This window comes from Giraffa tippelskirchi, chromosome 4 (genome assembly GCF_054371585.1).
Source record: "Giraffa tippelskirchi isolate mGirTip1 chromosome 4, T2T-mGirTip1v1.2.pri, whole genome shotgun sequence".
Taxonomy (NCBI): domain Eukaryota; kingdom Metazoa; phylum Chordata; class Mammalia; order Artiodactyla; family Giraffidae; genus Giraffa; species Giraffa tippelskirchi.
In genome coordinates, this window is record NC_137278.1 from 133,679,760 (window position 1) to 133,740,707 (window position 60,948).

Sequence of the window (60,948 nt, forward strand, 5' to 3'; positions counted from 1 at the left end):
GGGTGAGAGCTGGACAAGAAATTGTGGGAAGGAGCAGGGTGGGTCCCAGGAGAGAGAGGGATGGGGACTGGTGGGTGCCTGGGAGCTGAGGCTGGAGGTTTTAATGCCTCTTGACAACAGATGAATCATAGGCAAATTATGTGGAAATGATGGCATAAATAAAGATATGTTATTTCAAGGCCCCAGTGTGCATTGTCGGAAGAGAGCTGAGGGGGGAGGAGCAGGAGGCTGCCCAGGCCGGATGGTGCTTGTAGGTGGGGGCCCAGGTAGAGTTCCTGTGGTGGGGGGCGGTGGAGGTGATGGCCCACTCATGTCTCTTGTCACCTTCAGGGTGATATGAAACAGCAGGTGGCCGACCACAGCCTGCCAACCCCTCCCCCAGGGCAGAGCAGCCTTCACACACCCTAAGCTCCTTGGTGATCCCCCAACCCTCCCCTAACCTCCCTGGGGCCACTGCTACCCCCACACACTCTTCCCTTCCCCCGTGTCTATCCTCTCTGGGCCGTCCCTGGTGGCTCAGACGGTAAAAAATCTGCCTGCCATGCAGGAGACCCCGGGTTGATCCCTGGGTCAAGAAGATCCCCCTGGAGAAGGAAATGGCAACCCACCCCAGTATTCTTGCCTGGAGAATCCCATGGTCAGAAGAGTCTGGCGGGCTACAGTCCAGGGAATTGCAAAGAGTTGGACATGACTGAGCAACTAAAACTTCCAGGGGCTCAGACGGTAAAGAATCTGCCTACAATGTGGGAGACCCAGGTTCGATCCCTGGGTCAGGAAGCTCACCTGGAAAAAGCAATGGCGACCCACTCCAGTATTCTTGCCTGGAGAATCCCATGGACAGAGGAGCCTGGAGGGCTACAGTCCATGGGGTCACAAAGAGTAAGACGCGATTGAGCAACTAACACTTTTGCAGGCCCAGCACAAGGTCTTGCCCCCAGCATGGACTCGAGAGCCAACCAAGCTCCAGGAGCCTTCAGTGGACAGAGCCCGCAGTGATGGTCTGGCAGATGGATGGTCCAGTTAATATACCTGCCAGAGGAATGAATTGAGGACCTCCCTCCGGTCATCAGGGCCCTCCCTGTAACCCAGTGGAAGCTGGTGGTCAACCCTCAACCCCAATCTCCACAGCGTTTCACGACATTGACAGTTCTTAAACAGCTAGAGGGACTTCCTTGGAGGTCCAGTGGTTAAGATTTCTTGCTCTTAATGCAGGGGATGCACGTTTGAGCCTGGTTGGGGAACTAAGATCCCACATACCATGTGGCACAACCAAAAAGGAAAAGACTAGAAAAATGTGTGCCTTCATACCACGTGACACGATCATTACCTGTCACTCATATTTCCTCTTGATCTTTTCCTCTGTGCTTACATTGGGTTTCTTTAAACACAGTCACCATCACTGGGCGTGGGGAAATCTGTATTCTGTTGCCATGCTATGTCACATTCAAAACATCTTTTTAGCAGCTTCATAATTTTCTATTAAGTGGAAATATAATTTGCTTCACAATTTTCCAACTGTAGGTGTTCAGATTGTTTCTCATTTTCCATATGGTAAAGAATGTGGTGATGAACATTAATTATTATGCACATATTCCACTCGCCCCACCTTGAATTTTGGTTTTAGGGTATTTTGGGTGGGGTTATTGAGCCAAACGGTAAAAACATCTTCTATCTCTTACTGTATATTGCCAAATTGATTTCAAAAAGCAGTTACACCAACAACAATAGCATGTACGTTTCACCACCTTCTCACTAATGCTTGAAAATGGTGCCTGCCTTCAACTTGTTTTAATTGGCATCACTTAGACAACAAGCAGGTTGAATGTTGCCCCGCCATTTGCTTACTGGCTATGTTTCACCTTTCCTTGAAAAATCCTTTCCGTGCTTTGAGTTTTAGTCCACCCCTGTTTCACTGTTTATTACCAACTTGCGTGAGCTCTCTCTGTAAGGATTTTAAAGCATCGTCCACAGCAACTGAGTGGACACCTCTCATTTGTGACCTTCTCCCCATTTTGGACTCTGACATGGCACTTCCTCTTGTTCTTTTAAATCTCTGACCATTCCCTCTCCACTCTCACCAATGATCCCAGGTCTTTATTTGTCCTTCCCTTCTCTTCTGAGTTCCGGAGACCAACTGTTCACTCAACTTCCCCCGGATCGCCCCACCAGCACCTCAGTCCACATGTCCATAGCTTGACTCTGCATTTCACTCCAAATTTGCTTCTCACCCTATATCCCCTAACTCTGCTGCCTGAAGACCTTTGGGTGATGTTTGGAAGGAGAAAGAGGAGCACAGAGGCTAACAGACCTGAAGGGGAAATGAGATTCTACCAATGAGATTCTGTCTTCAGCTTAGAGGACCAGGACTGGGAAGAGGAGGAGGCAGACTATTGTCTAGGAAGATGTCCCACTGTGACTCAGTCTCCCTGCTTCCCTATATACTAGGACAGGTCCTAGGTCTAGAGATGGGTGCTTGAAAGCCAAAGCAGGATGCCGTCCTTCTAGAACAAATTAACCCTGGACATTGACCTCACTGGCCTTTCCTTTCACTTCTTGAGCCTCTTCCCCAGCAAGGGACTAGAAGGGCTGAAGAAGGGGCTAAGCTACCATCTCCTCTAAACTTGGTGCAGTTCGATACAAGTACCCACTAGGCACCAGTGCTACTGAGCACCTAAAACATGGCTACAATGTACTGCAAGTAAAATACACACTGGATTTCAAGGACTTAGTATGAAAAAAGGATGTAAAATGTCTGTTTAACAATTGTGTGCTTTGATTGTATGCCGGAATGATGTTTTTACATATATTAGGTTAAATAAATATACTATTAAAATGAACTTCATCAATGTATTTTTGCTTTTTTTTTTTTAAGACAAAGTTACAAATATGGTTCCTATTCTGTTTCTATTGGGCGGTGCTGGTCTAGCCCCTCCCACCAGGCAAAACATGAGGCTCTAGGCTGAGTGGCTCCTTTGAGGGGTCATGACAGATGCAGATAGAGACTCACTGGAGATGCAGGCCAGCTGAAGTCCAACCAGATGTCACCAACCAGGCAGTGGCGAGTCTCCCCCAGGCAAGGCAGAGCGAAGGAACATTTCCTGGATGACGACTTTCCTCCTGGACTTCACGAAGCCTCTGAGCTGGCGCTCGATTCTACAGAGCTTGTTCCTGTGGACAAGTTACTCTAAGAGAATAGTCCCCCAGAGTTTTGGATCTCCCCCCGCCTCAAGAGTTCTTGAGGAAGTTCTCCGTCATTCCACTGGGGCCAGACCCTTCTCCAGGAGCCAGAAGCATCCTCCCTCCCACCCACTTGGGCTTTGGCTCAGCCCACGTGAGGGCTGGGAGGGGATCAGAAAGGAAGGTGGGCCTCTAGATACACCAGCTGGGCTGCAGACATGGTTTATGTTCCATTTCTAATGCCTATCCTTCCCCTTGTCCCAGGGACAGAAGAACAGAAAGGGAACAGGAGGTGGCCAGGGAGGAGTGGTTGGGTGGGGGATGGGGGGGCAGGCACAACTCACTGAGCTGCCCTGCTCTGGCTCATCCTTCCATTCCCCGGGACCCAGCCTTGCCATAGGAGCGCACCTCCTGCCCCCCAGCCAAGAGGACTCCACTTGTCCCAGGTCCTGGCTGGGATCCGCAGGCCCCAGGCAAGTGGGGGGAGGGGAGCCACTCCTACTTTCCCAGCAGCTGCTGCTGCCTCTTCCTGTTTTGCTAAAACTCTGGCTCTGGACCCAAGGAGGTGGGGGAAGTCAGTCACCAGCGGCTCCCGCCCACCCCCACCCCCCTACAAAGGTCAACCTCATCCCCCTGGCCCTCTCAGCTGGTTATTTATAGCCCCCAGGCCCCGAATGAGGAGCTGGATCTCTCGCCTCCCTCAAATGTCAGCAGCTGTGGCCATTGCCCCAGGGATGTAGCCAGATGCTCAGCCCACTGCAGATGTGCAGTGCCAGGACAAGGGGGAGGGCAGGCGAGGGCCTCTCTTCAGGTGGTGCAGGCATTCCCTGCCGCCTGGTTCGGGGTCCGTCCCTTCCTCAGCTCTGAGTCAAGACACCTGAATAGGGGTCGGGGATGTAGGGGGGAAGGTCCCCTATATGTTCTCCACTTCCACATTCTGGATCCCAGAATGGACAGCTAAGGAAAGACCCATTTGGACGTCTTTGCATAAATTAGGTCAGTGCTCATTTTGAGACTGGCCGTGTAGGGGAAAAGTTCAACTGAGAGGGACGGAAGGGACAGGACGCTGTCTCCTATTACTAACGTCAGTTCGGGCTTCATCCCTAACAGTCAGTGGACAGCAGGCTCCGCACAGAGCACTTCACGTCCTGGTCCCGTCAGTCCTCACAACAACCCGAATATGGCAGGCACTTCATGCCCCAGTTTGCAGATGAGAAAACCAAGAAATTCCACCCGAGCAGCCTGACTCCAGAGTCTCGGTTTTAACAACAGGACAACACAGGCTCCCTCAGCCAGTCCTCTACGGGTTTTGTTTAAATGGTTCATTGAAAGCTGCACACAGAGAAGCCTGGAGCCCAGCCTCAGGGTCTGCCCAGGGGGAGAGCGGCTGTCTCGATGCCTCCTGTGCCCTCCTGCCCCTGCCACTCAGGCCACGCTAGAATGAGGGAGGTAAGAGCTGGACGGGGACTTCTAGAATCACCATTCCAGGCACAGAGGGGGCAGGACAGAGCAGAGCCACTGCCCTCACCCACAGGGACCCGATGGTCCCTCAGTGCCCTTCCAGTGTGGAGCTCCCGTGACTCGTGAACCCAGCATCCTTTGCAGCACTGGTGTTGTAGTCCCCCATCTGACAGTTTTCTCCATTCCAGGTCCTTTTCTTTGGCCAATCCTGCTCCTGCGCTCCAGGAGATGAATTCACCAAGGATAAGGACTGTGGCTCCCTTTGCTTCTGTGCCCGAGAACCTGAACCAGAGGAGATGCTCAAAAAATAAGTAATTATACTCATTGAAAAAGAGTAGTAGTGGTGGTCACATGTGGGTGGATACTTCAAGGTCATAGCAAGGACACTCCCACTCACCCCGTTATGTAGTTACCCTCATCCCCTTTCACCCTCACCTTATGTTGAAGCCCTTCTACTGCACACAGGAGCCTAGTTCAAACCTACCCTAAAGACACTCCTGGGGAAGAGAGGTGCATGTTCTTAGGCCAGGACCTCCTCAAGGTCTTTCCTGGAGATTCCAGGGTCAGACTAAGTGCCTCTCGAGAGGAACCATTAAGATAGGTAACGAGGTGGGATCCTGCCCTCCAGTCAATACAGTCACTGGGGCTAGAGAGGGCCCTGCTGGGCCATCTAGCAAGGCTGAACTCCCAAGCCCACCAGTGGGTGGACTGCAGCATCCCTGCAGGGGCCACTGGAGCGAGTAATTGTGAGCTGGCTGCAGAGAGGTATTTTGCAACTCAGACGAATTTCTTCTCTCTCATGATTAGGGTATGGCCCAGTGGCTGCCTCCCTGACCATAATCTCTGCTGGCACAGGCATCTCCAGGGCTGGGCGGTGCAGGCTGGGGAAGGAGCGCTGACCTAGAAACTGGGGCGCTTGACTTCTCCGCCTGCTCCCCACCACAGATTAACCATGACACCTCCAGCAAGGAGACTGGGTCCTCAGTTTCCTCATCTAGAAAGGAGTGGTTTGATTAGATCAGAGCATCCCAAACCCAACCACACCTTAGAATTACCTGGGAAGCGGCAGATTACTAGGTACCCCACACCCCCAGCACCGCAAAAGACAGGGACTGTGAGAGGGCCCAGGAATCTGCTATTCACAGGTTCTCCTGCATGATTTTGATATAATGTCAGGTTTGGGAGATCCTACAGATTGGATAGTTTGACATACTGCTTGCAGCTCTTAGGAGCAAAGATTCCAGTAAATGGAACAGCCATAACAAGAGGTTTTGGTGCTGTGGGGTTTTATCAGAGGGCAAGTGATCGGTAGTTTATTCATCATCATCATCATCATCATCATCACCATCATCACTTGCTATTTTTTTCAGTCTTGTTGAGATATAATTGACATATAGCACTGTATAAGGTATACTGCATAATGATTTGATTCGTATACATCATGAAATGTGTATTACAATGAGCTTAATGAGCATGCATCAACTCATATAGACACAAAACCAAAGACAGAAAAAAAGATTTTTTCCTGTGATGAGAACTCAGGATTTACTCTCTTAACAATTTCCTAGATATAAAGCAGTACTAATCATATTTATCATGTTGTACATTATCATTATATCGCTGGTACTTATTTATCTTATTACTGGAAGTTTGTACCTTTTGACTAGGTGTGTGCTCACTTGCCCAGTCGTGCCTGACTCTTTGTGACCCCTAGGACGGTAACCTGCCAGTCTCCTCTGTCCATGGGATTACTGGATACTGGAGTGGGTTGCTGTTTGACTACCTTTCTCCCATTCCCCCTGCCTCTAAGCCTCTGGTGACCACAAATCTCATCTCTTTTTTGAGGAACTTGTTTGTGTGTTTTGAAGCATAATTGACCTCCAACACTATGTCAGTTTCTGTTACAAGACACAGTGACTGATATTTCAGTATTTTGATCATCATCATTACTCTTTCTATTATTATTTCACAGCTGGCATTATTGTTAGGGAGGGATATGGTAGTGCCCTCATCTGTCTGTTTGTGTCACTGACAGGGCTCTGGCTTGGGGGAGAGGGGGGCTCTCTTAGCTCCCAGCTAGAGCAGAATTGGGAGAGAAAAGAAGGGAGGAATGGGCCGTCCCTGTAGGTGGGGCCTCTTGGCCAGGGGACCTTTCTTTCTCTCCCTACTGGGTGGAGTTTGGCTGGATGGGCTTTGGCACCAGCCTCAGGAGCTGGGAGAGTATCTTCCCATCCATATTCCTGCCCCACTTTCAGTCTCAGCAGCCTCACCCCTAGGGACTGACCCTTCTCCTCCTCCAGTCCCCACTTCCTCCCCAGGCTCCCTCAGTCCTCACCAACCTCATTCCTGAGCCTCACTAATCTGTTTGCCACCCTCTGCTTCCTTGCCTCGCCCTTGCACATGCCATTCTCTCTACCTGGAATGTCGCCCCCTTCCCCCACACCGATTCGCATTTCTGGGCTCCTTCAAAACCCCAGCTTAAAACTCACTGACTTCATTTAGGCTGTGATCTGCTCAGGTCTTTCCTCTTTGCCATGTACATTCGAAATAACAGAATAAGAAAACTGCCTCAGACTCAGAAAAGTAAGTAGAGATGACTTAGACCAGCTCTCTCATTTAATAGATGAGAAACCAGCCTGAGGCCCAGAGAGGTCTTGATTTGGCCGAGATCACACAGTGGTGAGATTTTTAAAATAGTTGGCTGCATAAGAGGCTTTCAAGTATTTTATGTGTTTATTTTATTTCCTCAGCACAGTGTTAGCAAAATGAGAGCAGAAACTGTGCTTCTGTTTTTATTTTTGTTCTTTATCTGCACTATGGTGTGTGTGTATGTGTGGAGGGGGCAACTGTAATATTTCTAAATCTCACAGTGGTACAGCCTTCTGCATATATTATTCGTATAATCTCAGATCAGGCCTGTGAGGTAGATAACCAAGGCCTTGCTATTTTACAAAGCAGGAAACTGAGACTTAGAAAGGTGTGACCCAGGAAGTTAATGGCAGAACTGGGCCTAGAACTCAAGTTCCGTGGCTCCCAGCATAGCTCAGGGCCCTGACACCCACGATGCTCTCCTGAGGTTCCTGGCTGGGACCTGGAGTAGCCAAGGGGGTGGTCTCTGCCGTCTTCCTCGTTCACTGTGCCTTCTTCACCTTGGGGTTGAGGAGACCTTGTCTTTGGCTTCCTGCCCCTCCTCATCCTGTCCCACTGCTTTCTCCCTGTGTCCCCCTAGGGCATGGTTGGCACATACACACATACACGTATATACCCAGAACTGCAGGTGTCTAGGGCAACAGACCACAGGGGAAACCACATCACCTTTGTTGACAATGGAGGGAGGTAGGGGGATGAGGGAGGTAGGAGGATGAGGAAGGAACTTGCTTAGTTTTCTCCACCTGCCTCTGTCCCCACAGTCATCTCGTCTGTCTCCCAGCTCGGGGTATCTGAACTGGTGTCCATGACCCAGCCTCTTCTTAATTTAACTCTGACCCAGGAGGACGTATGGCTTCTTCTCTCAGATCCTAAAATCCTGAGTGGGAGTCTGCCTAGCTGCACCCCGAAGTCGCACCCCTCCATCCTAGCCAGAATACTTACATAGCGCCTCTGATCCCTCCAGAGCAATGCAACAGACAAAGGTGGGGACCAGAGATGAGAGGACATGACTGGGGTCGGTGAGGAAGGAAAGTTGGCATGTAGAATGTCATTCCTTGATCAGCAGGGACCTCTAGTAACCAGGCTATACTGGAGGAGACCTGGCCACAACTTCTGCATTGTTTTGATCTGTTAAAAGAAACTGCACAGGCTCTGAATTAGGCACATTTGCGATTGAATCACTTACTGGTTCTATGAGTGCGTGCGTGCCCAGTCGCTAAGTTGTGTCTGACTGTTTGTGACCCCATGGCCTATTCAGTCCATGGAATTCTCTAGGTTAGAATACTGGAGAGGGTAGTCTTTCCTTTCTCCAGGGGATTTTCCCAACCCAGGGATTGAACCCAGGTCTCCTGCATTGTAGGCAGATTCTTTACCACTGAGCCGTGTGGAAAGCTCCAGCCTTGGGCAAAACACTTACTGAGCTTTAGCTCCTTAACTAAAACAATGGGGATAATAATGAGGTATAAGTGAAAGGGCCTTGAACAGCATGTGATACAAAAGAGCCGCTGGATAAATCCTAATTACCCTCCCTCTACTTCCTTCCACTTGTTATATCTGGCTCTATGAAACACTTTATTTGGAGTTGAGGATCTATCTCCCCTATTTATATTTCTAGTCCAAAGCCTATGCATTGGCATCTGATTCCAGGTTCAGAAACTGGAATCCAAGGCCCAACCCACCGAAGGAAGTGGCTGTCCGTCTGAGATCTACCCAGGCCAGGGATGAACACTTTCTGATTGGCCTTGTGGAGAGTGTGGGGGAAGTGCGGGTTAGGGGAGGGATTGTGGCTTCAGCTACCACATCTAGAAAGCTGGGTCAGGAGTGGTCCAGAGGCCTGAGGTTTAGACCAGATGACTCTGAATGGAGCTTTAAACCCTGGCACAAGGTGGGCACGCAATAACATTTGTTGAATAGATGAATGCCCTCCTCAATTTCCAGTTGTGTAACTTTGGTCAGGTTTCTCAGCCTTTATGAGCCGTCATCCGTACGTTAATCACAAGCATAACAAGGATTACTGTTACGAATAAATGATCTAATATTTGCCAGGGGGATGGCATAGGGCTGCTACACGGTAAACAGTAAAAGGTAGCTAAGCGAGGGAAGGAAAGAAGAAAGGGAAAGAGAATGTCAGGTAGCCCCAGAGCCCCAAAGAAAGCAGAAGGCAGCGACCTCAGGCTTTGTATGGCCAGAGCCTCAAGGAAGATACCAGGGAGCCAAGGCAGGTTCTATGAGACTCATCTCTTTTGCAGGGTGCTTAACTGAGCGGTCTGTGCAAAAACAAAACAAAACAAAACAAACCTCTCCACATGGTAACCAGGGTAGAGGAGAAAAAGGTAGCCTGCACTTTTCTGCCTCAGGTCTCTTTTCTGGAGACTCCCTAACACACCCCAGCAAGGGAGGTGTGACTTAGAAACTGGCTTAAGATTGGGTCATGAGATGTGGGTGGGGTGGTGGTAAGTAAAGGGACAAGAGAAGGAGGGGCACAGTCCAGCTTCTGGATGTAGGACTCACCTGCTGTCTTTCTCTCTGCCTTGACTTCAGGCAGGGAAATCTGGTGTGTGTAGAAAGCCATGTGCGGAGTACCGAGGGGACAGGCAGAGGTTAAGAGGAGATAACCTTTGTGCTCAAACCTCTTCGAACTCAGTGATTAGGTCAAAAAGAAAAAGAAAACTCACAAATACATGAATGATGCGCATGGTAGAAATGAGCAAACAAGGGCCTTATTTCAGTCCAGAAATAACTACAGGAGTCCTGGGGGGTGTCAGGAGGGAGCATTGTGAGGCTAAAGGAGACAGACAGCAGGGGAGAGACTGAGCATCTGAAGCAACCAAGCAATTTTTCTGGAGGCTCTGGGTATGGAGGCCGTGGGCACAGAGAGGGATTTGGTTTGGAAGCAAGGGCTGGGAAAAACACACCTGAGGCGGAAGAACATGTGTCTTTAAACGTCGCGAGAAAAAAGGTATATTGAGGTTGTTCAGCTGGGGGATGGTCCTTGAAGTCCATGAATCTGTTCCAATTTCAAAAATGACCCAGAGGGAGCCTGAATTCTGTGGAAGGCGCTCAGCAAGACACTACAAGGAATGCACCCCTGACTAAAGCAGTAGCTGGGCTCAGGGGATGTCCACTCTGGAACATTCTTCTTGGTCAGAAGGAGGAGAGAGCTGAGACAAATATACAAGTGGGTGAAGGTCAAAGTACAGAGGAAGACTGACAAGATGCTGGAGTGGAGTCCTTCAAGGAGAAGAAAGAATCCTTCTGACTATGGGAATCAGGGAAAGGCTCCTGGGGAAGATGGGCTAGACCTTGAGGATTAGACAGATTTTAACAGGAGAGAGGGGGGAGGGAGGACATTCATTTTTGGAGGGAATGGCGTGAGCCAAAGTAGGGGAATGGGAGAGCATGAGGACAGGAAGGGGACAGCCAGTAGCTCGGTTTGCCTGAAATAATATTAATAATAGTAATAACAGCAACTAACATCTAAGTACTTAGTACTAACATCTAAGTACTGAGCACTAAGTACCTCCAGGCCCTGAGCAGAACAGCGGAAGAGGTGGGAAGAGAGAGATGTGTGGCGCCATGTTGTAGGAGGCCTTCATGCTGGGAAAGGGGTCTGTGAGGATAAGTGAACAAGTGCAAAGGGGTTAGATCTGCCTGCTTTGTGAGCGCTGAGACCACGAAACGGCCTGAGGTAGGAGGCAGGAGCAACAGGTAGTGAGACTGGAGCCAGGTTGCAGGAACAGGGAAGCTATGGTCAGATATTGGACCTCAGCATGGCCAAGCTCTCCTAGGCCACTGCAACTCTTGCTTCTAATCTGACACGTCTCTGGCTCAGCCTCAATTTCTTTTTTTTCTGTAGCATCGTGGGACTCCAGGCTTCCCAGGATTGAGGGAAGCAGGATGAGGTCAGAGGGAAGCTGCCCTCTGCCTTCCAGGAGTGAGCCCCCCACCATCAGGGAGAGACCAGCGTTTCCTGTAGACTTCTCCACTTTGCGGGAGCCGCTGTGTCTCTGACCCAGCAGATTGCCAGAGGCACAGGGCTGACAGACCAGGCCGGGAAGCACAGTGGGGAGGTCCTCAGCCCCTGACCCCTGACCCTGACCTTCTGGTCTTGCTAACAGGGAGCGGGGCAGGGAGGGCTGCTGTGCAAAGCCAGCCCGGAGCTGAGTTTATTAGCTGAGGGAGGGCTGGAGGCGGCTACATTCCGACTCACAGACTGGAACATTTCTATGATCCGCTGTAATGCACTGGGAGACACTGGGCACATTGCTGAAGTTTGACTCATAGGGACCGGGAGGGGGAAAGTAAGGGGGGGGAGGGTGGGGGGGGGAGAGGAATGGGAGGAAGAGAGGAAGAGGAGAGGAGGGAAGGAAATCCCTTGAGAAATTTCTTTAAAAAAAGAAACTTTCAAAATCCGCACCACCCCACCCCCTTTTTCTTTTAATAGGAACAGGCTGGACCCTTCTATTCCCCTCAGCAGGCATGGTGCGGGGGGGGGGGGCATGGCAGAGGGGGAGAGCTGGGCAGTGATTCAAATCAGATCCTGGAACTTTCCTCAGGCACGTTGTGCTTGGGGCGGGGGCGGGGGTGTCCGTCTGGGATTCCTCGCCGGGACCGGGGACTCCACGCGCGTCCCGCGGCCTCCCGCCCCTCCCCGTGTAACTGCTGGCTGGTGGGCCGTGCGTGCTGTGCCTGTGAGCGCGGGGGTCCCTCCCTGCGGCGTGTCTGTGTAGACGACTCTGCCCCGGGCCAACATGGATGCGTGCTCGCGGCCCCGGTCGCCCGCGAGGGTGCGTGCGCTCAGGTATCTGGGTTTCCGGGAATTGTGCGCGGGTCGCTGCGCCGCGCGGCGGCCGGGACTTGGGCTGCAGCGCAGCGGCCGCGCGCGGGTCGAGGCCGCGTCCCCCGCGTTCCGGGTTCGGCGCTGCCTCCCCACGATCCGGCCGCGCGGGGTGTACGCCCGCCCGTCCGCCAGCCCGGGCGCCGCGCCGTGTCTGCCGGGTGGTGTGTCCCCGGGCCGCGAGCGCCTGCCCCCTCCTCCCCTCCCCCTTGGCCCGCTCTCAGACTCAGATAAAGCATTTCCTTCCATTGTCATCCTACCCGGCCGGCCGGGCTGCCAGGGCCCTCCCCCTCCCGGCCCCCTCCCTTCCTCTCGCCGTCTCACAGTCGCTCCGCAGCCTCCGGCGACCGGGGGGGATGTGAGGCCGGCGCCCCAGCCCCCCGCCCGGCCATGAGCCCCCCGCTCTGAGGGCCCCGGCCCCTGGATGCACAGCCCCGGCGCTGGTGAGTACTGGGCTGCCGCCCCCCGCCCGCCCGCCCGCCCCGCCCTGCGCGCGGCACCCAGCGCCGCCCGCCCGGGCTTGGGCTTGGGCTTGGGCTCGGGCTCCGGCTCCGGCTCCCGCGCGGGGCTCCGGGCGGCCCCGCGGGCCCAGCCCGGCGTGCGCCCCCGCGACCGTGCCCGCGTCGCCCGGCTCCGCGGGGCTTTGGCAGGCTCCCGGCCCGGGCTGGTTCCGGGGCCGGAGGGTTAAGGGCCTCCTGCGGGGCGCCCACATCCGCCCGCCCCGGGGCAGCGACAGGCCCGAGGGAGGGAGTTGGAGGCCCCGGGCCGCCGGTGCGCGGGCCCGGCGTCCCATCACCCCCATTCTCGGGGAGGACTGACCGGGGGACCCTGGAGGGAGGGACGGCCGCCGCGGCCCCGGGAGGGGGCGGTGCTCCCGGGCGGAAGGTTTGGAAGCGCTGGGCAAAGGGCAGGACCCGTTGAGTTGGGGCCACACTCTGAGTCCCGAACATCAGCGTCCCCAGCCCGCGGATCCCGGATGGACTTTACTCCGACCCCTCCGCTGGGGAAAGTGATCACTAGGAGGGAGGGTCTCTGACAGCGAGGTTTCTCTGAGCAACGCCCCCCCCACCTCCTTGCTCACCCATCTGGGTGAAGAGACACCTGTGCTCAAGTGAGCTGTGGAGGTGCTGGCGGGGCGCGGGAAGATGGGGACCGCAGGCTGTGTTCTGAGCGGTGGGGAACAGGATGTGTGCCCCCCAAACCTGGGGTCGGTTGGTCCTGGGGAGTGAGAGCAGGCAGCAAATCCGGCAGCTGGGCTGGGCTCTGATTCTGGGCCTGTGAACTAAGAGAGAGACCTCTGGGACTTGCAGGTCAGCCAGCACCCCCACCCCTATTTCCTTCTCTCCTGCTGCCCAAGCTACCCTTTTAGATCTGACCTGGCCAAACACTGGGGCTCCTCCCACCCAGTCCAGGCCATTCCCTGTCCCTGCTGGCAGTCTTGCATACCCCAGAGGCCTCCCCCTGCGTCTGGACACTGCCTGTCCTGCTGCTGCCCATCCCTCCCCACACCCTCATTCAACATCTGCTTGAGGCCCAGCTCTGCCTGCCCGTTTCAGTGGCCCTGCTGGGGACTCAGCATCTGGATTCATCATCCTATTCCCTGGACATGCACCTGGATCGATGAGGACTTTCCTCAAGACCCCTGCCCAGCCACAGGGTCGAAAGAAAGGAGACTGTGACTCGGTTTCCCTGCCCCCTAACAGTGGCCCATTTCTCCCCTGTAGGACCCCATAGGTCAGGTCCTCCAAGTGGCTTGGGCAGCCACACGCTCCTCTCATACCAACCCACTTGGAAGCTCCTTCTCCAGCCTCTGCAAGACCTCTTGCAGAGCTCATTGCTCAGCATCTCAACCTCGCTACTTTCTTCTCTCTGTTCCTTCTACCCACTGAATTAAGAAGTAATGTTCCTCTTCCGTGGAGTCACTTCTGGGGAAACGAAGGCACGAAGCAGTCTTGCTGTGTTGTTCCCAGTGAACCTGAACTGGAATGAGGTCCGGGACCCGCTGGGACTCTTTCTCGGCCTTTAGTCCCATGATGTTTCTGGACCCCGCCAAGGCCAGGCTCAGAGCTGCTTCTTGATATTACCCTTGGAATGGCCCCTGGGCAGTGTTCTCCTGAGGTCTCTGTGTCCCTTAGCCTGAGCCCAGGAGTGGGTGTCTTTGGCCACCAAGTCTTAAGCTGTTATCCTGCAGCTGGGAAGGTTGCATTCAGGTCTTACACTGACTGTTCCAAGAATCTAAACTGGTCACTCCACTTTGACACTTAAGCTCAGTTTCCCCATCAATAAAATGACCACAGAGGAGGAGAGGCTGACAATAGGAGATGGACTGCTGTCCAGGATGGGGGCTGTTATGGCCCCCATTTCCTTCAGTAATAGTGGACCCCAGCTTTCATTCTATTCTGGGAACGAGAGTTGGAACTTCTTTTCCACCATCCGCTCTTCTATCTGGATAGAAAGCCCTTGGAAATGAGAATCTCACAGGTGACGGGCATGGGGAGTGGGTACCCTCCTGGGGCTGCAAGTGTTCTTGCCCAAGGCAGAAGCCTGCGTAACCTCCACCACCTCTTTGCCTTCCTTCTCCTGGCCTTTCGTTTTAAGACCTGGTAATTTTGAAGTTGTCAGGGGTCTGAGAGAAGATAAGCTAAGGTAAGGCCCAGGGTCACCCAGCCAGGGAATGGCAGGCCAAGTGGAGCCAGGACCAGACCTTCTAACTCTGCCAGTGCCCATTCTCCTGGCCTTCTCCTCCCTGGCCTGACTCAGGTCCCACCCACGCCCTCGTCATTCCTTGGCCTGACCTGTCCTTAGGCAGACCTGAGACTGGGGCCTGTGGTGGGGTGAGGGGTACTGCTGGAAGCAGGGCCGAGGTGAGGCATGGGAGCTGGCATCTGTCTTCCCAAGGCTCTGGGACTGTCGTTTCTGTGTTGGATTTGTTCACTAGATGGGGCACTTCCTCTGGGGCAGGAAGCTTTGATTTCCTGTGGTGGGGGCGCTGGTAGGATTAGGAGTGGGGAACTCAGCTCTGGGCCATCCCTGATGTTGTTTGGAACCAAAAGGAGCAGTTTTCTGCATAAGGCAGGGGAGGCAGGAAGGAGAGCTTCGGTGAGGAGGCCCCGGGTAAGGCCAGAGAAGGAGGCCAAGAGGGTAATGAGATGGGGAGGCGGGGCGGCGGTGGGCAACACAGCAGGAAGCCTGGTCAGCAGGTGACCCTGCCGGGTATTGTGTTTCCCTGTGATATTTCCCCCTGTTTCTGTGGCAACCTTCCCAGGGGGACCCAGGCCTTGGAACTGCAGGAAAGTGCCCCCAGACAGCCCTTCCTTAGTGGTCTGAGTATTAGGAGGAGTCCTTAAATCTGGCCACCTCCCTTACCATTTTGGCTCCCAGGGACCAGGGCTTGGGAATCTAGGCAAGTAAGCTGAGCGAGCGTTGGGGGTGGGCGTGGGTGGCTGGGCTGGGTGGAGGCCCTTTTGTATCTCCTGGTAGGGGAAGCAGAAGAGAGGCTTTGCTGGATTTCTGGGGTAGGGGGCTCTGTGCCTCTCCTCATCCCATCTCTCCACTGTCTTCCAGCTCTCCCCCTGTGAAAGGGAACTGGACACCATGCTGCCTGGGGCAAAGGGTGGTGGGGGGAGTGGCAGAGGCGGGAGAGATGTTTTCATCAGCAGAGCATAGCTCCTTTGGTCCTGCACCAGTTCCCAGAGGCCCAATAAATTCAGGGTAGTTTCTGTTTCGTGTGGATCAATACGTGATGGGTGTGTATGCACACTGAATGAGTGGTGGGGGGTCTGCATGTGTGCCCCTAGGCTTGTATGTAGAGGTGGTGATTCCGTGGCAATTTGCAATCCATGTGGTGGCTCTTTGTTGGGTGTCTGGGGAACACGCACACATATAATATGGATGTGTGTGGTCTCTAGAGTTGTGCACCTTTGCACTCATGGCTCTGCGTGGGGTGGATGGACGTGTTTGGAGGGGATGTATGCCTGTGCAGGAATGGCTTTTTTTCTTTTTTGAAGTCCAGGTATTTGCTGGAAAGCATGCTTATCTCTCTTCAAATGCTGGTTCCCAGGCCACTTGCTTTAGAGTTCAGGACCACTTGGAACTGCAGGAAAGTGCCCCCAGACAACCTTTTCCTTAGTGGTCTGAGTATTAGGAGGAGTCCTTAAATCTGATCACCTCCCTTTCCGTTTTGGCTTCTTAGGACATTTCCAATTCCAGGTACATTTCAATACCTGCGAATGTATTCAAAATAGAGATCCTCAGGCTCCATTCCAGACTTAGAATCTGCAGGGGTGGGGCCTGGGAGTCTGGATTTTAACACGTGCTTCAGGTGATCTGGTGCCAAGTCGTGTTTGAGGATTGCTGATCTGGGCCAACCTCTTCAGTTTTTCCTTTGAGGAAACTGAGACCCGCAGAAGGTATGTGGTTTGTCCAAGGACACAAGGGTAATAAGACAAGAACCAGGACAAAATCCAAGCCTTTCAACACCAGTCCAGGACTCACCCATGCTCCTCTGGGTGTGCGATTGTGTACATGTCCACACTCAGTGTGACACCATGGACCAGACAGAACTGGAGTGGATGCTCACTGGCCTTGACCTTTTCCCTGGGGTCCCGGGCTTCCTGACCTTGCTTTTCCTGTTACATCCTGGTCCTGTGGCTCATCAATCCTAAAAGTGACGTTGCCAACCAGAAGGCCCCCTTTGCTGTGCCAAGCATTCAGCTATTTATTTACTCATTGGGTGCTTACTGAGCCTTGCTGTATGCCAGGTCCCGGGCACAGATACACAGTGATCTCATAGGCAGGGCGTCTGACCTCAGGGAACTTCCACTCTAGTGGCGGAGACGGCAAGACAAGTAAGCAAGTCAAGAAATGAGTAGATACATCTAGTTACCATTGTGATGAACCCTAAGAAGGAAATGAACCGGGCGCAGCAACAGAGAGTAACAAGGAGGGACTTCCTTAGACAGGGAGGCCAGGGGAGGCCTGCCCGAGAAGTGACATGGATGCCTGCTCTCACCTCCCCACACTGGAAGTGAGCCCTCAGAGCTTCTGAGCCATGCTTGGCAACCACCTGGATCCAGATGAGGGACCTAGGCTGAGGATTGGAGCCCGAGGGCCAGCCTTTGGCCTGGCATGGAAGACATCAGGGTCTCGGCTCTTCAGGCAATCCACAGAGGCTGATGGAAGGGGAGAGGAGGAGGGGAGCTGGACAGGGCTGACCTCAGGCTGCTTCGGGACTCGGGGGAGCAGCCTCTATCCCTTCCAGGGGCTGAGTCCAGGGCCCCCTGGATGTGTTGGGTGCCGGGGAGGCCGCAGCAAAGTGCCACCCCGTTCCCGACCCTCCTGCTTCACCTTCGTCCCTCCTCATTCCCTTCCTCCCCCTCTGGCCACCCTGTAACTCCTGTGCCAAGTCCTTCCCTTCTTGGTCTAGCCTGGCTGCCTCTGTGGCCACTGGGATCTATTTACCTGGTTCAGGAGTCACCGAGGAGAGAGGGGGATCCTACTTAGAGAGGACTTGGGCCCTGGAAGAGAGGACACACCAGAAAAAAGGACTGGGGCCAGGGCCAGTGTGAGGACGGAGCAAAGTGAGGGCTGAGGCTGGCCGAGTAGGGCCTGGGGCAGGAGAGAGAGAAGAGGAGACCTTGGGCTGGGCACTGCAGAGCCTCTCCTGGGCCCTTGAAATCTGCTTCTCAAACCGGGAGAGATTATTCTGTGCACGGGGTGGGGTTGGGAGGCATTGGGTGGGGGCGGCAGAAGACAGCTAGAAGGCGGTGCCCCTCTGGTCCCCCTGCAGGCCTGCCCCTTGGGCCCCTTCTCAGAAAGTTACCTTTCACGTCAGCCAGCAGCCTTCAGACCCTCTCGCCTCCAGCCTCTTCTGGTAGGTTTTCCTCGGGGCCTCCAACCACCCACCTGGAATCCTTCCACCCTGGGCCTCCTTTAGGCTTCTGGTGCACTCACTCCCTGGACTCCTGTGTCTTCCCGGCCTTCCGCCCAGGATAGGGAGAGGACGGCTCATGAGGAGGGCCCTGGGCTAAACTCACCATCCCCACCCCGTCACCAGCCACTTCCTTTTTTCCCCATGTTGCCTGCAGGGATTGGAAATCCTGGTGGGCAGAGACCTTGGGCCTTCAGGGAGAGCCTGGCACCCTGGAGGGAGCGAGGGGGACCCCGTACCCCTTCAGGAGTCCAGCTCAGCTCCCTCCCACCCCCAGGAGGCCAGCTCTGGCTCCTGCAACCCCCTCCGCCAGCACCCCCAGCCCTTGAAGTCCTATTTCTCCCTCCCCCGCTGCCAGGATGACAGGGAGAAGCAGGGCAGGCTGGGAGTCACAGGTTCGGAAAGAGTCGGGGTGGGGGAATTCGGCGACTGGGGCGACGGGGCTTGTAACCGTGTTGTTTTGCTTGCCCCACAAACCTGCACGGGCATCCGCTGCGCCCTCCTGGGCGTTCAGGTTGTGGAACTGCTCTCAGAATGACAGGCTGGTGGCACCCGGATGGGGCGGGGGTGGGGGTGGGGTGAAGGGGGGAGCCCCAGGCAAGGGGGAGCTGGAGGGTTAAAAATAGCAGCAGCCGGGTTTCGGTTAGCAAATGTGGAGGCGGGGAGCTGGAGGCGGGGCAGGCGGCAGGCCGTGTTTGCCCGCAGCTCAGGGCTGTGTTTCCCCTGGGTCCCAGGAGTGAGTCACGGGTGGAGCTGAGGAGGCGCGCTGGCACAGCCCCCCACCCCCGCCCCACCGGGCGAGGGGCTGATCCCCGACTTCGGCTCCAGGGCACTGGAGGGCCGGCCTCTCCCTTCCAGGCCTTCAGAGTCATCTGGAGAGTCCGGCCATGGAGATGGTGTGGTAGTGGGGAAGAAACCATTCTCAGACCAGAGACCTGGGTTTGAATCCCAGTTGAATAGGCTGAGGAACCTTGTGCAAGGCTGCCAAGGACTCTGTCACCTGATTTCCTAATCTTTCAAGTGGGGATTTACTCATATGTGCCTGTCAACCCTCAGCAGATTCAAATGCACCCTGCAGATGTGAGTGATCACCTTCACTCTCCTGGGCCCATCGCAGAGCTTGCAGAAGGGCCCTCCAGTGAGGGCACAGGGAGTGATGTGGTAGCGTCCCTATTTTCTTCCTGCAAAAAACCAAGTGTAGCCCTCTCTGTGCCTTGGTTTCCTCATCTCTGTAATATGAAAGTAATAATTGCTTCAAGCTCCTTGAGTTGCTCTCAAGATTCAAGTAAGTAAGACTAGCACTGTGCCCGGTATGAGGTCAGTGCACAGAGAACATCATCACCATTATTGATGTTATTGTTAATATTTTTGAAAGTCAGGGGTAGGGAATGTTAAAGACATGAAGAACAGAAACTGGGCTCAGCCCCAGTTCACAGGAAAAACCAGGCCAAATTCACAGATTCCTCCACCCATAAGGGCCTGGAACAGCAGAAGTCTGTAGCCAGAAGTCACAGGGTGGACCCCTTCTCTCTTTCACTCCCTCACCCCCGCCTCTCCCAGTGAGGCAGGATGCAAGGGACCCTAGGGCCTCACTGCCAGCTGGCACTGGGAGGGTCTAGGATGGGACTGGCCCCGATGGCCCTGCTGTGCAGTAAGTACCTTGCCAGCATCTGCCGGGGTGACCTTTATTTTAGCCCCTCCCTGGCAACTTTAAAGAGGAGCATGAGGCAGGGGAGGGATGAGAAGGTCAGTGATGTCAGCAGTCTCTATTCCCAGCACAGCTGCCCTGAAAGAGGCAGGAGGCATTTCTTTCAGGAAATAGTCATTATTCAGGCTGCAGGCATCCATTGAGTCAGTCCTGACTTGGTGCCCAGGCCCGTGCTTGGCCTTCTGTGTGCTTCAGGGTGAGGCTGAGGATCCTGGGCTATAGATAATGCAGAACCCCAGAGGATACGGGGTCCAAGAATATGTGGAATCAGTGAGAGCCCTGTGTCCTAGTTCTCACGGGATCCAGAGCTTACATGCCCATTGGCAGTGCCATCTTGATAGTACATGGGTATATATATATATATATATATATATATATACATATCAATTCTGTTTTACTGTTACAGAGGCAGTTCATGAACCTTGTAGATAGTCAGACAACATAGATGAACTGTTGTCTGACTATCTACAAAAAGGTGAAAGAGTAAGAAACATCCAATCCCAGCAATGGGAGATCACTGCCACGGTCCCTCTGAACACCTTTCCATCTCCTGCCTTCATGTGTTGTGCATTTTACCAAAACAAGACCACACAGCGTATGCCATTTTCTCAGTCAGTGATCTATACCTTCCACTACAGTAAATTTTCATTTCATCAAATTCCCAGTTGGCTAGAAATTTTCCAAGACAGCTGGTTGGCCCAAATCAGTACCCAGGACCATGCATCTGGCATTTGAATTCCCTGAGAGCTGTGCGTGCACCCTAGCTGGATCTGTGGTCTGGAGAAACCCCAGCCGAGCAAGCCTGAAGGACAGCCCTGGCCGCAAAAGGGAATTGTGTCACCTGGAGAATCTACCCGCCACCTTCCAAAAATAACAGGCGAAATGAGTGGGATTCTGGGGCTTAGCTGGGATGGGGATCTGGTATTTAACTGTCATGAATATTAATGTGGCATCCTGTGAGTGCCAGCATTCATAGCTTGTTACTATTCATGGGACTCATATCCGTGATGCCCCAGGCCACTGGAGCAGGCCAGGGTCTCCACCGTGATCTCTGTTTCTCTCCGGACATCCAGGTTCAGCGGTGCTAACGGCTGTTTGCTTGTGTTCCTAGCCCCCAGGAGCCTGCCCTGAGGATCGTGGCGGTTTAGTTGCTAAGTCATGTCTGACTCTTGCGACCCCATAGACTAGCCCGCCAGGCTCCTCTGTCCATAGGATTTTCCAGGCAAGAATACTGGGATGGGTTGCCATTCTCTTCTCCAGAGGATTTTCCCAACCCAAGGATCAAACCCAGGTCTCCGGCACTGCAAGCAGATTCTTTACCCCTGAGCTACCAGGGAAGCCCTGAGGATGGGGGCTCTCTTTTGCACGCGGGGCCCCCTCCACCCCTGCCCATGGCCTGCCGGAGTGTGTAAGGCCTGGGCAAGAGAGGGAGAGAGAAGAGAGTATCCTCTCCCTGGGTATTTACTTCCGAGTACCTGCTCTGTGGGTGTCTTGCTTGGGTTATGTAACCTGCATTTTAGACAGGGCCTGACGGTTTCCAGAGTGCCTTCACACAGCGTTAGTCCTCCGAGGCAGCCCTAGGGGGTTGCTTGTTTAGTTATACGCTGGCTGGGGGCAGCTTACAGAAAATGATAAAATTGTAACAAGTACATTCAAAAAGCAGGGAAAATGAAAAGGATGAAAAAGGAAGTGAAGATGGGTTGGGGAGTGCCTCTTGGAGGCCTCTTGGAGGCACAGGCAGAGATGGTCCTGTCTTTATTTTTGTTGTTGTCTTCTGGACGGAGTTCCGGCATTGTGGGAACATGTGAGTTACGCCCAGGCCTTCCGATGCTGGGACCACGCTCTGTCAGTGACCCCCAGGTGGCCTCACCTCACCTCGGTGGATGGGGCTCATTGTACACACCAGTATAGTGAGTATGAGCTTAGATTCTGGAGTCCCAGAAGCCCCACTTACCATCTGTGTGGCCTCGGCAAGTTTCTTAACCTCTCTGAGCCTCAGTTACCTCCTTTGTAATTTGAGGATGGTAGCAGTATTGACCTTATAGGGTGGTTGTGAGGACCGAATGAGATAGTACAAGTCAGATACTTAGCACAGTAACCAGCACCCAGTAAGCATTCAGTACATGCTTGTTGATCATTACTAATATTACTAGTTACTGGTAATAATAAAATAATAATGATTGATATTAATATTATAACTTAAGCTTTTCCCTGGCAGTCTCTGGAGTGGGCTGAGTGGCCTCTTGGGTGGCATGGGTGGAGGAGCCAGAAAGGCATAGCTGAGAGAGACAGAACTGGCGGGAGGCAGAAGTGGGGTGCAGAGGGAGGCAGGGTCTGCCAAGGAGGGCCCAGGAGCTGGGGGATCAGTGAGGGCAAGGGAGTGAACACAGACCTCAGAGGGGAGAAAGGAGCAGCTCTGAGACAGCCCCAGGGCGGTGACCGTGCTTCCTGTTGGGGCAAGCGCTGGCCCTTGAGAAAGACTGGCTGGGGCTGGCAGCTAAGAGGGAGCAGCTGGTCTCAGTGGGGCACCAGGGGGTGGGGGAGGGGGAGAGACAAAGGCAGAAGCTTGACAGAAACTCAGCTCTTCTCCCCGAATTACAGATGGGGGCCCCATCTTGACTGCTCAGGTTGTTTTGCTTGTGATAGGAAAGATGGTGGGCAGACATCGTGGTGAACTTCCTATTTCAGGGATTGGCGCTCCTAGAGCAGAGGGCTGAGGGTAAGTGGCAACTTTGGTTTCTGAGGCCTTTTGGGACCTGAGAAAGCCTAGGGCAGTCTGGACGAGGGGGCCTGGCCTGGGACTGGCAGAGCCTGCTGCTGAGTGAAGCCACACACCCTGAGCAAATGGTTCTGCCTTCCCCTTCCCACCATCACAGAGAATAGCCAGGGAAGACTGGGTAGTGGTCCCGAGGCCCTGGGAGCAGACCGGGTTTGGAGAGACTCCCAGTGTTCCTTGCCAGAGGGCAGTGAGATACCCCAGAGGGCGCCAGTCCCAGGAACCCCCAGCCCCTCAGGACTCAGAAAGGCCCAGCTCCCCTGCCTCAGGGTGGTCTCCATCCCCCAGGAGAGGCCACAGAAGGGACTGGACCCTGGGGCAGGGACAAGAAGCCAGAGAGGACGCCTTCCCACCCCCAGGGAGCGCAAGCTGCCGCTGCCATGGTTACATCTGCTTCCTGTTTGATTCATCTCAAACAGCAGAAAGGGGGGTGCCGGCTCCCAGCGCAGGCCACTGCTGCGTGGGGCTGTTTACAACAGTCGCATGTGGGATTCCCAGAAAGAGACTCCAAACCGGACATCCTGCGGCTGCAAAATACCCAGGTGTCAAGAGCTAAAAATAGCTGCCCCAGGGCCCCAGGCGCGGGGAAAGGGGCATGCTTGCTGCGGAGGCGGAGGTGGAGGGCCGGCTTTGCAGCCCTCACATCCAGCCTCCTGCCTGCCACACAGCTGCGGAGCCTGGGAGCTTGGGCCCCCAGCCTTGGCCTGACTGGAGGCCTTTGTCTGGGCAGGCCCGCGTCCCAGGCCGCTCACCTGGGAGCCTCCGCCCCAGGCCCGCCCGCCTTCCTGCCTGCCTGGTGGAGCTTGCTTTGAGACGCTAATGAGAAAGCCTCAGAGGCCCTTGGGAGCATCTAAGGAAGGGACAAGGGAGGATACCCGAGAGCCTGAAGATGAAGGCGGTGCTCGTCCAAGTTCCTGCCTTGTCAGTTGCCAGCCCCTGTTCCTATCTATTGTCCGAAATCATCATCGCTTGGCATCTGCAGAGTCAGCAGTTGGTATCTATCTGTGATCTGGGAGGACTGTCTTCTCTGGGGCCTAGAGATGGGACAGGCAGCTTCCGCCCTCTAACCTGCAGCAGGACTGGAGTCTGCCACCGGTTCAGGTTTCCTGGGAGATGCGTGATTTTTATCTTTCCCTGTGCCCAGCCAGGTCTTGCATTTGCTGTCCACCCACTAGCCTGTAGAGTTGAGGTGCTGGGGAGACACAGCCGTGAGTGTTGCTTGAGGACATGGATTCTGGAGCCCATTTGTCTGGCTGAAGTCCCAGCTTAGCCACTTCCCTGTTATGTGCCTCCAGATGAGTTATTTAATACTGCTGGGCCTCAGTTGACTAATCTATATAATAGGGATAAAAATAGTAACCACTGCATAGGTTTGTCATGAGGGTTAGATGAACTAGCAAGCGCAGGGCACTTAGAACAACTCCTGGCACATAGTAAACTGCTAGTTTACAAAAGTTCAGATGGAGAAGAAAGAGAAGAGCCTGTGTTGGGAGAGTCAGGAGATAAGAGACTGGACAGAAATGCATCTGGGAGCAAGTGGACTGGGAGACGAGGGGAGTATGCATACGGGACCAAACACTGAGATGCTCATGCCAGAGGGTGGCTGCAGGTGAGTTCAGGGGCAAACAGTATGAATCACGACCCTGACGGGGAGTACCTGCCATGTGCTCCGTGCTTCACGTGCAGCGTCTCTCATCTTAGATGACCTCTTCCTGGTCCATATTCTTATCATCAAATTTCAGAGGCACAGCCAAGCCTTGCCCAGGCTGCAGCGTGTCCCTGGCTGTCCCTGCCGGTCACTGAGGGAGTCGGAGCGTAGACACCAGGCTATCTGACCTCAAAGCCAACGTCCTCCGTGCTGCGAACCCTCATGTCTCTCACTTCATGGGGCTGGAGTTCCCAACCAGCTTGCAGTCCACTGGGGTCTGGATAAATCTGAGTAATAAGCAGCTTGGTGCCAAGATCATGAGCAATAGAATTAGTAAGTAGCAAGAGAATTTCTGGAAGGGGAGCATGGGGGACATAAGAAACTGTTAAATGGAGTTGAGTCTAAGGAAGTCCTAGGGAGTTGGATGAGTGAGAAACTTCTAGTTTCATACTTTGGGGGGCTCTTTGAAGTGTTTTTAGTGTCTACAAGTCATATACTTTTCAATTTTTGAAAAATCGTGGGCTGTCTGGAGTTGAAAATCCTGAAAGTGAAAGCCAGGTTTTATCCACTTTTCCACCCCTTTGAGCCCGAGACCAGTGCCCTCACCGAGAGGTGCTTAGTACCTGCTTTTGGGATCGACTTGTTGGGTTTGCCTCCCCGCACTGGTCTGGCCTGGTTGTACCACTGACCTGCTGGGTGACTGTGACCTAGCCCCCCTCCCCTATCTCTTTCCCTTCTCTGGGAAGTGAGAGTGTTGCCTGCACAATCTCTGAAGCCTCATCAGCTCCTAGCATAACACCTCACAGTCCTCACTCTGTGTCAGGCAACTGTGACCTTCTCTCTTCTGTTTATTGATTCTTGGACCTTCTTGGCCATTTCACTCCCAGCTTTGCCTTCTCTGCCAGCCCCCTGCAGAGTCGAGCTTTGTCAGGGGAAGCAGACCTGAGCTGAGGGGCCTGGGGGAGGGAGGGGGGAGAGTCAGCCCCGGACTCGGACTCGGGGCTTCGCCTTGTGCCTGCAGGGCAGGGATCTGCCTGCTCTTCCTTTTTCAGCTCCTCAGGAGACCAGGGAGGGGGTCTCCTGGTGGGTCTCCTTTGCTTTGACAAAGACATGGGAAGCATTCGGAGGGGGCTTGTGGGTGGCGGTGCTCTTGGGGAAGCCCTCCCCTGACATAGGACTGGCAGCGCTGGGGAGAGCAGGTGGTCATGCTGAGCTCGGGTTTCCAGTCGCATCTGCTGGGCAGGTGAGGACCAAGGGGAAGCAAGGGAGGAGCGGGAGGCCAGCTTGTACAGGTGCTCGGGAACTGGAGCGCTGCATTTATGTCTGCACTGGAGGTGGCCGGGGGCTGGGGCGGACCCACTGGGGCAGAATTTCTGGGTAAGATCAGGTGTCCAGTTGGGGAAGGTAACTTGATGGGAACTTCAGCACTAGGTAAACCGTCTCTTCAGCCTTACTGCAGTTGCCTCCAAAGAAGGTAGGAATAGGGGGAATGACCAGGATTCCAGAAATGAAAGCTGTCCACACAGGCCTGGAGCAGTGTGGAGAAGGGCCAGACCTATGCTGTGTTTTCCATCCCTTGGGTCCATTCACTCCTGATTGTATTTCACTCGTGAAAGTGTCAGTCACTCAGTCGTGTCCAACGCTTTGTGACCCCATGGACTGGCCCTCCAAGCTCCTCGGTCTATGGAATTCTCCAGGTGAGAATACTGGAGTGGGTAGCCATTTCCTCCTCCAAGGGGCCTTCCTGACCTAGGGATCGAACCCAGGTCTCCTGCATTGCAGGCAGATTCTTTACCGCCTGAACCACTAGGGAAACCCACATTTCACTCCTGATTGCACCCAAATTAGTGACAATAGCACTGTGAGAGGGGCTGATGAGAAGGGCCCCCAAATTCATCCCCAAGTCTGATATGCCAGATGGTCACTTTGCAGTTTCAGGTTAGCCACTGACTGGGTGCCTTTTCTTCTCTCTGGGACATAGGAGAGCAGCTCCCCAACAATTATCTGTGTTGCTGTGGACTCTTCTGAGCCGCTGGTCTCTCAGCATGGACCCAGGGGCTTGAGAGAAGCAGAGCTCTTTCCAGGCATTGCTTCTGAAATCCACCCCTGTTGGTAGGCAAAACACACACACACACAGCTTTTCTAAACAGAGTTTACATCACATCATCATCACAGAACGTCTCTTCTGAGCCCTGTAACAAACACTACGGAGTTCAGGGCCATTAGTTTTGTCCTCTCCAGAGGGAGCATGGTGTCCGGAACCCGTGGTTACAGGGGAGTGGGGTGCAAATAAGCTGGCTGTGCCCCCACAGTGCGTGCTGCTGACCAGCCCTCAGGCGGGAACCGAGGGCTGTAGGGGACAGTTCCCAGCAGCAGGGACTGGAGGCACAGGACTCTATGGTCTCTGGGCGCGCAGCCAGGAGCCTAGTCTGGAAGCCTCTCTCAGAGAACGAGGTCCTGAGAGAGCCCCGGGATGGGGGGCTATCCCATCCTGGGGAGGGGAGGCTGCCTCCTGCACTCCTGTTCCTTGAGGCTCACAAACCTTGAGAGATACGCATGCCATGTCCTAGGCATGGTGCCAGGAGAATGTCTTTGTGTTCGAGTCACCAGCTCCTAACAGAGCCTGCCATGTGCCCAGAAAGGTATTAGGAGCCGATGGTCATAGCTAACCAGTGGCACTGCAGAGACCCTGATCACTGGAGTGTCAAGGTGGTGGGTACTGAGTGGGTGCCGGGGGAGGTGAGGAGGGGGAGGTCAGGGGGAGCTTCCTGAGGAGATGGGCTTGGGCTGGACTTGAGAGGATAGGCCGCATTTGAATAGGCGGAGGACATTTCCCTACCAAATGTCATCATCCGGGGCGCAGGGGGCTAGTGTCTGGGGGCAGTTGGTGGGAGTCTCTGTGCGCAGAGGCACCCCTCCCCGACAGGCACCTGCCTGCAGGGACTTCTAGTTGTCCAGCTTCTGAAAGAGGACTAAGGCTGCCCTTAGGCCACAGAGCAGCGCCTGCCAGCTGACCTTCAGAAAAACACCCCTTCTGCCCCAAATCTGGTCTGAGGAGGGCTTCTGTGTGCCCACCACATGCCCCTCCAGGAGGCCTCTGGTCTCCAGCTCCATCCCCTCTGCCCTGAGCTGGACAGCAGGAGGGCAAGGTGGCCTCAGGACTCAGCTTTCCCCACCCAGCCAGCCCCTGGGCTCCCCTAGGCCTCTCTGCTGCTGACTGCCTTCCCATGGGGTTCCATGGGCTCTGAACTGGATGGTGGTGGGAGGTGGGGTGGGGGGCCCTGGGCTGAACCTAGGAGTTTGGGAGAGGTGGCCATTTCCAGAAGGAAAGACTTCTTTTTTCAGGTTATCCGTGAAACAAAGGCTGAGCGATTCCCTTCTCTGGGGGCACAGAGGCTGCACGACCCAGGATGGGGCAGTAGGAAGAAGGGGTTCCTCTTGGGTCCTGAGCTATGCATTCCAGACCTGCCCCTTCACAGCTCCCATCAGATCTGACCTGACCTCCAGGCCACGTCCTAATCCCTCCCCCACTGTGGAGGGAGGCCCAGCTCCCTTTTCAGTCCTGCTCTCCCTTCTCCTTGTCTCCCTCCAGGCGTCTTTAGTGCAGTCTCACCAGCCTGCTGTCCGCCTCACCCCTCAGCCCTTTCCTTCCCCTTCCAACTCTGGGGGCCTGCTTCGGCTGCCCAGAGAAGGCTGGGCACCTCAGGGAGGGCTGAGGGCACTGCTGGGTAAACTGGAGCCACCTGAGTTTCCTGTCCAGGACTGAGCTCCAGTGGAGCAAGATATCTGAGCCACTTGATAGATCGGATGAGGAAGATGGATCTGGGGATCACTCTCAAGCGGCATGGGAGTTCGAGGAAAGGAATGGGGTGGGGTCTCGACTTTCTGGCTAGCTTCCAGTGGAGGTGCCAGGTTTTAGCATGCTCAGGCTGGAGTGGGGCCTCCTGGACAGGCAGGCAGCCTACCAGGCTTAGCCCTCTCTCCTCTCCCTCCCCTGCCTCTCTTCTCCTGGCAGCTGATTCACTCCATCTCTCTTCTCTGTACAGATGGGACCCAGGTGAGCCCAGCTGCCCCCTGCTCCAGCCCCTCCGTCACAGGTAAGAGTATGCCTGTGGGAGAGTGTGGTGGGGAGTGAAAGATGAGGCTGGAAAGGACAAAGGAGGGTGAGGAGCTGAAAAGGACAGAAGGTGGTTCAGCAGGGTGGCTGGAGGGTGGGGCAGAGAGTTGGGAGATTGGGGTTCTGGGGGAGGGGGTGAAGTTGGGGTTTTGTGGGGAAGACGTGAGGGTGGGGGATAAGAGAGGCAACTCTGGGTCCAGGCGGGCCCCAGAGCTGGGAAGCACAACAGGAAAAGGAAAGGCAGGATGCTCTTCTTGTCCACGTTGGGGCAGTGAAACAGGAAGGCAAGTAGGAAGCTAATATTTATGCTCAGATCCCTGCCTCGGGGGCTCTGGGGATGGGGTGCGTTCTTGTTTGTCGGCTCCGTGGTCCTCACAGCAGCCCTTGCAGGATCGGAAGATGCCTCGTGGTGCTTGGTTAGAGGTGGAGGACCCCCCTCCGTGATCCTCTCAGCGTTCCACACCCCCGCTGCTGTCAGGCTGTGTTGGGCGAGGAGGGGGTGGATGCCCATGGTTTAGGATGTGCCCGTGGTTGGGCGGGGGGTGGGGGAGGCTGGACTGACTGAGGGCTGCTTTGTCCTTAATTTCAACCAGATCCACTGAGGGCCTTCTGGGTGCAGATTCCACACCTGACACCCAGCCTAGGGCAGCAAGAAAGGAAGGGCACATCCTCTTTGCTCTAGTCCTAGCTGTCGAAAGCTTGCAGACCTGGGGAGATTAGACACACAAATAAAAGGAGAAATAATGGTAGAATGTAGTATGTGATCTGTGTGAAAGGAGGCAGCAGCTGATTAAAGAATTCATCCATTCATTCAAGAAACATTGATTTCACCATCTACTGTCATTTAGTTCTCCTAGTTGTGTAATTTTCTAAACATTGAAAGACAGAAATGGGAAGAAGAAAAAGAAGCATGAATGAACTCCATCTCTATTCCAAGGCACAGAGGACATAGGGGTTTATTTATTGATTCAGACAATATTTGCTGAGTGCCTGTCATGCGCTAGGTCCTGGTTCTAGGTGCTGGGATAGTGAGCAATAGGGAGAACCAAGTCCCTGCCGTTGGAGCTTAGCTCGGATTTGGTACCTGCCTCGCCAGTGCTTTCAGGAGACAGAACCACCAGCATGATGGAAATCCAGAGGAGGGCTGGACACGGGACCCTGGGCTGGGTTCAGGAAAGCGGAAAGACTCCAGCAAGGCTTGGAAGTCTGGCAGGACCTGGAAAAGTGGAATTGAGGGGTGAAGACATCACCAGCGGGGGGAAGTTTGTGAGCAAAAGCTCAGAGGGCGGGAGTTACGTGGGCTGTGACAAGACAGGAGCTGATGGCTGAGGTGGAGGGTCCATGTTCAGATGTGGGAGACAACGCTGAGAGAGGCCAACTTAGCACCAGACTGTGGAGACCCTCAAATGCTAATTCACCGTGAGAGGGGTTCCCAGGGTTGAAGGCAGAGCCCCTCCCACTTTCCCAGCAGCCTTTGCTCTGGAGGCTGAGGCAGCGCTGGGAGAGAGGAATGGGCTGCTCCCAGTCTATGTGGCCAAAGCTGCTGGCCGCAAGTCCAGGGGGCCTGCCCTGAGGACCCTCATGTATCACTGAGGGAGTCCCCCCAGGAAGCCAGGACACCTGCCATGAGAGGACTGAGACCGTTCCTGGGGCAGGAGTGCAATGGCATCAGAGGCCCAAACTCAACCCAGAACAAGAATTTGGGGTCCCTGAGTGGAGGTGTGAGCAAGAGGTAGGGACATCAAAGTGGTGCATTGCCTGCTGTTGTCAGTATCTGGGTACCCAGCTGCCCGCTCTGGTCTCTTGACATCCAGAGAGTTGTACAGGCACCTCCCTGCTCTGCTCCTCTCTTGTCTCCATCTCACAGAGAATATAAGAGTGGGTACCACTTAGTGACCACCTACTGCAAGCCCCTCTGCCCCTCTCCAGTGAGAAACCCATCCTGGGGTAAGAGACAAGGGAGGCGACTTCCTGAAAGTGGATGGGAAAATGGAGCCAGAGCGCCGGTCTCAGCAGGACAGAACCTGAGCTCACTGTGCCCTGGGCTGGTGGCCTTGGCCAGGTCCCTTCACCTGAGCCTCAGTTTCTTCCTGTGGGAATAGTAGTAGCTCCCTCCCAGGGCCCCAGGGTAATGAGGTGAAAGGGTTTGCAGCGAGTCCGCACATGTGCTGTGAATGTTAAGATAGTGGTTCAGCTGGACCTAGAGGCTGCGTTCCCTGGCTGGTCTTTGCCACAGCGCCTTCCAGCCCTCCTCAGTTCAGGCCTGGAAGACTGCCTATGGCTGCCCCCATAGGGGATGCCCAGCACTGCGTTAGCTGAAGAAAGCCTCTCTGAAAAGGTTTCTCCATTTGAGTGCTCTCACCTGCCCCCAGCCCCACCTGTGTCTTCTTTTCTAGGATAACTGGGAATGTCTGGCTGCTGAGCGCAGACTGGCCCAGCTGGTGGTGCTGGCTTGGGACCTAGTCTGGCAACTGGTTATAAATAGCCCCTGCGTCCACGGCCTTGGCAGGGTGCTCCTGGCGTGGGTGCACGGGACACTCGAGAAGAGGCCCTGAAGCTGCGGTTCTTGCCACGCCCGGCCTAGAGCTGGCGTGAGGGTACCTGGGAGCTCCCTGGGCACATGGGCTGTGCAGCCCTAGGGTGCTGGCCAGGGCTGGCTGTGGGTTTGAGGCACCTCTTCTTTATCCTGTGGCCTGGGATAAAGTAGGGAGGATGGCAACTGAGGGCCTAGGGTGGTCTTTGGAAGCAGAACAAAGGGAACCCCCTGTCCTATCGCTGTTTTTGAGATCAGTTTATCAGAGGGCATGTGTGTCCAATCCTCCTTCAGGGGGGAAGAAGGGAAGAAGTCAGGGCCCAGGATGTATCACTAAAGGGTCCTCAGCCCATCCCTAAATCCCACAGCCCCCAACCATGGCCCTGAGAGGCAATATATTTAGTAGAAAACTACACTTGGGGTCAAAAGGCTCAGCTCACCACCACCATAGAGTAACGGCATGGTGTATATGACCTCCTTTCTCACGGGTGAAACAGAATTGAAAATACCTACCTTGCAAGACTGTGCTGAGGGCCCCGAAGGGGAAGGCCCCTGGAGGGTGTTTTGCCTTGTCAACTGAGTCTGAAGGAGGCTGATTAGGTAACCGCTCACCTGCGGGCCTTTCCCGCTCACCCTGCCCTCTCTGTGTGCCCTCAGGCTGGTCCAGGCCCCGCGCAGACACGCCAGGCCCTCAGCCCCAGCCCATGGACCTGCGGGTGGGCCAGCGGCCCCCGGTGGAGCCCCCGCCGGAGCCCACACTGCTGGCCCTGCAGCATCCCCAACGCCTCCACCACCACCTCTTCTTGGCGGGCCTGCAGCCCCAGCGCTCGGCAGAGCCCATGCGGGTAAAGCTAGAGCTCCCATGAAGCCTCGAGCCCAGACTCGGCCCTGCCCTCCCTTCAGCCTCCACCTCTGTCGTCAACTCCTCGCCCCCTCCCCACAGCTGTCAATGGACACGCCCATGCCCGAGTTGCAGATGGGGCAGCAGGAACAAGAGTTGCGGCAGCTTCTCAATAAGGACAAGAGCAAGCGAAGTAAGGGTGGAAGCCCCCCCCCCGCATGTCCACGGCCCCCTGTGTGGGCGGGGGAAGGAGGATGCCAGCCCCGATCGGGGTCGCTCTCTGCCTGCCAGGCACTGCGGGTGAACGCGGGAGGAGGTGAAGGGGGACCCGCGGCGCTTCACAGAAGGGGTGTAGCCTCAGGCTTGGCTGTTGCATGAAGGGCCCCTGGGAAGCCTCGTCCTGGTGGGGGGTGAGGGGGCGTGATCAGGGCAATGGGCAGAAAATGTTCCAGGGAGGCCACCCGTCCAGCCACCTCCCGAACCACTCATGATTTCCGCCCCTGCAGGTGCCGTAGCCAGCAGTGTGGTCAAGCAGAAGCTGGCAGAGGTGATTCTGAAGAAACAACAGGCGGCCCTAGAGAGAACGGTCCATCCTAATAGCCCCAGCGTTCCCTACAGGTAACTCCCTCTCCGCCCCGCCCCTTCCCCGGATGTCCGCCAATGAGCACACAGCACACGCAGACCGCTGCTATCAGCTGCCCTTCACCTAATCCTCACCCCTCACCTCTAATCCTAGTGCCTCTCCGACCCCTCTCTCCCAGCCGATACCTGCCTTCCTCAAGCCTTTAATTATCTCTCCTCACCCCGCCTGAGGCCTTTCTTCCCTACAAGCCCCTCCTCCCCCCACATACACTTTCTCATACACACCACGCTAGCTTTCCCCTCTCTATGCATCTTCTCCTAAGCACAGAAATATCCAGATTCCTAGAACAGCTTCCTCCCTTTGTGTCTGGGACCCTGGCTCCTAAGCACAGATCAGGATGGGTGGCCCAGTACTGCCCCCTGGAGATGGCCCCTGTTCCCTGCTGGCCATGAACTCCGCCCGGCCCTGCTGGCTGCTGCCACTCCAGCATGCGTGCATCCTAAGTCGCTTCAGTTGTGTCCGACTCTTTGTGACCCCATGGACTGTAGCCCGCCAGGCTCCTCTGTCCAGGGGATTCTCCAGGCAAGAATACTGGAGTAGGTTGCCATGCCCACATCCAGGGGCTCTTCCCAACCCAGAAATGGAACCCACATTTCTTACGTCTCCTGCATTGGCAGGGGGGCTCTTTACCACTAGCGCCACCTGGGAAGCCCCACTGCCTCCCCCGGCAGGTCCCAAAGGGTGGAAGGAGGTGGCTGCCATGCCTCTGGGCATCCCTGCCCCTCTGAAGCAGCCTTGGTGCTCAATCGGCAGAACTCTCGAGCCCTTGGAGACGGAGGGAGCTGCCCGTTCCGTGCTCAGCAGCTTCCTGCCTCCTGTTCCCAGCCTGCCTTGCGACCCCCCAGAACACTTCCCTCTGCGCAAGACAGGTGCGTGGACAGGCCAGCAGGGACCTCCAGAGGGGCTAAGCGGGAAGCGCCTTGGGGGAGGGCTAGGGAGGGGCACTGCCTTCTCCTGCCTGTCTCAGAGAGGACTGGAAGGGAGGGCTTAGGGCAGAGATGGGGTGGGCGTGCACCGAGTGACCCCGGCGCTCCTGCAGTCTCCGAGCCCAACCTGAAGCTGCGCTACAAGCCCAAGAAGTCTCTGGAGCGGAGGAAGAACCCGCTACTCCGGAAGGAGAGTGCCCCTCCCAGCCTTCGGCGGCGGCCAGCAGAGACCCTCGGCGGTGAGGCCTGGCGGGGTGGGTGGGTGGCAGGCCTGGTGCCCTCCCCCAGGGATGCCGTGGGTGGTTGTCACAGGGTGCCCTACACGCTTGCCAGGGGGTGAGTTGGGGCTGAGCCCAGCCCTTGCTCCATTGGCTAGTCTGACATCTGCCCAGAAGAAGGGGCACCTTAAAAAAAACAAGTGTTCAGAGGTGTTGGAGCCTGATGGTGGCCTTCCTGTCCTGCTCGGAAGAAAGCAGGAAGCAGAGCCCGCCCACTGCAGAAGGGGCTTGTTCCTGGCCCCCTCCTGGCCACTCTTGGCTCCTAACTGTGCACCCCCTTCTCCCCAACTCTCAGACTCTTCCCCTAGTAGTAGCAGTACGCCGGCATCAGGGTGCAGCTCCCCCAACGACAGCGAGCATGGCCCCAACCCCGTCCTGGGCTCCGAGGTAAGGCCTTGGCAGGCTGGGCACCCCGGGGCATCTCTGGGGCTCAGCGGTCCTCAGCAGGCATCCCGGCCAGGCTGGGACTTCAGCATCTGGGCAGCTCCCACCCGAGCCTCCGGGGGGTTCCGGGGAAGGTGTGCCTTGGGGTGGAGGTCTGGAACCAGTGACCCCTGCCCTGCTCCCATGGCAGGCGCTCTTGGGCCAGCGGCTGCGGCTGCAGGAGACCTCTCTGGCCCCGTTCGCCTTGCTGCCCACAATCACACTGGGGCTGCCCGCCCCTGCCAGGGTGAGTGGCTGAGGCGCCCTCCCCCACCCCAAGCACCCGAGATCTCTCCGTCCCTTCTCCTACACCCTGCCCCATGGCCTTCACTGTCCTCCCCACCGGGGTCTTCTCGCCAGTGATGTTCCCCCACTCTCCTCCAGGCTGATGGTGACCGCAGGACCCATGCGACTCTGGGCCCTCGGGGCCCAGTCCTGGGGAGCCCCCACACTCACCTCTTCCTGCCCCATGGTCTGGAGCCCGAGGCTGGGGGCCCCCTGCCCTCTCGCCTGCAGCCCATTCTCCTCCTGGATCCCTCAGTGTCTCACACCCCCCTGCTGACTGGTGAGTCCCAGCTTCTCCAGAAGGGCTGGATCCCAGCACCCTGCCGAGGGCCAAGCATGGCCAGGGTCCTGTCCTCCTGTGCGTCTTGCTGCTGAGTCCCTGGCTCGCCTCACCCCCCACCCTCCCTCGCTTCCCTCCACTTTTCCTTGTGGTCCCCTCCTTATGCCCCCCACCCCATTCTTTCCAGTGCCCGGGCTTGGGCCACTGCCCTTCCACTTTGCCCAGTCCTTACTGACCACCGAGCGGCCCTCTGGATCAGGCCTCCACCGGCCACTGAGCCGGACCCGCTCAGAGCCCCTGCCCCCAAGCGCCACTGCCCCCTCACTGCTGGGCCCCCTGCAGCCCCGCCTGGAGCGGCTCAAACCTCAAGTCCAGCTGATCAAGGTGAGGGGAATGGGGTAGGGGAGGCAGTGAGGGGTGGCTGAACTGGGCCTCTGAACTGGGGCTGAAAGAAGGGAGACTCAGGAGGGGCAGGGCCAGAGGGGGGATGTGTGGGGCCCAGGGCTGTGTGACCACTAGAGTCCCAGCAGGATGCAGGATGATCTGGCCCCAACTACCACTCCCCACTGCATGCCCTGTGCCACAGCATGTCTGCTCAGTAGACATCTCCCCTCACCCCCAGAGGTCAGCCAAGCCGAGTGAGAAGCCCCGACTGCGGCAGATACCCTCAGCTGAGGACCTCGAGACGGACGGCGGGAGCATGGGGCCGCTGCGGGATGATGGCCTGGAACACAGGGAGTCCAGCCATGGGCAGCAGGAGGCCAGAGGCCCTGTTCCTCTCCAGCAGCACCAGCAGGTACGGTCAGGCCCAGGGGCCTCTCGGAAGGTAGAGTCAGGAGACTCTGGGGCCTGGTAATGGTGGAAGGGAGGGAGATAGGACGTCAGTGCAGGGGACAGCTCTGGGACCGTGGTTCCTCTGCCAAAACTGCACTGAGGTACAGACAGACACACACGCAGGCATACATGCATTCACACACATGCATACATGCATTCATACACACATACATGTACGTGCACCTCCAGCAGCCTTCCAGCCTCAGGGTGAAGCCATGTCCCTTTCCAGTGGCGAGACTGGCCTTTCACGGAGCCCCATGCATTCCCGCTCTAGGACTTCTCCCCTTGTCTGTTAGTACTGTTTCGAGGAAGGTGCTAGGGCAGGAGGTGGGGCAGAGCCAGGCTTGGCCCTTCAACTGCACGAGTCAAGCCATGGAGTCTCCGTTTGCTGGGGCTCATGTAACAAGTACTACAAAATGTGTGCCTTAAACAGCAGGTGTTCCTTTCCCCATGGTTCTGGAGGCTAGAGGTCTGAAATCGGGGTGTTGGTGGGTTGGTTCCCTCTGAGCCCTGTGAAGGAAGGTGCTGCCCCAGTTCTCTTTCCTGGGCTTGTAGGCGGCCACCTTCTCCCTGGGTCTGCACATTGTCTTCTGTCCATGTCTGTATCCCAATTTCCCTTGTTTATAAGGACAAGAATCATATTGGAGCTTACCCTGATGACCTCATTTTAACTTGAGTACCTCTGTGAAAACCCTATCTCCGATCAGGTCACATTCTGAGGGGACTGGGTGACTCATCCTAAACACGAGGTGGGAAGGGACACAACTCAGCCCATAAGATGTGGAAACAGTCCACAGAGTGCAGCGGCTCACACAGGTCCCTGTGTTCTTGGGCGGTGGATAGTCCTCAGAGACCAGGAGATCCTGGTCAGAGCTGACCTGAGGCCCCTCACCCCAGTTCTGGTGTTGGAGTCTCGAGGGCTTAGGGAGCTCTGGTGGAATGAGGTGGTCAGTCTGGGCTGCAGATCTTTGGGGGAGTATATGGGCAGGGAGCTCAGAGACTCAATGCCCAGCTGAGCGGCAGGGCCAGAGGCTTCTGCAAAAAACGGGCCTGATGGGAGGTTTCTTGGCTGCGGGCAGAGGTGGATGGAGCAGGGTCTGAGAACCTGGAGCCTGAGGCCCCCCGTGTCCCTCAGGTGTTCCTCTGGGAGCAGCAGCGACTGGCCGGGCGGCTCCCCCGAGGAGCCACTGGAGACTCCGTGCTGCTTCCCCTGGCCCCGGGCAGTCACCGGCCCCTGTCCAGGGCTCAGTCATCCCCGGCTGCACCTGCCTCGCTGCCGACCCCAGAGCCCGCCAGCCAGGCCCGTATCCTGCCCAGCTCAGAGACCCCTGCCCGGACCCTGCCCTTCACCACAGGTAAGGCTTGGATTAGAGGGCAGGAGGAAGAGGCCGGGGCACACAGGGGCTCAGAGGGGAGTCCATAATTCACTGTGTCATAATTCACTCTGGATAAGTTTCAAGGCCACAGAGCACTTTCTTAGTCTGAGGAGATCTACTCAGTGTCCCATGGAGCAGGTGGTGGTTTCTACGTTACAGTTAAGGAGACCCAGGCTCGGGAAATCAAGGGGACAGCTGGCTGGCAGTCAGGCCGGGCTAAGAATTCAGGTCTCCTGACAATTAGTTCAGACCTTTCAAAAATTACATTGTTTCTCTTCTTGTGAGAAGAACTCAAGAGCATTTTAGAAATTTTGAAAAATATAGAAAAGCATAAGAATGGAAGAAAAACCACCAGCCAGGGGACTTTCTTGGTGATCTGGTGGCTAGGACTCCACCTCTCAATGCAGAGGCCACAGGTTCGATCCTTAGTCAGGTAACTAGACACATGCTGCAACTAAGAATTCACATGCTGCATGCCACAACAAAGACCAGGTGCAGCCAAATAAATAAGTATTTAAAAAGGAAAGAAAAAAAATAGAGGTGTGACCTTTAAATTTATTTAAAAAAAAAATCACTGGCCAGTATCCCATCACCCAGAGGCAACCCCTTGTAAATGCTGCCATATTTCAGGCCAGTCTTTGTTCTAGCCACACATGTAAATCCCATATACACTACGTTTTGTGGCTACATTTTATACCCTACCTTATTCATTTTACACATTATGAATACTTCGTGATATAATTAATCTTTAAAAGTGAGATTTAAAAAAAAAAAATTTTATTTATTTATGTTTGGCTGTGTTGGGTCTTTGTTGCTGTGCAGGCTTTTTTCTAGTTGCGGTGAGTGGAGGTTACTCTCCAGTTGTGGTGTGTGGGTTTCTCATTGCACTGGCTTCTATTGTTGTGGAGCACAGGTTCAGTAGTTCTGGCGCATGGGCTCAGTTGCTCCTTGGCATGTGGGATCTTCCCAGACCAGGAACCAAACCCATGTCTCCTGCATTGGCAGGCAGATTCTTTACCACTGAACCACCAGGGAAGCCCTGAAAATGAGATTTTATAGTGTGTCGTCATAGTATTTTAGTTTAAACATTTCTTATTGGTTGAGCAGTTAGGTGGTTACTCATTTTTCCCCATTTGAATTTCCCCGAAGCCACATCTGTCTTGTCACATGGCCTGGTGTCTCTGTGGGCTTCCCAGCTTCCAGTTTTGGGGCTCCTATTTGGATCATCATATCCAGCCAAGCCCCCAGCCTCAGGCCTCCCTTTGTTAGGCTCCGAGCTCTTGAGGTCACGGTCATGGTCCTTGGGCCACATGAGGGGGGTCAGTGAGTCAGGAAGGCAGTGGCATGTGGCAGTTGTGTAGGTTGGGGCTGCATGGTGTGTGGGTGAGGTGCCCGAGACTGCCTGGGTAAGGAGCTGGGGGTGTGTGTGCAGGCGCCGAGGGGTAAGATGGGTCATGTGGGACTGTGTGGGGTGTTTTCGGGGCTCCCCGGGGCCCTGATCCCTGAGCCCACTCCCCGCAGGGCTGGTCTATGACTCGGTGATGCTGAAGCACCAGTGCTCCTGCGGGGACAACAGCAGGCACCCAGAGCACGCGGGCCGTATCCAGAGCATCTGGTCCCGGCTGCTGGAACGGGGTCTCCGGAGCCAGTGTGAGGTGAGCAGGCAGGTGGGGGCTGTGGGAGGGAAGGAGCTGGGAGGGCCTGGAGCCAGTCTGGGCGGTGGGAGCGGCAGGGGAGGGCTGCCCAAAGCAGAGGCTCAGGGGCTCTGTGGGTCCTTCCTTAGTCTCTCCGGGGCCGGAAGGCCTCCCTAGAGGAACTGCAGTCGGTTCACTCCGAGCGGCACGTGCTCCTCTACGGCACCAACCCGCTCAGCCGCCTCAAACTGGACAATGGGAAGCTGGCAGGTAGGGGCCCCCAGACCCCCCACCCCACCCACCCCACCACCAGCTCACCCAGCCCGAGCATCCTCCTGTGTTCTAGTCCTCACTCTGCCGAGCTCATCCCTTCGGCATCTGGGCATCCCCTTGCTGCCCCTGGTTCCTCTCCTGCCCACCTCCACCCCTCCCTGCCAGCCCCTCCCGGCCCTCTTCTCAGGGCCTCCCTGTTCCGGGCTGGGCTGGAGGCTGAGCGGGTTCAGTTCATGCACCTGGGCCTCTCCCTGCAGGCCTCCTGGCACAGCGGATGTTCGTGATGCTGCCTTGTGGCGGCGTTGGGGTAAGTGTGCAGGGTCTCTCAGACCTCCTCCCTCCTGACCCCCCAGGCCCAGCCCCTGCCTGCTTGTTTCGGTGGTCCTCCCGGGCCCAGTGGGCCGGGACTCTCCCCTAGTGCCCCCTCTGCTGGCTAGAAGCTCCTCATTGGTGGGTGTGTCCTCCTGAGCGTAGAGCCCCTTGCCTTGCACTTTGAAGGCCTCTAGTGGAGGTTGAGGAGGCTGAGAGAGCAGGGCTGAGCCTGAGGCTTGGGCTCATCTCCCTCTGAGAGCATGCTGGCCTCCAGGCCGCCTGGCCCGGGGCTGTGGGGTGCCTCTGGCATCCTTGGAGACCCAGGCATGTCCCTCCGACGCCCTAGCTTTCCCTGCTCCTTCTCATTCTGCCTGGGGACTTCTGCCTCCTGGCAGTGCCCTTCCTCCCCTCAAAGTGTCCCTGTGGTGGTTTCCTGGCCGGGCGTGTGGAGCAGGGGACGGAAGCCTAGTCCTGGAGGGATGGAAACTGTTGCTGGGGGGCTATGTGGGAGCCGGTCAGCGCCCTGTTCACAACTTCCCATTTCTTGCCACTTTCTGATTTTTCCAACTGTTGTTGCTTCTGTTTTCTCCTCCCTCCTCTCCCTCTCTGTCTCTGTCTTTCTCTCTTTCTCCAGCCTCTTGCGACTCTCTCTGCCTTCCTCGCCTCTCTCGGTCCGCCTCGCCCTCCCCATCTCCCCATCATGCCCCCCGGCCCCTCCCTAGCCTTGAGGCCCAGGGACTGGGTTTGGGGGGCCTCCCAGCCTGGGCTAGGGGCCCTGAGTGGAAGACAGTGGTGCAGACGGCCCCTCGAGCTCCGACCATCCCGAGGGCCTGAGCAGAGTCAGCGGGGGCTTAAAACCCCCTCCAGGCCCAAACCCCAAGTCCCGCCCAGGTAACGCCATGCCCCCTCCTCTGACCGGGGAGGCAGGCGCAATGCTGCCGGCAGAGTGCTGGCCAGATGCGGGCTGGTGATGTGGACTGAAGCTGGGAAGAAGTTGTGCTGGGATTGGGGGACACGGGAGGCCTTGCCTTTGGGCGGTGGGGCATGGGGGAGGCAGTGCCATCTGCCCATCTCCCTGCCCCTGGGGTCCTAGCCATGGGGTGGGCACTGCCCCCGAGGCCCCGGCTCCTGTGGGAGGCTGTGGGTGAGGCGGGCCTTGACTCTGGCCCCCACAGGTGGACACCGACACCATCTGGAATGAGCTGCACTCCTCCAATGCAGCCCGCTGGGCTGCTGGCAGCGTCACTGACCTCGCCTTCAAAGTGGCCTCCCGTGAGCTAAAGGTAGGAGGCTTGAGTGGAAGATGAGCGAGCCACGGAGGAAGGAGGCAGGGAACAGGCAGCAGGGAAGGCAGACCCAATGCCCAGCATTGCATTCCTCCTGGAGATCGTCTCAGGGTTTCAGGAGGGAAACCGAGAGCTCTGGGGACCCAGATGAGATCTGAAGCCTAGGCTCACATTACCTGCTGAGGAATCAAGTCACTGGGCCCCTGGTCCTGTGGTCTCTAAGAGAGGCAGGCCCATGTTCATGCGGAGTCGGTTAACATATTTGCTGTGTGACCGCAGGCAAGTCGCAGAGCCTCTCCAGGGCCCCGTGCACTGGCAGAGTGGCCCTTTGTGGTGCTGAAGTTTTACACACCAGGCTGACACCCATGCTTGTTTGCTCTGGGCTTGGCACCTTATGGGAGCTTGTGTTGAGCCCCCACTGTTTCGGAGCTCACGGCCCAATCTTAGCTCTGCTATCAGGCAACTTTGCACAAGTTATTAATATTAAATCCACCTAAGGCTCCAGGTTTCTCCTGTCTGTAAACCAGATAATCACAGTGTTTATCTTATGAAGATGTTATGAAGATTAGGTAACATTTACCTCAGACCGTTGTGAGGATGAAATCCAGTGTTTACCCTGTGCTTAGCACAGTGCCATGCACATAGATTTTGCCCAATAAATAATAGCTGTTGTTATTACAAAGTGATAACAGCCAGGAGCCCCCAGGATGGGAGGTTCTGTGTTCACGGCCTAGGGTCAGCAGAGGGCCCTTTGGTCAGTCACGCTGTCTTGTAGTCCCTTCTCAGGGGAAGAGTCTGTGGCTGGGGGACGGCTTCATGGAGGTGTGGGTCAGACAGTTGGCTGTCTGGTTGACAAGCATTCTTTCTGTTTCTAGAACGGTTTTGCTGTGGTTCGGCCCCCAGGACACCATGCAGACCATTCCACAGCCATGTAAGTTCCAGGGAGGCCTAGGTGGGCTGGAGTAGGGGGCAGGCCCTCATGGCCCTCCAGCTGGGGGGGCCTTGGTTGGCCAGGTTCCCCCTCCTTCCTGTCAGCCTTCTGGGGCTGGGCTGGAGACAGATGAGGTGGGGGTGGCACGGGGAGGGAACGGGCTGGCACGACCTCTGTCTTTTCCTCCCAGGGGCTTCTGCTTCTTCAACTCAGTGGCCATCGCCTGCCGGCAGCTGCAACAGCAGGGCAAGGCCAGCAAGATCCTCATTGTGGACTGGGTAGGTCCCGGCTCCTGGCCCTGCAGTTCCGAGAGCCCTGTGGAAAGAGCCCTGAGCCTGGCGACCCGAGACATGGCTTTGTGTCCTACCTAGTTCTGCATTCGCCTCCCCGACCCTCGGTTTCCCTGTGTGTAAACGTGGGTGAGGATAGTGGCCCCATCATGGGGCCTCTAGGAGGCCCAGAGGAGTTGGCCTGCGGGAAGGGCTCAGCCGTAACCAGCTCCCAGAGGAGGAGCCATCTGAATGCTGTCTTTGGGCCTCTGTTGGCTTCTCTCTGTAGATCTGGTCACTTATGCTTTTCCCCTGCAGGTAGTGAGCATGCCAGTAATAGCACATAACATCAACCTACCACTAATCAAATCCAAACACTGATGGTTTCACGCATCACATATTTAATCCTGACTCTGCCCTGGTTTACAGATAAGGGAAGTCAGCACAGAGGGGTTAGGTTAACCTGTACACAGCCATACACCTTGTAAGTCCTGAGACCCGAGGCCCCTTAGCCCTGGAGCACCTGTGTCTAACCACCTCGTATTGACATCTGCTTACGGGATGTTCCAACGCAGGAGGGAGGAACGGGCCACACTTGTGCGCATGCGCAGTCCTCCTTCACGTTCCCAGGCCAGGAGCCTGGGGGCCGTGCTCGACGCTCCTCTGAGGATGGCGCTGGGCCTCGTTGTCCTAGCCCCTCTTTAATGGAGTGTGGTTTCCATCACTTGCATCACGCCCTGACCTTGGGCAAGACGCAGTAGTGAGGGTTCCTGATGTGTGACCCTGAACTCTTCCCTCTCCCGCACTCACCCTCCCCCAACACGCCCTCTCCCTCTGGCCCTGGCTGGCCTGCCCCCGGTGCAGCTCCTCCCCTTCCGGGTCTCAGGTTATCATCACCCCCACCCAGCATGTTACATACATATCTTTACATAACCTGAGGAGACTGAGGCTTACAAAGCGCCCGTGGGTCCCTTGACAGTTTAACTTTAGGAGCCCCCGTGTTCTCACCTCCAGGTCTAGGCTCCTGACCTTCAGAATGGTCACTGACCTGGAGACCTTTCCAGCCTGCTCTAGTCCCCATCTCTCTGCTTTCAGACCTGCCCTAATCCCTGCCCATCTCCCTGCGCAGGACGTTCACCATGGCAACGGCACCCAGCAGACCTTCTACCAGGACCCCAATGTGCTGTACATCTCCCTTCATCGCCATGACGACGGCAACTTCTTCCCTGGCAGTGGGGCTGTGGATGAGGTAACCACATCTTCCGGCCCACTGACTCTCCTGAGTAGTCCTAACTCTCTCTGTCACAGCTAGCTGTGTGATCCTGGGTAGGCTGCTGAGCCTCTCTGATCCTCCGTTTCTACATTTGGAAGTGAAAGGGCTGCATGAGCTGCTCTTGTAGCACGGACATCCAGGGGTTCTGCTCCCGGGACACTGCTCTCTTCACATCTCTCTTGCCTCCTGTTCTCCAGGTGGGAGCTGGCAGCGGTGAGGGCTTCAATGTCAACGTGGCCTGGGCTGGAGGTCTGGACCCCCCTATGGGGGATCCTGAGTACCTGGCTGCCTTCAGGTAAGCTCGCTAGGGGCCCAGAGGAGGCCTGGCCCAGCAGGGCCACCCTCTCCTCCCCTTTTCCAGCAGCACCAGGTTGGAGGTGATCAGGTGGCTTGTCAGCTTTTCCTCATCTAATCACCAGCCCTGGAGTGGGCCTATGGACTGAGACAAAGGGAAAGGCATGGTTACGCTAGCCTCTAGGGGCATCCAGTCCCTGTGGGAAGACAGGAAACAGACTGAAAAGGTCAATGCGTACTTTATAATGTCACAGGTTACCAAGAGCCAGTGTTGAACTGAGTGCAGGGAGACAGGCAGGGGGGAGTGAGCAGAGTTGCTGTTCTCAGGCGAAGAAAGCTGCCTGGAGGAGGTGAGCTTTGCATAGGAGCTGAGAAGCCTAAACTATGGAGGAAGAGGGAAAGCAAGCAGGTGATGTCCATATTGGGGTTGTTGCTTGAGAAAAGCCATTCTAGAAGAGGGACTTGGCTCAGGAGCCGTTGTGTATTTCTCTTTGGGAGTTCCTAGACTCCATTTGGAAAAAGGGAAGCCTGGAAATAGGTCTCTGTATACTTTTCTGGAGTATTCTTAATGAGAGTTAATTTTGTAGGAGCCCTGGGCTGGGGTTCCTGGCATCTGTGCACCCAGAGCCCAGGGTCTTGAAGGACAGCAGAGTGGACCCAGGGTTGGGTGAGGGATGAGGGGTGGAGGGAGGTAGCTGTGAGGGTGCAGAGGATGAGCATGGATCTGGTGGCCCAGGACCTCAGAGGATCTATTGCCCTGATCAGCTCTCAGGTGGTGAGTGGTGACGTGTGGCCAACTCAGTGCTAAACAGGTGTCAGCTGAGTGCTGAGTGCTTCCGGTGTTGCCCTGAGGCTTTAGTAACCTGCCCCTTCCCTGCGGCCCTGCCCACCACTCCCCACCAAACACAGTGTGCCGGCTCCTCTTTCATCCCCTCATCCTTGGTTCCTTCCTGCCTCTTGCCAACAGAGCCCTGGGTGGCTGAGTCCTTAGACTGTACCAGGGACATGGATGGCAGGCAAAGGTCAAGGAAACCAGAGGCATCCGCTCATCCCGCTGGGAGTCCTGAAAGCAGGGTGGTCCCCCGTAGAGTTGGTGGGAGAGGACTGGCACCATGCAGGGCCGTCAACCTCTGCTGCCGGGCAGCCTTGCACAGCCTGTGAGCCCCTGTTCCCCACACACAGGATAGTCGTGATGCCCATTGCCCGGGAGTTCTCTCCGGACCTGGTCCTGGTATCAGCTGGGTTTGATGCTGCCGAGGGTCACCCGCCCCCACTGGGTGGCTACCATGTTTCTGCCAAGTGTAAGGAGGGCCCCGACTAGGGGGGTGGCAAGGGCATGAAGGCTGGGCTGGGGGGGGGCAGCACTGCCCAAGTCAAGAGGGAGGTGACAGTGGTTGGCCCAAGGCCATGAGGATGGGACGGGGATGTGCAGCACAGGCCAGGTCAGTTCATCGAGGAAGGCCTAAGTCACACCTGGGGACTGAAGTCCCGCAGACTAGAGGCTCGGTCACAGGACTTCTCCCACCCTGACTGTGTCCTTCCCAGGCTGGGCAGGCAGCTTCTTCTCGATGGGGGTGGAAGGGGAGGAGCAGAGTTCTCAGAACAGAGGGAGCCCACTCAGCCTGCTGAGCCTGGAGGACAGGGAGGAATATGGTGTGTCTCAGTGGAAAAGACACTGGCTGGAGTCCCTACCCAGGTTCAAGTCCTCGCCCTGTCACTTACTAGCCGCCCTTAACCTCAGTGAGCTTCAGTGAGGCACACGAAGAGCATTTACAGGGGGTTCCATGTGAAAGTGATTGGTAAAGTAGAGATTTGTCACCTGAGTTACTCTTTCTAAGGGAGGAATTGAGCAGGGAAATAACAGGGGTAGAGAGGGCCTCCCTCATCTACCCCGGCCCCTCCTAACCCTCCTCACCCACCATCTAGGTTTTGGGTACATGACACAGCAGCTCATGAGTTTGGCTGGAGGTGCAGTGGTGCTGGCCCTGGAGGGTGGCCACGACCTCACAGCCATCTGTGATGCCTCCGAGGCCTGTGTGGCTGCTCTTCTGGGCAACAAGGTGAGGTGCCCGCCCTCGATCCATGCATCTGTGGGGCAGGCAGTCCAGTTTTCCCAGGAGCACCCCAGGGAGCAGGGAGATGGGGTGTTTCCCTGGGGGCTTGCAGATGGGCAGGGTGGGGGTGGCCAGGCCTGGACTGAGGGGAACAGAGTGGATGCCTCTTCTCTGGGTCAGTCCTCAGGTCAGCGTCCCCTGCCCCAGGCAGAGCCAGGAGCACATGCCTATCTGAGCCTGGAAAGCGAGGGCCCCGGCGTGGGGGAGAGCTGGGCCTATGGGTCCCTGCGAGGCAGGCAACTGATGCACAACTTTCTTCTGTAGGTGGATCCCCTCTCAGAAGAAGGCTGGAAGCAGAAACCCAACCTCAATGCCATCCGCTCCCTGGAAGCTGTGATCCGAGTGCACAGTGAGTGTGGAGAGAGGACACTGCTGACCCCAGACTTGGGGGAAACTCGAGGGTCTGTTGCCCCCAGGGACCAGGGCCCCGGGTCTTCCAACCCCAGCCAGGCCAGGGTAGCTGCTGCTGCTTTGGAGTAGGCATCCTGTAAAGTACCCCATAGTAATGGGGGGCAGCCGCCCCCACAGGTGAATACCCTCGGAGCCTTCCAGATGGACCCAGCAGGGACCAGCAGACAGTGGGAACCAGGCAGGACTGGCCTCCCTTACCCAGCTGCTGCCCTAGGCCAGGGCCCTGCCCCCAGCAGCACTCAGGCCTTGTTTGTCGAAGTGCTGTTTCCCACCCTGACCCTCAGTTCTGGCCACAGGGTCTTAGGAACTGTACCTGCTTTGGGAGCTGAGTCCTAGGTTAACCCCACATTTGGAAAGCACTTTAAATTTTCAACTTCAGCTCAGCATCTGTGGAGCACTTTATATGCTACCCATGATCTGTGCAGTGTGTGTGTGTGTGTGTTAGTTGCTCAGTCCTATCCACCTTTTGAGACTCCATGGACTGTAGCCCTCCAGGCTCCTCTGCCCATGGAATTCTCCAGGCAAGAACACTGGAGTAGGTTGCCATTTCCTCCTCCAGGGGATCTCCCTGACCTAGGAATCAAACCTGGGTCTTCTGCGTTGCAGGCATATTCTTTACCATCTGAGCCACTAGGGAAGCCCCATGATCTATGCTAGGGATACAAAAATGAATAAAACAGATCTCCCACATCTGGGCTCAGCATGGGGTCATACCTGACACTAAAGGTGCTGCTATACTTGGCATGGAGCCCTCACACTGGCCAGGCTCTGTGCTGAGCGTGTTCCGTGGACATTATTTCTCACAATAGTAGGCAGGATGGTCACGTCCGTGGTTTAGATGGGGCAGGGGGAGCCCTGGGCAGATGAGTGTCTTCCAACGGCCACACAGAGTGGTTGCAGTATTGGCCAGCTCTCCTGGTTCTGTGTCCTTCCCACCTCCCCTGTCCTGTGCTGGGCTGAGCATTGCTGGGATCTTCATGTGAGGGGGACTCTGCGCTCCAGGAGGCTGGAACTCAGGGCTCTGTGAGGTCACTGTGATGCAGACTCCATCCAGGGGAAAGAGGCCCAGATGGTGCTCATGGGAACCCTACACCATGGTCAGCCGTAGGGGTGGGGGGATGGCCTGGGCTTTGTGAGGGCTCCTCACAGCACACTGAACCCTCACTTTCTCAGGTTACGGGGATCAAGTCAGGGAGGGTGTTGTGTGGAGATGGAAGCAGCTGAGAACTGACCCCATGCTGAGGACACGCCTGCTACTCTGAGGCCCTTGGCCTGAGATGTGCAGCCTCGGTACCAGTCTAGGACACGTGGCTGGCAGGTGGGGGGCCTCGTGCCCCCAACCCTTTCTGAATCAGTTTCTTGCCCAGGTGAATACTGGGGCTGCATGCAGCGCCTGGCCTCCCGTCCAGACTCCTGGGTGCACAGGGTGCCAGGGGCTGACGCAGAAGAAGTGGAGGCAGTGACGGCGCTGGCATCCCTCTCCGTGGGCATCCTGGCTGAAGAGCGGTAAGAGCCTGGGCTGATGGCCCCTCCCCTGCGGGGATCCCCCAGGTCCCGGCACAGCCACTCCAGGCTTCTCATTAAGCTGGGCCCCAGCCCTCCCTGCAGCCCCAGGCCCAATGGCAGCACCACCCTTGTCCCTCCTCCAGGACCTCAGGGCAGCTGGTGGAGGAGGAGGAACCCATGAATCTCTGAGGCTCCAGAACAGATCTGCCACTGGATCTGCAACCCACTGTGCCCCGCCCCTCCCTGCCCCACGGACCTGGTTCTCCTCCAACTTCTGGCAGCAGTACCGGTTCCCGGGGTCTTCAGAGATCCTTTGGGCAGGTAGTCGGGGCCAGAGAACAGCCTTGACAGTCACCCCAAGGACCCTGAGAAGGCCCGGGGTCTAGGACAGGGACCAGAGGACCTTGGAGGAGGCAGGCTGCGCAGCCAGCCGGGCCCTGGTAGGCCTCTCCCCAAAGCAGAGTCTACCCCTCTGGGTCCCGGCCCCCGGCTGGGCCCGGCTCCTCAGGACTGCACAGAGGAGGACTGGCTCAGCTGGGCCCAGCCCATAACCACTATTCTAGGCTCTGTAGACCCCGGACTTTGCACACAGCCCCAGGCTTCACACAGAAATGTGAACGTGGCCTCTGCCGGAGTGGCCCTTCCTAGGCTCTGGGGGCTGGAGTCAGGGGAGGGGGGATGGTTAGGAGGAGCCGAGGGGTCCCGTGTCCCTGGATGCAGGGGAGTTCCTCCTCTCCTGCTCCCTTGGATGACTCTGGAAGCTTCCTTCCCACCATGGGGCAGTGAGGCAAAGCCCCCTCTGAGAGCAGTCACGGCAGGCCTCCCATCTGGTCCCTGCCCCTGCCAGAGGACTCCCTGCGTCGACCATCTCAATGCCCTGGTGGAGCAGACAGGTGCTCTTGGAGTTCCGTGCTTCCTGATCCAATGGTGCCAAACCCTTCATCTCCCCTCAGAAGCACAGCATGACCCCCCCAGGGCTCCCTCAGTCACCATGCCCCTCCGTGAGCCTTCTCTCTTTCTGGGGTCTCCTGGACCCCAGCTGACTCTTGCCCTGCATAGGACTAGCTTGGCTGAGGGGAGAGTGGGTGGGAGAGTGGATGGAAGACATGGGGGAGGGGTGGCTACCCTGGCACAGTCTTCGAGGCTTCTGGGGTTGAGGCCTGGGGCCTAGAAGGAAAGTATTTGTGTGTGTATGTGTGTGTGTGTGCGCGTGCGCGCGAGTGAAAGTAAGAGGGAGTATGTGTGCATGCAAGCGCGTGAGTCTTCCCCAGGACCACTATACCCTGTGTATGTATGCATGTTTTTGTAAAAAAGAAAAAAAAATGGAAAAAAATCTGAACAATAAATGTTTTATTTGCTTTAAAGGTGCATGTGAAAGGGCCTCCGGGGGATGAGGGGAGGGTAGTGGGCCTACAGCTACACAGCATAGCTCACACCTGATTTGATGTGGAAGAGAAGGGACGGGTTGGGCTAGGAGGCAGCTCCCTCCAGCTCCTTGATCTGTGGCAGCTGCCTTGCAGGAAGAATCTATCATGAAGCCACCCTGGCTGTCCCTGCCTGCCCCACCTCTGGGTAACTGAGGCGGCAGCTCTGAATCCACAGAGGGCCCGTTAGGGGGTGGGGGACATGGAGGCCTGCAGACCCACTCACTTGGGCTTCCCTAAAGAGACTCAGTCCCACCTGGGACTGAGTCACGTCACCTCCTGGGGCCTCTGTTGATCAGTTGAAGGCTCCTGAAATAGACACTGCTGGGTTCCTGCCTGCTCTAATGGACCTTGACTCCTTAAGCATCTACTGAGCCTAGAAGAGAGAATGGTAAGAAGACAGGACTGGGCACGGTCACCCACTGTGAGGTGCTGGGGCTGCCGGTGCCTGTCTTTACACTTTTGAGACGGCCAGGCTTCTTCAGGCAGCAGAAGCAGCAGCCTCATTAGCTAGGATCTGACCCCAAGTCCTCAGAGCCTGGAGAACACAAGGAAAGCATGTCCATCCCTTCTGTCCTGGCCTCTTGGGCAACAGGCACTCAGTCCCACAGGCATTGCTGAAGCTGTGCCCTGGGGGCATCCTCACCCTGGCTGGGGGTGTGCCTGGGGTGGGCTGGAGGAGGAGTGCTGGGCTGGGGGGTTCCCCCATGGGGAGTCCCTCAAGTGGGACCAGAGGGAGAGAACCTCCTCTGTTATGGAAATGGCTTACTTAATGAGACAACTGGAGAGCCCACCCATCTCCACCCTTCCCACCCACTTCTCCCATAGTCCACCCCACAAGAAAGCACTGGAGGCTGGCTGATACAAATGGCTACTGTACTTCTGCTAAAGTGACAGTGACACAGATAAGGCAAAGAGCCGAGGGGCAGGACACATCGGGTGGGAAAGGGGTGGACAGTGCAAAATGGCAACCAAAGAAAAGATCGATGTAGCCCCTTCCCTCCCGAGCGTGGTGAGCCCTTGGGCCAGTGTATAGGCAGTAAAGCAGATTTTGTCCTTCGGAAGGGAGATTTTGAAAGATAAAAAGCTCTCGTGAAGGGCATCCGGCGGGGCGGGGGTGGAGGTGGGGGTGTGTCTGGGGGCTGCAGTGATTCGGGTGCCAAGAGGAGCAGGTGTGAGAAGACTGAGTGGAAATGCTGGGCTATAGGTGCCTCACTTGAGAGTTGCTTCTAGCCCAATCTGTGCTGCCCCCTTCCCCAAAGCCCTTTCGGGGGCAGGAGCACCTCCCCCAAGACCTTGAGTCTGGCCTCATTTGGGGCATCCTGCTTTGATGAATGTGGTGAAGGGGCGACAGCTCTAGCACAATCTTGGAGCCAGTGCTGTGGGAACAGGGTGGGGAGAGAGACACTGAACTCCCCCTGGGTCCCCAGGCCTTGGGAAAAGAGAGCCGATGTCACCCACCCCTGGGACCAATGAGTTCAACTACCTGACACTTGGGGGACACAAGGATGGGAGTGCTGGGGTAGGGGGTTGAGAAGTATTTACCAGAGATCCCTTATTTGACCTGACCTCCCCAGGGTCCCACCCTGCCTGAGGGAGAGGGCCCAGGGCAGCAGAGACCATACTGCCTGCTCCTGGGCCCCAGGCACGGCCAAGGCCCCACTGCCTTGACTGTTGCCCTGGCCTGCTTACAAAGACTGCCCACTGAGTGCTAAGAAAATAGATCCACGTTTCAAAGGTCTAAAGCTGCCCTCCAGCCAGGCTGATGAGCAACACGGCAGGACCCCCTTCCCACAGCACCCAGGGCTCCCCCAAAGCGGACAGGACAGCTTCATGGACACCACCATCTGTCCTCCTGCTGTATATTTTCCGCCTCAGTTCTGGGGTTCCCAGGGGGTGTACAAGTCCACCTGATGTCTCAGAGGCTGAGTCCATGTCCTGAGGACTGTCAGGGTGCAGAGCCCTCATCCTGTGGGGTCAGAAATCGCTGAGGATGCTAATGTCAGCAAAGTCAGCCCGGTAGCGGTGGGCGTAGAGGCTAAGCAGGAAGGCCCACTTGAAGGAAATGAAGCTCCAGACACAAGAGAGGTAGTAGCTGTTGGGGTCTGTGAGGCCTGCAGGGCAGAAGAATCCAACTGTGACTTGAGGACCTTGCCCTTGACCCCTAGCCACCAGGCCACAAGCCCCGGGCCATTCTTCCCCAGTTTCCAACAGAGGCTGAACCGATCCGGAGCATTCAGTTTGCCAGCAGGAAGCAGTGGGGATGAGGCTAGGTCAGGGCTGGCTAATCACAGGTCAGTATCATCATCCACTCTGCTATTGTCACACTGACCTTAGACCTCTACCTTCCAATCTGCTTCAGCATCGGAGTGGGCAGGAAGGGCTTTTGGCTACTTGCAGACTACAGCCACCAGGGGGCGCGCCCATCCCGGAACTGGGCGGGAGGCTAAAAGGTACTGCTAACCGCACACTCCTGGGTGCTGACTGCAGCTCACATTTCCCCCTTCTAACCCGGGGGGGTGGGGGATGGAATGGGAAGGTCCATTGTCTCCACTGTAACAATGAGAAAACCCCGGTACAAGGAAGTTAAGTGATCTGCCCAGTCCTGTGGGCCTAAACGTTGAACGTAGCAAGGTAATCTGGGGTGTACTGAGCGCCCCACCCAGCGGCCCGCCCACACTCTGTCCGCCCCAGCGGCGGAAGCCCTTACTCTGGTGTCCAGTGATGGCCAGCACCAGGAAGGTGCAGAACGCGGCGACGGAGACGGCCGAGAAGAGCACGCCCACGAAGAAGAAGCCTCGCAGCCCCTTGAGCCACGTCCTCCAGTAATCCTGCATGTACATCACGTGTGTCACGAGCACCCACAGCGCCAGCACACCTGCCGGGGAGAGACGAAAGAGGCTCAGGCAGGGGCCCTTTCCTCCTCACCTGCCGACCCCCAGGGCCCTGAGGGTCCCCCAGGCCAGACTGTTCTCACAAATAAACAGTAAGGTAGTATGGGCCTTTTCTCTGTCCCTGTTGAGCGGAGTTTGCTGGAGTCCACAGCGGCCTGTGATGTAAAGAGGACATGAATGCAAAAGCAGCTGAGAGATTCTGGCTGCCTTCCAGTAAAGCCAGACATTAAAGAGATTTGCAAAAATATGAAACTATGTCGTTCTTTTCCTTAGTTTTTTGTTTTGGAAAACCTGAGTATTTCTTACCAAAAAAATGTTACTTATCACAATGTTATTTTTAGTATTATAGTTTAAAATGGTTAAGAATTTTTAATTCCTCAGTATTAATTTCTAATACAGTACATATTGATAGATATAACCAACATTAACAAATTTCCTTGGGGTTTCCCATTTTAAGAGCATAAAGGCGTCCTGAAGTCAGAAAGTTTTAGGACCACTGCAGTCCAACCTGCTTTCCAAGGACTCCCTGCTACCCAACCTGGGGGCCACAGATGTGGGGGCATTGCCCCCACCCTTGTGCTCCTGGGCTTCCCAGGTGGCTCAGCGGTAAATAATCTGCCTGCGATGTAGGAGACGCAGGTTCGATCCCTGGGTCGAGAAGATCCCCTGGAGAAGGGAATGGCAACCTACTTCAGTATCCTTGCCTGGAGAATCCCATGGATAGAGGAGCTTGGTGGGCTAAAGTCCATAGAGTCACAAAGAGTCAGACATGACTGAGTGACTAGCACTTCTTCTGATGCTCCTGCTCCCCCACCTTCAGAGGCCACCACCACCACATTGAAAGGCTAATGGCTTGGGCAGTGGGGCTCTTCCCAAACTCTATGTGTTGGTTTTATGGGATGGGGAGGCCCAGTGGTAAAACCCCCAGGACCACCCAGTGCCCAAGTGGCCTTCTTCTTGCTCTTGGCCAGACTCGATTTTATTTATTTATTTGGCTGTGCCATGTGGCATTTGGGCTTGTAGTTCCCTGACCAGAGGTCAGTCCATGCCCTCGGCAGTGGAAGCATGGAGTCTTGATCACTGGACTGCCAGGGAAGTCCCCTGCTAGACTCCATTTCCTAAGTTGTTTGCTTAAAGGGTAGGCCAGTTGCCCCCAGCTGGTCCTAAGTTTGCCCTCTGGGCCTGGCCAGGCTCTTCCCCTCCAATGCCAGCTGCCAGTCAGCCAATACAATGAGTGCCTTCTGTGCCAGGCGCTGCCTGCCACTGCAACCCAAAGAGAGAAGCAAATATTAATTCCATTGGCAAGGGTCTGGGGCAGAGCTGCAGGGTCTCGACAAGGGAGGAATGAGGAATGAGGCAGAGTCAGCTGTGTGGAGGCTGCTGTATCCTGAGAGTCAGAAGGCCTTTCAGAAAGTGAGCCACACCCACTACACGCAAAGGGGCACTGGAAGGCTGAGGAAAGCTGCGGTCAGCTCTGGCAGGGGAGAGAGGGAGGGGAAGCAGATAGGGCGATCAGGCTGGGAGAGTGCTTTGACTGAATCTACGATATTTAAGGGAGTTCACTAAATAGGCTATCCCTTTTTACGTGCCTGAAATATTTCGTAATATTTTTTTAAGTTGGGGGAAAATAAGAAGGTGGTGGGTTGTGGGGGGAGTCATCACAGATCTCTACTCTGGTTACCACCTCAGAAGCTGTCACAATTCAGGCAGCCTGGCAAGGGACAGAGAACCATGAGACTGCCAGCCAGGAAGCCTGGGCTTGGCATGGCGGGGCTGCTCGTGACTCTCAGAGCCTCAGAGACTCAGAGCCTGAAAGCAGGGACGCTTGAAGGTCCCACCAACCTGGAAACTGGGTGACATAAGGCTCCCCGCTAGTGAGGACTCACCTCCGCCAACACCTGCGGCTTCCTCTCCCATGATGTTTGACCCACGTTCTCCCAGCTCTGCCCCCACTCAACCCCCACCTCCCTCAGGGGATAGGGGCCTGGAATGTGGCCCTAGAGTCAGGGTGAGCCAGGACAAGCATGTCCTCATCCCTGCCAAGGCAGAAAGTGGATCCAGGCCAGAGACGGACAGAATACCAACCGCCTGGCTTCCGCGTACATCTTCCATGATCTGGATGGATGCTGCGCTAGTCACCCTTCCCAGAAGTCTTTCCCAGTCATCTCACGTGCATCCTAAGTGTTCACTGGAGGCGCTGTTTGCTTTCTTAAAGGGCCCTAGGGAGGAAGGTGTTGTCACCATGCACATCCAAGGAGCCGTCAGATGGGCACGTCTGTGACAGCTCCGCTTGCCCTCTGTTACCTCACTGTGCCATGGAGGGGCTGAAATAGATGGCTCTCTGATGTTTTACACTCAAAGATTCTGGAAGCCAGCTTAGGGGAAAAATAAGGAGGTCAGAGTGATTCTCCTGTGACTCAGCAATTTCTGGGTTAGGAAACGCTGAAATTAGGGCCTGTGAGATGCCCTCTCTTAGTCCACTAGCTGCGCACCAGGGGTCTCTCCCAAACACCCATGTATCCACCCCCACATCCACCCATGTAGCAAAAAGGGCTGAGCAAGAGGAAGAGGAAGACGATCATTCGGGGTGTTCCAGATCCCAGCTCTCCATTAATAAGCAGGCACAACCTGCCCCACCTCTCACTTCCCCTGCTCACAGGCCTGGCCTCCAGATAAACACAAGCCACATCTGGAAGCAGGCCCATCCTCACTCACCCTGGCTCCTGCCTCTGCCCGTAGAAGAGCGACCGCCCCTAACTCCACCCAGGTGGTCAGTGAGGCAGCAAGAGCCCCTGGGGTCCCTTCCCTGGGACACTCTAGACTGCAGGAAGCCTGGTCTGCACGACTCGGGGCAAAGCGGATAGTTTCCCAGGCCCACCTCGCTGTGTGTCCATGCCAGACCTCACTCCTTGCTCCATCCCACCTGACTCAAGGAGCAGGGCCTTGCTTGGCTCAGGGCAACAAAGGCACACAGCTGGTCAGTGAAAGAACCCCCAGTGGCTGAGTTAGAAGGTGAGGAGCCAGGGGGAGCTCAGGGGGGCCCACGGGGAAACGCAAACGAGTAAGCCACTGAAGCCGGGGCCCACTCTGTTCCCACCCCCAACCCTTGCTTCTCTCACTCACAGCTCCCGGGAAGAACACAGAGGCCACTGGACACCCAGCCAAGCTTTCCAATCTTACTCTCTATTTTGGTCTACTAGACCTAGAGTCAGTCTTCTTCCCAAGGGTTCCCAAGCAAAACCATTTCTCCAGCCTCTCCTCCAAGCCATTTCTTCCCAGACAACCACCAGGATCAGGGAAGAGTGGGTCTCCACCCAGGCACATTTTCCCAGGGGCTCTAGGAAGCCAGCACCCCCCAGCAGCCCTGCCCGGCACACAGGGGAAGGAGTACACTGGGCCTGCCCTCTGGTGACTCGGCAGTTTCTGAAAATGCCAAGTCAGAAGTGGGGTGCTCACAAATCTGCTGATGATTCACCCCCAAAAGAGGAAGAGGCTGACTGGCTGCAGACGCTCTCAGCCCCCATTCACGTGGAGCGGGCGTGTGGCCCTCACTGCCCCTCCCCCAGCTGCCACGCTGCTACCACAAGGGCCACAACCGCGGCCGCCACTACCACCATCTCTGGGCATCTTTGGTTCTGCGATGGCTGTCAGGGAGGTGCCAGGACCCTGCCCCAGCTGTTGCTGCCCTCACACCTCTCCCCGTGGGCAACTCCATAGCTGGCCTGTCTTGGAAGCCAAGGGAAGTCTTCAGGGAGGGAAAGAAGGTAGGACTAGGTCAGAGGGAAACCCTGGGACTCCCCAGGGCTGCCCCCCAACAGGAAGCTGCAAGATGGGTGATTCAGGGAGAGGACAGACAGCTGTTACCTTCTAGACCTGAATGGGGGCCTCACACACACGCCTGTCAGCAGCATCTCCTCCCATTCCTAACAGAAGAGGAAACTGAGCCCCAGGAGGCATCGATGTGCCTGCGGTCACACGGCTCTGTGGGGCTCACTCCATCAGGTCAGACTCCACACACCCAGCTCGGATTCCAGGGGTGGCCCTTCCTCCTCACCCCCAACCAGCCCCCTCCTGTCAAGTCTCATCAGGGCAACCCCCGGGCTTCACCTGAGGAGTCACACCGCCGTCCAGAAGGGAAAGCAGCAGGGCCAATGGAAATGGGAACACACTGCAAGGACAAGAGAACTAGGAAGAACATGGCAGGCGGGGGGAGAGGGGGGTGCAGAGGGGAAAGGAGCCAGGGGTCTGTAGATAACTGAGCAGAGGTGGGCAGGCTGGTCCCCCAGGAGGACAAGAACCCACAGGTGGGGAATCCAGGCAGGCATGAGGAGCAGCCCAGCTGGGCACCCACTCACCCTTCCTTGGAGACCCCCAGTGCTCTGCTTGGCATTGCTTAGGCTGCGGTAACCTATGCCCCTCTTACAAGGCAGAAACCCCACCTCCGTTCCTCCTCTATCCAGATAGTAGTCAGTAAGCTTCAGGGCAATGAGCAAATCTAGTTATTTTTAGTTAGTCCATTTAGGGCTCTTTTGGCAGAGTTTAGTTACCAATAAGATCATCCTAGTGTAGAAGCATTATCCTCACATGTACTTTTTTCCAGAGTGCCTTTCCACACATATTATTTCATGGAGCTGTGTAACCCTGGGTAAGCTAGGTATTTACACTAAGCCTCAGTTTAAGCCTGACCTGTAAAATGGACACAGGAATAATGCCTAACTAATTAAGGATTAAATGAGATGACGGAAGCAGTTTGCTTAACAGGGTGCCTGACACATAGAAAGCGTTTAAAAACAAAAAACAGTGAGCAAGTAGAAAAAATATGTTTCGTCTTCTCACCAACTCTACAACACAGAGAGGTTAACAACATGCCCAAAGATGCAGAGCGAGCACACAGCATTGGTAAGCACGGGACCTTCACCAGCGCGCTGACGTTCTCAACACCAGTGCTAGCCTCAGGCCTCTGCCCTACTGGAGACACAGAAAGGGAGGCTGGCGGGGTTTAACCGACCTTGGCCCAGGAGCCACATCAGAAGGGTGGCACAGAGACACCGACGTGGTGGAAAGAAAACAGTCAGTTCCCCTCAGACCCCTAGCGCGGTCCTGAGTCCCCGCTGAGGACTCTGCCGGGACTGGGCTCCACCCTGGAAGGAGGCAGCCGGGCTTCCCCGGGAAACCCAGCCCTCCTTTCCACTGACTCCTTCTCCGCGCTCACCCAGCCCCCAGGGAAGGGGCGCGGATCCCCCAGAACAAGTGCATGTGTGTTTGGGTGTCTTCACACCTCGCCGCCCATATGAGGGGGCGAGGGCAGCGGGCGCGCAGGGGCGCTGTCACAGAGGCACAGGGTGGAGAGTGGACACGCTAACCTGGGGACCGCGGGGCTGGTGAAAACGGCAGAGGCGGGACATCGGGGCCCCGGGCCTGGGGCGGGCACTGGATCCCCGAGGCCCCCGAGGGATGCCCAGGAGCCCGGGCCCAAGCGGGGCCTGCTCTGCCCACGGCCGGTCTTGGGTAAACACGCCACCCACTCCCCGGGGAAGCGCCGCCCGGGAGGAGCTTCCTGGAGCAGCCGCCGGCGCCTCCCCGCAGCCGGGCGCCCGAGCGGCGGGAACCGGACCCCAGCGCCCCCCGCGCGCCCCGGGGTACCTGCGAGCCCCCCCATGGCCGCGGTGCCCGGCTGTCTGTAGACCACCGTCCAGACGAGGAAGATGGAGAAGCCGGCCACGGAGCTGAGACCCGAGTAGGCGGCGCGAAGGCCGAGCTGCAGGCGGGAGGGGGCCATGGGGCTGCGGGCTGCGGGCGCCGGGCGCCGGGCGCGGAGGGCGAGCGCGGCCGCTGGTCACAGGTGCAGGGCCCGGAGCCGGAGCGGGGAGCCGGGAGCCGAGCCGGAGCCGCCGGCCGCCCGCGCTCCGCCCCCGGCCCGCCCCCTGCGCCGCCGGCACAGCGCCCTCGCCGGCCGGAGGCCGCCCGCGCCCGGAACCACCGTGGCGAGCGCGTCCTGGGCTTGCCTTCAGCCTGCGGCCCGGATCTCTTGGGGATGCCGCCTAAAAGGGCAGGTTCCGGGGCCCGTCCTCTGAGCTACTGTATCAGGATATTTAGGCCTCGGCGGGGCCCGGAAACACTCAGCTCTACAAACCAGCTGCGGTGTTTGCTTTTAAAATTTATCACATTCTCGTTTAAAATTTAAGATGTAAATTTCTCGTTAAAAATCAATTATAAAAAATTAAGATATAGGATATTACACAGCGATTATGATTGCTTTGGTGCCTATCTATCCATCAGGTTCCCTCCTCAGGCGTTAAGCAAGTTTCAGCAGATGCTTCTCTCGGAACCCTTCTGACCTCAGACTCCTTCCCGTCAAGGACAGCTCCTTTCTTTTATCTCCACAAGCATACCCCTCCCACCCCAACTCTACCCGAAAGCCACTTCCATCAGAGTCAGACAAAGCCAAGGAGGAGACTGGAATCTGTAGCAGGTGTATACTGAGCTTCGGCTGCGGGCCCGGCACCATGCTGGGAGCCCGCAGAGAATATCAAAACGTAGCACACGGAGCCCCCAAACACTTATAATATAGTGGAGGAGGCTCATCGCATACTGGCATGAAGTAAGTATCCAATATACCTTGTATTTATTTCTTGTCCCTGCTGTAGCAAATTACCACAGACCTAGTGCCTTCAAACAACACACATTTATTATCTCACAGTTTTGTAGGTCAGGTGTCCAAAAATGGAACTCGGAGGGCTAAAATCTAGGGGAGGGCAGGGCAGCTTTCCTTTTGGAAGCACGAGGGGAAAAGCTGTTTCCTTGCATTTTTCACCTTCTGGAGCTGCCCACATCCCTTGACTTCTGAGAGTCTTCAAAGCCAACTCTTTCATCTTCAAAGCCAACAGTCACACTACCCCGACCTCTGCTTCTGTCATTACATCATCTTTTCTCTCTCACTAACTCTACTGCCTCCTTCTTTTCCCATATAAGGACCCTTGTGTTTAAGAACCTGGATAATCCAAAGTTATTTCCCCATTAAGATCCTTAACTTAATCACACCAGCAAAATCCCTTTGGCATGTGAAGTAATAAATTCACAAATTCTGGCGATCAGGACACTGACATCTCGGTGGCCCATTATTCAGCTATCTCCATGAACAGCAACTGTGCCTCTTTCATTCACAGCAACAAATAAAAGAGTTTCCGGCACTTCAAATCCCCTTGGTAAACGTTTGTTGAATGGATGAATGTGAGTGAATGAAGGTAAGAATTAAATAACAATAAAGGAGATCATACACAAGAAATCTAGTCAGGACATGATTAGTTGCCAAGTGAATGATGCAAACCACATTTGCTTCACTTTTTTTTTTTTTTTTGGCTGCACTGGATCTTCATTGCTTTTGCACAGGCTTTCTCTAGTTGCAGCAAGTGGGGACTACTTTTCCCTGGGGTGCAGGGGCTTCTCATTGCGGTGGCTTCTCTCGTGGAGCACAAGAGAAGAAGGCTCTAGTGTGTCAGCTCAGCAGTTGTGGCCGGGGCTTAGAAGCTCCGAGGCATGTGTGGTCTTCCTGAGACCAGGAATATAACCTGAGTCCCCTGCATTGACAGACATATTCTTATCCTCTGAGCTACAAGGGAAGCATTTGCTTCACTGCTGAATAGTCTGGGGAGCTTCTTTTAAAAAAAAAAAAAAGACCCCAGAATCCACCCCTGCCTTATTAAGTTTGAATCTTGGCAGTATATATATTTTTAATGAGAAGTGATTTTAATTTGGTGAGCTCGGTATCCAGCCCTCCTTTGTGAGCTGCTGATGGAGGGAGTTACTGCTGGCTGTTCTGAGGAGGGAGCAGGCCCTGTGCTCCAGAGTGCACTGCCGTGGATGACTTCAGAGCTGGCCTGCGGGGTAGCACTCCACGCAGTGGGAGCAGCCTGGGTGACAGCCCAGAAGGAAGAAATAACATGGCAGGTTTGGGAAACTGTAAGTAGTTTGTGGTCTGTGGGTGGTGTAAAGGGTTTTGAGGTTGGAATTATTCTGAACGAAAATGGCCTTGCTTGCTCTTCTTAGAAGGTTTCCCCCTCTCTGTGGAGCCAGGGGAGGGAAGTAACAGTTCTGTGTTTAAGAAATGTGGCCAGGGTAATAGTGTGAGGATGAACCTCCTTCGAAAAGACCAGAAAGCAGAGAGGCCATTCAAATCCTTCATCTCCCTATGCTTTAGTTGTCCCATCTGTAAAATGGAGACAGCTGTGTTGTTCGCTTCAAAGTATTTTGTGAGGAGTCAGTGCTTACAAGAGTGACTAGTATGCAGTAGGTGCTTCATAAACGTCGGCGAGTATGGTTAGTAGCAGCGGAAAGGCTGTGAGGGCAAGAGATGATGAGGGGAGAATGAAAGGTGGTTCAGGCTGAGTCAGCAAGAATGGGGACGAGGGAACTGATTCAAGAAATATTTATGCTATTTGAACCTTAAGGTCAGGTAGCAATTAACTAGCTGGGCAGATAGAAAGGAGGAGAGCAAAAATATTTATGAATGCACATGTCAGGACTATTGGAGAGGAGTGAACAAACTTGTTACACTGGAGAGTGAGGTTGTGCAAGAAAATAACGAGAGATAATTATGTAACAGTAGCTTGGGCCCAGGATATAACACAAGAAGATTAAGTGCAGGCTGAAACTTTGGCTTAACTGTGAAAGCAATAAAGAGCTGTTGACTAATTTCATGCTCAGATGCGGTTACCACTTAGTATGTCACCTGAGTAGGCTTCCCCTAACTCAGGAGAACTTTCTGCCCAGAAGAAAATAATTTTCTATATCTGTCCTCTCTGCACTGGTAGCTACTGGTCACATGTAGCTGTTGAGTATTTGATATGTACCTAATATGACTGAAGAACTAAATTTTTAATTGATTTTAATCTAGATGGCTACACATGGCTTGTTGTTGTTCAGTTGCTCAGTTGTGTCTCTTTGTAACCCCATGGATTGCAGCACGCCAGGCTTCCCTGTCCTTTACTATCTCCTAGAGTTTGCTCAAACTCATGTCCCTTAAGTCGGTGATGCCATCCAACCATCTCACCGCCCCCCCGCCCCCGTCACCCCCTTCTCCTCTTGCTCTCAATCTTTCCCAGCATCAGGGTCTTTTCCAATGAGTCAGCTCTTCACATCAGGTGGCCAAAGTATTGGAGCTTCAGCATCAGTCCTTCCAATGAATATTAGGTTTGATTTCCTTTAGGATTGACTGGTTTGATCTCCTTGCAGTCCAAGGGACTCCCAAGAGTCTTCTCCAGCACCACAATTCAAAAGCATCAATTCTTTGGCTCTCAGCTTTCTTTATGGTCCAACTCTCACATCCGCACACAACTGCTGGAAAAACCATAGCTTTGAGTATGCGGCTTTTTAATATGCTGTCTAGGTTTAATATACTGTCTAGGTTTGTCATAGCTTTTCTTTCAAGAAGCAAGTATCTTTTAATTTCATGGCTACAGTTACCATCCGAAGTGATTTGGGAGCCCAAGAAAATAAAATCTGTCACTGTTTCCACTTTCCCCCCATCTATTGGTCATAAAGGGATGGGACCAGATGCCTAGTGGCTAGTGGCTACACATGGCTAGTGGCTGCCATATTAGACAGCAC

General features: G+C 55.7%; 2 protein-coding genes and 1 long non-coding RNA gene across 10 annotated transcripts; 1 reads left to right on the forward strand and 2 right to left on the reverse strand.

Moving 5' to 3' along the window:
- The first annotated feature begins 4,289 nt into the window (after positions 1–4,289).
- HDAC7 (histone deacetylase 7) lies at positions 4,290–48,388 on the forward strand. 7 transcript variants are annotated; one of them, XM_081589120.1, is made up of 27 exons: positions 4,290–4,626; positions 4,827–4,949; positions 28,232–28,282; positions 31,493–31,680; positions 31,779–31,869; positions 32,183–32,294; positions 33,073–33,188; positions 33,359–33,484; positions 33,819–33,910; positions 34,098–34,193; positions 34,331–34,511; positions 34,699–34,895; positions 35,134–35,307; positions 36,481–36,700; positions 38,243–38,376; positions 38,505–38,625; positions 38,886–38,935; positions 40,116–40,223; positions 41,102–41,157; positions 41,348–41,435; positions 42,556–42,675; positions 42,897–42,994; positions 44,176–44,294; positions 44,920–45,053; positions 45,372–45,456; positions 46,886–47,024; positions 47,168–48,388. In XM_081589120.1, exons 4-27 carry the CDS (start codon positions 31,540–31,542, stop codon positions 47,211–47,213), a joined length of 2,844 nt encoding a protein of 947 aa, XP_081445246.1. In that variant the 5' UTR covers positions 4,290–4,626; positions 4,827–4,949; positions 28,232–28,282; positions 31,493–31,539; the 3' UTR covers positions 47,214–48,388. The 7 variants fall into 7 exon arrangements, with proteins under 7 accessions (XP_081445246.1, XP_081445248.1, XP_081445243.1 ...); XM_081589122.1 differs by lacking the exon at positions 34,098–34,193; XM_081589117.1 differs by lacking the exons at positions 4,290–4,626; positions 4,827–4,949 and adding an exon at positions 11,132–12,088.
- Positions 41,811–46,499, reverse strand: LOC145545204 (uncharacterized). 2 transcript variants are annotated; one of them, XR_014081941.1, is made up of 3 exons: positions 46,233–46,499; positions 42,435–43,138; positions 41,811–42,168 (listed from the first exon to the last, which is right to left on the reverse strand). It is a non-coding gene; the product is annotated as an uncharacterized LOC145545204 (long non-coding RNA). The 2 variants fall into 2 exon arrangements; XR_014081942.1 differs by having other exon boundaries at positions 42,435–43,190.
- Positions 48,358–57,264, reverse strand: SLC48A1 (solute carrier family 48 member 1). Its single transcript, XM_081589132.1, has 3 exons — positions 56,986–57,264; positions 51,159–51,326; positions 48,358–50,562 (listed from the first exon to the last, which is right to left on the reverse strand). The coding sequence occupies exons 1-3, from the start codon at positions 57,119–57,121 to the stop codon at positions 50,426–50,428; spliced, it is 441 nt and encodes a 146-aa protein (XP_081445258.1). The 5' UTR covers positions 57,122–57,264; the 3' UTR covers positions 48,358–50,425.
- Positions 57,265–60,948: the final 3,684 nt, after the last annotated feature.

Coding starts and splice junctions, on each gene's coding strand:
- HDAC7 (XM_081589117.1), top strand. CDS start 12,043: ATGCGTGCTCGCGGCCCCGGTCGCCCGCGAGGGTGCGTGCGCTCAG. Junction 36,701..38,242: donor GACCCTGCCCTTCACCACAG/GTAAGGCTTGGA, acceptor CACTCCCCGCAG/GGCTGGTCTATGACTCGGTG. Junction 42,676..42,896: donor GCAGTGGGGCTGTGGATGAG/GTAACCACATCT, acceptor CCTGTTCTCCAG/GTGGGAGCTGGCAGCGGTGA.
- SLC48A1 (XM_081589132.1), bottom strand. CDS start 57,121: ATGGCCCCCTCCCGCCTGCAGCTCGGCCTTCGCGCCGCCTACTCGGGT. Junction 51,327..56,985: donor GGCCATGGGGGGGCTCGCAG/GTACCCCGGGGC, acceptor TCTCCCCGGCAG/GTGTGCTGGCGCTGTGGGTG. Junction 50,563..51,158: donor GGCCATCACTGGACACCAGA/GTAAGGGCTTCC, acceptor TCTGCCCTGCAG/GCCTCACAGACCCCAACAGC.